This window comes from Podarcis cretensis, assembly GCF_951804945.1.
Source record: "Podarcis cretensis genome assembly, chromosome: 12".
NCBI classification, from domain to species: domain Eukaryota; kingdom Metazoa; phylum Chordata; class Lepidosauria; order Squamata; family Lacertidae; genus Podarcis; species Podarcis cretensis.
In genome coordinates, this window is record NC_137181.1 from 34,665,765 (window position 1) to 34,726,712 (window position 60,948).

The 60,948-nt window shown below is 42.6% G+C and overlaps 1 protein-coding gene across 1 annotated transcript; it reads right to left on the reverse strand.

Annotated features, from left to right (window-relative positions):
- Positions 1 to 32,448: 32,448 nt before the first annotated feature.
- MACC1 (MET transcriptional regulator MACC1) lies at positions 32,449 to 60,627 on the reverse strand. Its single transcript, XM_079947901.1, has 5 exons — positions 60,477 to 60,627; positions 49,531 to 49,638; positions 47,159 to 49,209; positions 40,625 to 40,813; positions 32,449 to 34,248 (listed from the first exon to the last, which is right to left on the reverse strand). Exons 2-5 carry the CDS (start codon positions 49,628 to 49,630, stop codon positions 34,036 to 34,038), a joined length of 2,553 nt encoding a protein of 850 aa, XP_079804027.1. The 5' UTR covers positions 49,631 to 49,638; positions 60,477 to 60,627; the 3' UTR covers positions 32,449 to 34,035.
- Between the last annotated feature and the right edge of the window lie 321 nt (positions 60,628 to 60,948).

The following is a 60,948-nucleotide window of genomic DNA, read 5'->3' on the forward strand; positions in this document are numbered from 1 at the left end:
TTCTATTTTATTCATATTTTTGCTATGTATTTTGTGGTTTTTGCTATGTATATTGTAATTTTAAGTTGTGAACCTGAGATGAAGGACAGTATACAATTTTTAAATGATGATGATGATGCGGGTGATGATGTGATCAGCCGACAACTTATTTTACTTCCATCTTGTACTCACAATAGTCATTCAAAGAAGAAAGCAGAACATAATTTGCTCAAGTAAATTTAGAATTATTAATCAAAATTTTGTAGTGGTGGGAATAAAATTCCAGGTGTGTTACAGGCTGCATACACAATATACCTTTAAATGATATTCTCTCCCTCAAATAATTCTGGACGCTGTAGTTTACCCTTCATTTAACAAACTACAGTGCCCAGAATTCTGTGAGGGAAAGAATGTGCTTCAAATGTGCTTTAAAGATATACTGTGTATGTTGCCATAGCATGGCCTGAGCCCCAGCATACTGATTCAGGCATGCTAATCTGTGGATGGCTAAAAGTTTGTGGTCAACTTCCTCAGTAAAATCTGGCAATTGATCATATGGCTTTGGCACACTGGATTTCACGTCCATAGGGCTGTGCTTAGATCAGCGGTTCTTAATCTATGGGTCCCCAGATGTTGTTGGACTACAACTCCCATCATCCCTGAGCTCTGGCCTTGCTAGCTAGGGGTGATGGGAGTTGTAGTTCAACAACATCTGGGGACCCACAGGTTGAGAAAGGCTGCCTTAGATGTTTTGTTCTCTGTATGGACATCAAAGCCAAGGGAGACTGGTGCACTCTGAACACTCACAATGTTATGGCCCTCATCAGGGAAGATGTATCATCTGATTCATCCCTCAGCATTTGGATGTTTTCTTCAGAAAATCCTCATAAACATGTACGTTTTAGATCAGAAGAAATCAACCCACAAGCGTTCAAAGTCCACATGCGCATCTGAGAATTGTGCTGGCACTCTGTGCACAAGTAAAGGTGGTTCCTTTGCTTTCCACCGACCCCTTTCCCCTCTAGTCTTTGCTGCAGAACTGCGAAAGGAGACAACGTGATCAGGAAGGAGGACAGCAATTCTATTTCTGCTCTCTCAAGTGACAGAAAAAGCAACGTTCCTATACAGTAAAGAGAGATCATTATATATTTTCTGGGGAAAGCTCAAGGCAAAATAGGGCACAGGTTTCGTTAAAATTAATATGGCATCCATTTTCAGCACATCAGTATGAGGGTGTTTCTGAAGCATGGCAAAAATTCCATCGGACCATTTTCTTTATAACAGCACGACCTGAAGTTTGGATGGAACCTTGAAATCGAAATGATATTCCACGACTGGGCAACTGTTTCCATTTTATTTTGTATTCCACACAACACACAAGGCTCTGCTGCTGCTGCTGCTCAGCCATTGTCTCAGTGAAGCTTCTCTCTCGCTCTCCATTTTTAAAAGTCTCATTTCTTTATCAATATATTTGAGATGCTGCATAGATCAGAGGAGAAGGAAGTAGGGGACGTGCACCTGATTACACCTTTCTTCTCCAATGCCATCGCATTTAAGAAGCACATTAAAAAAATAATATTTTTTAAAGCCTCTGATGAATCAGGTAGCAGAATGGGGAGTGCAATGGATGAGGAGAGAGTGTTTAACATCCCTCCAACCCATCATGGTCCTGATGGAAATCCCCTCAAGCACTGCTATTTGAATTGAAAGGAGAGCTCCCATTGGACAGAATCATCACCTGCCTTACAATGCAGTCTGCACACCAGATTTCAAGAATGTGAATCAAGGCAACCCCAATTGAAGCTGTCGAGATGGGAAGGATGCAGGTGTTGGCTTCACCAGTAAGTTCCCTGCAGGGAATGATTTGGGACAGTAGACCCCAGCTGCTGAGCATAGGATTCACAACCAGCTGCCATTCGCACATTTATTGTGAGTGTGGCTCAAAGGCAATTTAAATATCATATCTGGGGTGGGGAGAAACCCACTTAAGGCTTGCTGAAAGAATTAATTTTCTCAGGTTGATTTGTTCCCTTGTGCATCAGCATTTCTAATCCCTTTGCAAGATTCTCAGAGACAACCAACAAGTCTCCTAACCTCTGTGGGGAAGAGCAATGCTCTTGTTTTCCTCTTCCCTTCGAATGAATGCAAATAAACTCAATCTGCATGTCATTAGCCTCCCCAGACTGCCAGAATTCTCTCTGCCAGCCTTCTGCCATTAGCATGGCTCTTGACAGAACCCAGAACTACTTTATGGCAATGGCGACTGAATTAAACCTTGTTCCTTTCCAGCTGAAGCAACAGAATATATTGAACACCTGGCTGCTTCAAGTTGCTGCATTCATCCTGTTCTGTTCTCCCAAGTTACTTTGAGGGCTGAAGCTCCGAAATGGTCTATGTTTGCCCTGGAATTGATTGATTAGAGCCTATGGTTGGACAGGCAGGTTGAGATATGCAGTGACAAACACAGAGATTGCACACTCCAGCTTTCCCTGTCTGCAATGGACAGTCCCAGGTGCCTGGCAAGTCATAGCCCCCATTTTCCCTTTTGTATGTGCCATTTTCACATCTTGTTGGCACGAGTAGCTAGAATTGCTCCCCCAGCTTGATTTCAGCTCCCTTTGGGGGTATCTATCTATCAGCCATTGGTGGGGGAAATGTGGAGATGTCTTTGGCTGATGGTTAGGGATGATGGGAGTTGTAGTCCAACAACATCAGGAAGGCCACAGGTTTCCCCACCCTCTAAGAGATACATCTCTGTGCTGAGGATCACATGTATCCTTATTTTAGCACAGTTGCCTGAGAATGCATCAAAGGCCAGTGCATCGGATCCTTATCCTTCTTTACCTATCAGCCAAATAGCAAATGTTGCTGGATGGGTCACCTGGGGTCTATATCCCTAAAGAATGATGGTCGAGAAATATGCCACATAAATAGAAATGAAGAAAAAACAGTAGGGATGTGTTGGGGTTTATTAGTGTAGCTAAAGTGGCATAAGAGTGTTTAAAATGTATGGCTCCAATATGGCCATCGTCTTGCCGGGCCTGCAAAGGCAGGGCTTGAAAATGCAAAATCAATTTGAGTTGGGAGTTTTAGGACATTGGGGTGCTAGCAGGGGTGCCATCTCATCCTCTGGATTGTGGGTACCCACTGCCATAACATGGACATGCAATGTCACATGTACACACCTGAATGTAGTGTGTGTGATGTCAAGCACACTGTGTGCAGGCGTGTGTATGTGATGCCGCATGCACGTGTTGCGGCAGCTGAGAGCAGCTCCTCTTCCTCTCTGCAGCCAGCAAGGCATCATTTTCCACAGGGAAGGGGCTCAGACTCAGTATCCAAGCCACACACACCTCAGAAAAGAGTGACTTGCTAGCTGGCTGCAGCGGGCGGAGCTGAACTGCTTCTCTCTCGGAGGCAGTGTCACAGAGGCGGGCTGCCTGACTGCCTCTCTCCAGCTTTGCTCACTGACTTTGTGGGAACCTGGCCCCCACAATTATATTACTATAGGTGCCCAAGCACTCATGGCCCCCTGGAATTGGCGCCTATGGGTGCTGCTGCTGTTTAGAGTCAAGCCTGCTGTGTGGTTTCTTCCGCACCCTGCCACAGTTGTACTTATTTGTAAATAAAGTGTGTTGTACTATCTACTCAGATGCCTACTATTTACTATTAGATTCAGTGCTCTTTTTTTCTCGGGGGACGCAGGGGTGCACATATCCCTGAACATTTTGTGAATCTTTGTACTTCTGTCCATTTACTGTATTTATTTCCCCCAATTTGAACTATAAAATGGTGATTGTCTTGAGTCAAAATGAGAGCATCCCTAAACATTTTTTAAGAAAAAAAGCACTGATTAGATTCTAATGGATTATTGAATATTGCTTTATTTGATAATTGGTTGTTTATTTTAAAGTTATTGTGACTTTTTATATTGGATCAGATTGTTGCTATGAATGTTTGATGTTTTATTATGTTCTTATATGTGTTGGAAGCTGCCCAGAGTGTCTGGGGCAACTCAGCTAGATGGGTGGGGTATAAATAAAGAAATAAATAAAAATTATTTATTACACCTGTAAATAAGCAAACTCTATAACGGTGTAGTGGGTCAACAATGCTCTCTCTCACCCATAAAGACGTTGACCCTGAAAGCTTGCCCAACTCAGGGGAAAGCATAAAATGTTGTCTTGTGCAATGCCCCAGAACAATTATCATCAGGAGCAGGAATGGTGGTGGGAGGGGGGCCGTTCTTTGGCTTTACCCAAATGATCTTTTTATGGTCTTTCTTCCTGCTTCATTTCAGAATCTATTTTTGACCTGGTACGGTAGCAATGTTTATTTATAGCTGCAATTTACTTACTGTGCTTCTCTTTCTGACTTCCTGGGGCTTTGCGAGCCATCAAAAATGCATTGTCTGTCTGTTCTGTTCAATGATACCTCTCTTTAAACGAGGAGTTACACAGCACAAAGGGTACGGGAGACAGGCAGGGCACATATGCTGCATTATTGTTAGCATGTATTCTGAAAGTAGCCTCATGTAAAGCCAAGAGCCAGGTTAACCTTTGTTTATAAAAGCATCAGAAAATTGAAAGGGAAAGAAAAGAGAGAAATGTTATGTGTCAGGGTGCTGTCAGCGGCTCCCGGCTGGTTGCCCAGGAAATTATAAAGACGAGGAAAAGTTTCTTACACTCCTTTTTTCTTTCAAACTTTACAGAGAGAAGCTATTGAACCCAGCCTCTTGGATAATGGAGTTGTCCTGAGTGAATCTTCAACCCCCTTCTCTCCAACTTCCTCATTCATCACTTCTACGGGTGCTGCTACATGCCCTCTGTCTTTGAGCTCTTTGCTCTCCTACTTTTAAGGCTCGCCGGGTTCTGGGAGATGGAGAGTCTGGAATGCTTTCTAGTAACAATGTGTCAGCCAGCTGCTGCTCTGGCTCTGCCTGCTCTTCCTCTCCCATCATTCCCCAACTTTCCCCCTCATCTGCCTCTGAGCCGTGACCTCCCGCAAACCCCTGTCGTAAATCTATATTGTCTTCCTCTTCCTCCTCCCTGGATTGGTCAGGATGGGGAGATGGTCTCCACCCCTCCTCAGCCCCTGATATGATGAGGCAGTGGGAAGAATCAGATCATTCTGAATTCTAAAGAAGGTTTGACGGTTGCATTCCCTCCCTCCCCGCCCCAGTTCCTAGCTGTTGCATTTTTTATTTTATTAACATCCTCCATTCAGTCAATGTCAGGGTCATATTGTGCAAAGCAGAAATGGTAACTCCCAGAGGCAATGGAATTCAAAGGTTATTCTATGGGTGAGTTACTTCTACATTAATAATACAAAACCTTAGAAGGACTGATTTGCAAGTGTAGGCTACCCAGGAATTTATATATATATTCTCTCTTGTTCTCGCTCTCTCTGCCAGATGTAAATGTCTGGTTTTAACCAAACTATACCACAGATCTGAGAACTACAGTGATGAATTCTGGGTGGAAGACTGCTCCTACCTATAAAAGGGTTTTAAGAGTTAGGGAGAAATATGACCTATGACATGTACATACATGCCTAGGTTAGGTTAGGCTGGATACTGGATTGCCTCTTTATATAGGCTTCCTGATTTTGCCCTGAGGATCCCACTGCATTGGACACAATCACCTGTGTCAATCCTTACCTCTTAGTCCTGCTCCTAGTTCAATATGTTTGTCTGCCCTCTGAGGGCTGGCCAGGCAGGCCCAGATCCTCAGAACTTGTTAGAAACCTCTGTGTGATAGGTGTGCCCAGCGCCATCTTGGAAGATCATTCCCAAGGTAGCAGACATTTGGATGCAATTTGTCACCCTTAAATTAAGCAGGCTATCTTTAGCCTGCTTTGTGATTGGGACGGTCTTGGCTCACATACCCGTCCTTTTATTTTTTGTGAACTTCAAACATAGCCCTGACTCTGCAGATCTGTATTAAGTAATAACGTTTGGCTAGACCTGATGGCTGCAGTCCAGCATACAACTCCATGCACATAGGTTGCTTAAATCCATAGGCTGGAGAACTGTGTTCAAGTTTGCTCTTTGTGCCTTCAAAGCATGGATCATTTCGTTGCCAGGAGCTTGTCTTGACCTGTTCCTTCCCCACCTCTCAATCAGGTTACAATGGAAGAATTTCCTATATAAGTGCACAGCCAAATCTGCACTCATACATCCCAGGAGCCTCGCCCATGGGTCTTCTGTCTACTACCCAAAAATACACAAATTAGGCAGTCCTAGGCACCAGGAGTTGTTGGTGAGCAGGAGACGCACTGTGCATCTGGCCTCCCAGCAGCAGCAGCATTTTATTTGTATGCAGCAGGAACACTTCCAATTTCCTTGCCTGTATATAGGATAAGAACATAAGAAACACCTGCAGGATCCAGCCAAAGGCCCACTAAGTCCAGAATCCTGTTCTCACAGTGGCCAACCAGATGCCTGCAGGAAGCCCACGAGCAGAACATGAGTGCAACTGAGTGCAATCAATTCCACAAGCTCAAACTTTTGGATTGGGAGTGGGACGGAGCCCTGTGGAAAGAACAACCTTGAACCACACACTCTTCAGAAACTCTTGTTATTATTTAAGGCAACTAGAGTAGTGTGGGAAGTGTGGAACTAGATAACCATTGAGTGGGCCACAGCTATGCACTTCTGGAGGCGAAGCTGAAGCCTGGCATTGCCTCAGGCAATCTTCTATCTGAAAAAAAGGCAGGCAAATACGGCAAGGTGCCCTAGGAGATTCAGAAGACAAAATACTACTCTGAGCTGAAATCTTTTCTATTTTCCTCAAGAAAAGAAAATGCTTGATACTCTTCAGTGCTGTAACTCGCCTCCTTCCTGGGGTTTGGTTTGATTTACTGAGAAAATAACAGTGCACAAACAAAAATGCTATCAGATCTTCTCCCAGGCTTGGCTCATTATAACTCAAGCAGAGCATACTCAGACCACACTATTTTTCTCAAAAGATCCAATATCACTTTCTCTGTGGCTGTATAAAGGAACTGTATAAGGGACAACTCTTATTGTGTTCTGATCAGTGTTCTGGGGGGACGCAGGGGTACACATATCCCTAAACATTTTGTGAATCTAAGCTTGGCTTCATTGAGGGGCAGTATTTCAATATGAGTAGGAAAATGAGAGTACCCCTAAACATATTTTTTTAATAGAAAAAAAGCACTGGTTCTGATCCTTTACATTCTTTTCCTTTGCATGCCAGAGAACACTCTGCAAAATAGCCCCCCAACACCCCCATACTGCAGACCACATTCTTGTTGTTGTTAGTCGTGTCCGACTCCTTGTGACCCCATGGACCAGAGCACGCCAGGCACTCCTGTCTTCCACTGCCTCCCGCAGTTTGGTCAAACTCATGTTGGTAGCTTCAAGAACACTGTCCAACCATCTCGTCCTCTGTCGTCCCCTTCTCCTTGTGCCCTTCATCTTTCCCAACATCATGGTCTTTTCCAGGGAGTCTTCTCTTCTCATGAGGTGGCCAGAGTATTGGAGTCTCAGCTTCAGGATCTGTCCTTCCAGTGAGCACTCAGGGCTGATTTCCTTCAGAATGGATAGGTTTGATCTTCTTGCAGTCCGAGGGACTCTCAACAGTCTCCTCCAGCACCATAATTCAAAAGCATCAATACTTTGGCAATCAGCCTTCTTTATGGTCCAGCTCTCACTTCCATGCATCACTACTGGGAAAACCATGGCTTTAACTATACGGACCTTTGTTGGCAAGGTGATGTCTCTGCTTTTTAAGATGCTGTCTAGGTTTGTCATTGCTTTTCTCCCAAGAAGCAGGCGTCTTTTAATTTTGTGACTGCTGTCACCATCTGCAGTGATCATGGAGGTCAAGAAATTAAAATCTCTCGCTGCCTCCATTTCTTCCCCTTCTATTTGCCAGGAGGTAAATATTTTAATATGAAATTAGGGTGCATGCTTTGTTTTCCCCCCTAACCCAGTTTAGTATTAGACACGGGCTTCAGTTCCATAAAGCAATGAAATGAACAACCCTGCTTTTTGGATAAAGTTACTAGCCTGATAGATCAAAGGAATGCTCTGGATGAAGTATAACTTCATTTCTGCAAGGCTGATATGATATTCTCATTGATAAAAATGTTAGAAAATGTTACTGTTATCAGACAATGCCACTGTTGATAGATTTGTAGCTGATTGCAAAATTCAGAGAAGAGTGAATTTCGAAGAATGGTGGTGCTCCAGTTTCAGGAACTGTGAATGAACTAAGCTCTTCTTTACAGGTGAACTGAACCAGATTTCTCCCCCACCTCAAATTCCCTCTAGGGCTCTCAACCTCTTTCTTGCGGCTGATGCTGTGCCTTTAAATGCCTCGCATGCAGAAATCATGAAAGAAATTAAACTCTTCCTGACCTGGCAGTGCAGTAGTGGGAAAGAAGCTTTAACCTATTCTGTTTCTGTGCATTGGGGCCTGCAAAACTGTCAGCATCTAAAATTCCTCAGCAGAACGTTGCAGGGAGAGGGAAGTCTAAAGTCAATGTTGTTATCCTATAGGTGAATTGTGCTTGAAAATCTCGTCAACTGGCTTAAACCAAAGTGAGAAATGATTACTTGAGCTGTCGCTTTCCTCTGTTCTGTACCTGCAAAGATAAGCAATATGAATAACAAAATAAAAAACTAATGGCAGGTGGTGGGGGGGGGGGAGTTCAAATGTAAAGCTTTATGCTGAGTCAGCTCGGATGGCCACAGCAAATTTTATATTTAGATATGTTCAGCACTTTTTCTGCAACTCATTCTATTTTCCTGGCTCATCTAAATCATCACTGGGTCAGTCTTGTTGCTGCCAACTGCCAGCTAGCGATGAATGTCCCTTGAAAATAATTTGGTAGGCTTGGCATAGAAGGCCTGATAGATGCTTAATTTCTCTGCGTGCATCAGGCCTGTGTTTGTGAACAAATAGATTTCTTTATTACAACAACACACGTTTATGTCTTTCAGAAACCCTCCACCCTCAGCGGTGAACTGCAAAGAGCTTTCTAAAATGAGAAAGATAATCGGAATCAGCAAAAAACAAACAAAAAAACAAAAAAACGCCAGACTTAGCAGAACTTTAAATTGCGGTATAGTTTGCTGAGCCTTTCTGAATAAGGCATAATCTGTAATAAATGATGAGCAAGGATGTGTCTTGTTCTCTAGAAGGGGAGAACTGAGTAGCCAGGCTTGTTATATTTTTGCATTTTCATTAGATTAATGTAAATTGGGGCATAATCCTATGATTTCCAAAAGCACACTGGGCAGAGATAGGATGTGGTGGAAGTGTTACACTGTTAGTGGAGAAGGAGACCTTCTAGCAAGTTGGCACATTCACCATTGGAGCCCCACCCACCCCTTGCAACATCAAAGAGTAGCACAACTGTGGTAGAAATCTCCAGTGCTATTGCTGTCTGGCCAGTGGTGGACTGCCAGCAGGGTGGGCTAAAATAGTCTGTTCCAGAGATGTGTGTTGTGTGTGCGTGTTGAGAAGGAGTATTTTGTGGGAGGTGGGAATCTATGGGCTCCTAAGGCCCTTCCATTCCATGACATGTCCCCAAACACATTCCAAAATTATACCAGTCTCAGCACTGCAGTAACCTATTCTCTCCAACTGTGGTCCATTGGAAGCAGAAGCAGGATGGGGGAGAGAAGGAAAAGGCTAAAGGAAAATTTTTCCATCTGGCTGACTAGATGCTGTGCTTGTTCTGCCATGGAATGCCCCTCAACCCCACTTCCTACTGGATTGCTCTGCCCACTTTCAAAGCACATATCTAGCTAGCGGTCATTAATATCTGTCACTTTAATTTGGTACTTCTTCATTAGCATGTATAATCCTGTGATCAAATGAATAAAGGATCAACTTGATCATCCCATTTGCTTAGTACAAAATGTACGTGTAACCTTAAGTGCAATCAACAAGGAATTTGATGGCATGAAATTGTTGCTGCTATAGAAAATGCTGGTGGGGCATTTGGCTGTTGCATTTCTGATTCCTTTTTTGGATACCTCCTGGTGCCTTCCAGCCCCCCCCCCCCCCCGCCCAATGCTCAGTGCCTATCAGGACAGTACTTCAGAGTTGACATTCAGGACCTGTGGTGCAACCAAGAGCCCCCTCCCCAGCGGTGGAGCTAGCTGCTTGGGCACCCGGACCGGTGCACATGCCGTGCATCCAGGGGCGGGGCGATCTGCCCATGGGGGAGATCAACGTGGTGGCACAATCCACCTGGAGGGCCGATCACAGCTTGGCGGCAATCCGCCCAGAGGGGATTTTGTCACACACACACACCCTGGGATGACACCCGGAGTGGGCTGCCCCCACCGCACCTGCTTCCTACGCCCCTGCCCCTTCCTTCAAAAGAAAAATCCAGCAGGGCTGCCATACGCATTTCAAAGTAAGCGTGGTGATACACATTGCAATCTAAAAAGTCCACTGTATACTGTTAAGGCAGGAGTCTAAAATTATCCAACTGCCCTGTTACGATTTATGCTTGTATATAATATTATTCAGGTATCTGTAAATTCTATTTAGTTTCCCTTCTGTCTGCATAACGTTAGGAATAACATTTTTAAAGGAGAGCGCTATGTCTTGCCAGACTTTTGTTTATGTTTTTAATATAATTTTATTGGGGTTTGTGGACCTTTTGTGGATTGCTTTTAACAACGTAAGAAGAGCCCTGCTGGATCAGGCCAATGTGCCCATCTATCTGGTCCAGCCTCCTGTTCTTACAGTGGACGCGGGTGGTGCTGTGGTCTAAACCACTGAGCTTCTTGAAATCGAAATTAGAAACAGAATTGCTAGAACCTAAAACTAAGGTTTTGTCAAAGATGTATAACTTGCTGCTGAAATGGAACACTCAGGATGAAACGGTGAAGTCTGCTATGATTAAATGGGCACAGGATGTTGGACATAATGTTATGTTTGCTGACTGGGAACAGTTATGGACCACCGGTTTGAAATTTACGGCATGTAATGCCTTAAGAGAGAATATTATGAAAATGATTTACAGGTGGTACATGACCCCAGTCAAGCTTGCAAAAATTTATCATTTGCCCAATAATAAATGTTGGAAGTGTAAAGAGATTGAAGGTACATTCTTTCACCTTTGGTGGACGTGCCCAAGGATTAAGGCTTTCTGGGAAATGATTTATAATGAAATAAAAAAGGTATTTAAATATACCTTCTTGAAGAAACCAGAGGCCTTCCTCCTGGGCATGGTTGGCCATTTGGTGCCAAAGAAGGACAGAACTTTTTTTATGTATGCGACAACATCAGCAAGAATACTCATCGCAAAATATTGGAAGACACAAGATCTACCCACTCTGGAAGAATGGCAGATGAAGATGATGGACTATATGGGAATGGCAGAAATGACCGGCAGAATCCGAGACCAGGGAAAAGAGTCGGCGGAAGAAGATTGGAAGAAGTTTAAAGACTATTTGCAGAAATATTGTAAAATTAAAGAATGTTAGAATGATGTTGGACAGAAATTAAGTGGTTTCCAGCTGTAATGCCTTAAGAGATATGGAAAATAAGGTTTTTAAATAAGCAAAAACGAATGGTGAGGATTCGCTGAATTAATAATTTGAATTGGAATATAAGAAAGGGAGGTAAGAGGAGGTCTGGAAAATAAGTTAAAAGAAAATAAGTAAAGGGAAATTCTATGTGTTTTTAGTTTTTTATTTTTATTTTTTGTATTTTTGTATTTTTGTTGTTTCTTTTCTTTTTGTTTTACGATGTATTATTCTGGAAAATTTCAATAAATATTTTATAAAAAACAAAACAAAACACTGAGCTTCTTGGACTTGCCGATCAGAAGATTGGCGGTTCAAATCCCCACAATGGGGTGATATTGGTGCGACACGACTGTCCAAAGATAGCAGAAGTAATTTTTCAGGTCTCTGCTTAGTGCAGGCTGCCAGACGGAGGGAACTGCTGATATTAAACGGCAACATAGAGGGGGATCGCCCCGGGGAATATACCCATTTCTCCAAGGCTGGGGGAAGCGTTATAGACTATATTCTAATCTCAAGATTTGCTCACAGCTTTGTAAGGAAGTTCTTAGTGGGCCACAATACTCTGAGTGATCATCTACCTCTAATTTTAGAGCTTGCAGGTCGGCCTTTTGACTATTCGATTGCCGAGCCACAATATATACCTTCTGTAAATTTGGGTATACCTGCTCCCAAAAGACTCAAATGGTCCCCAATACTGAATGAAAACCTAACCCTTCTTCTTCAGTCAGTGGAGTTAAAGCTTATTCGCTCCGCTATTGTGTCAGGCAATGCAGTAGATGTGATTATGGAACGCTTTAAATTACTTTTGGAAAGACTGAAATCCCATTTAACAACAGTGATACATAGCGCCGCTACAAAAAGGGCAAAGGACGGAGCTAGCTGGTTCGACCTGGAGTCCAGGCAAACAAGGAGACAAATGAGAACTGCCTACCAGAGATATAGGAAATCAGGGACTGCCCCCCTACTTAATGCTTATATTGATCTGAGACGGTCTTACAAACAATTACTAAGGAGAAAGAAACTGGAAGCTGAAAGAGCCGCATGGCACAGTTTGGTTAAGGCATCACACGAGAAAGATACCACTTGCTTTTGGCGAACCATATCTGGTCTACTGGACCAGGAGCGTACTAATTCCATCTGTACAGTGGAACCAATGGAGTGGTTGCGCCATTTTCAATCTTTGTTCTATGACCAGGAAGCCCAACATTACAAACTATGTATTCAATTGGAAGACCTACCTCACTGGCCACCAGTAACTGTTAAGGAAGTTGAGAACTTAATCGCACAATTAAAGAACAACAAGGCCCCAGGGATTGATTACATCCCTGCCGAACTTCTGAAGTCCAACATTGGCTGGTGGGCCCCCCTGCTGGCGTCTCTATTTTCTTGGATCGACTCAACGGGTTTACTTCCAGATGGTTGGACTGAGGCAATAGTTATTCCAATCTATAAAAAAGGACCTACGCCAGACCCGGCGAGCTATAGACCAATCAGCCTTCTGCCTATACCCAGCAAGCTATATGCCAAACATCTTTATATTAAGCTAACTAGCTGGCTGGAAACTGAAGCTATTCTAGCGGAAGAGCAAGCGGGTTTCAGGCAAGGCAGATCCACCATAGACCACTGCTTCACCCTAGCCTATTTAATTGATAAATATGCCAAAAAATCCCGCGGGGTGCTATATGCAGCCTTTATCGATCTAAAGGCTGCCTTCGATTCAATTCCACGTGCAAGACTCTGGGATAAATTGAGTACATCAAGTATAGACAAAAGACTATTATTCCTGATCAGCTGTCTATATAAAGACACGGTGCTGCATGTAAGAACTTCGTTAAATGGCCATCTTATAGGACCAGTTCCTGTCAGCAAGGGGGTCAAGCAAGGTTGCATCCTGGCCCCAGTTCTATTTAACTTTTACATCAATGATATGGTTAACTGTTTGTCATCTCCGGACTTCCACGCCCCCAAACTGGCTGACAAATCAATATCAGTACTTTTGTATGCTGATGATGCGATACTCCTATCTCGAACAAGAATTGGCTTAAATAGGCTCATAGGTGAATTTTCAGCATACTGTAGGAGAGAGCAACTGGCAATAAACTATCAGAAAACCAAAATTATGGTTTTTGCAAGGAAACACAGACAGTACAGCTGGAGGATGGATAACCAGACAATTGAACAGGTTAAAGCCTTCAAATATCTGGGTATCGTGTTCCAGTCGACCGGGTCCTGGGATGTCCATCAAAAATGTGCCAAAGAAAAAGCAGCTCAAAGTATTAAGATGCTGTCCCGCTTCTTTTACACAAAGGGGGGCAGATACATCCCAGCAGCCCTTGAAGTTTTTCAAGCAAAACCTTTGGCGCAGTTACTGTATGGGGCACAAATCTGGACGGGGAACCACTGCTCCAGTCTTGAAACTGTTCAGTCTAAATTTCTAAGGCAGATATTCGGCGTCCCCCCCTGTGTTCCAAACGCAGCATTACGACTCGAGGCCTGCCTTCCATCTGTAGAAACTCAGACTTGGCAAAGAACATTCAACTACTGGCTTCGTCTTAATCTAAACCCACCTGGTCTACTGCCTCTAGTAATGCAAGACTCTCACAAAAGCAAGTGGTTCAAAACTGTGCATCAAAAACTCCTTACATGCGGTTTGCATTCACAGTCCCTACTAGCAATGGGCCTCATTAAAGCAAAGAGTCTAATTGGCCAGCGCCTGAAAGACATTGATCGGCAAAACAACCTGACCATCTTAAAGAAACTGTGCCCATGGTATACCTACTTTCCCCCTTCTCATTTTGACTCCCCAGCTTCATATTTGTCTAAATTAACCATCCCAAAATACAGACGTGCCTTTACATTGGCTAGATGGGATGCTCTTCCTTCTGCAGTACTCGAAGGTCGTTACCAAAAGACCCCATTTGAAAAACGACTCTGCCCATGTGGAGATGGTAACACGGAAACAGTGTCCCATGTCCTTCTATCCTGCCCTATTTACAAAGACCTAAGGAATGAGATTATTACTCCACTTATTCTCTCCAACCCCGGCCGTTCACCAGACATTACACTGTATTTTCTCTTATCTGATACGGATAGTCAGATAACAGAGAAGGTCGCGAGGTACATCGAGAGAGCTGTGAAATTGAGGGCCACCATCTGAGTGACAGACTTGTTCATCTGACGGACCCCCTTTTGCTTGTTCTTTTCTTCTTTTTATTCTTATTTTTATTCTTATTTTTAATTCTTGTCTAGCTGTGGCCTGTTGGCTTTGCTAATAAAGTTTTGATTGATTGAATGGGGTGAGCTCCCATTGCTCTGTCCCAGCTCCTGCCAACCTAGCAGTTTGAAAGCACGCCAGTGCAAGTAGATAAATAGGTACTGTTGTGGCGGGAAGGTAAATGGCGATTCCATGCGCTCTGGTTTCTGTCACAGTGTTCCGTTGCATGACTAAAGTGGTTTAGTCATGCTGGCTACATGACCCGGAAAGCTGTCTATGGACAAACACCGGTTCCTCGGCCTGAAAGCAAGATGAGTGCTGCAACCCCATAGTCGCCTTTGACTGGACTTAACCGTCCAGGGGTCCTTTACCTTTTTTTTTTTTAAAAAAAAAAAACCTCTTACCAGGTGGCCAGGGAAAGTTTTCAAGCAGGACCTGAAAGAACAACCCTCCCCATTTGTGATTCCCATCCTGAAACATACTACTTCTGACAATGGAGACAGTTTTATTCCCAGAAAGGGCACTTGTGCACTAACATAAAAATAACTTAAATAACTAACAAGTTGTTGCCCTTTCACGACTGCCAAAATCAGCTGCCTGTGGGGCAGCCACCTCACTCTACCTAATGATAGGGCCGGCACTGTCCTTATCAGTCTCTGGTGCAGGCCAGCTCTCAAAACTGTGTGATGGGTGTATGGAAATAAGTGCTGTATTCTTTGTTTATTCCACACACACACACACACACACACACACACACACATAGTTTTCCTCACACGTCTCCTCTGTGGGACAAAGCTGCTACTTTAATGACTTGGTAGAAATACATATAAAACCAAAAGGGGGAAATTTAACAAAGACCGTAATGAGTACAATTTAACAGCTTCATAATAAAAGCAGAAAATGTTAGCTTCAACAAAGAACTGTAGGAGCAAATTAGTTCATTAGTTGGGAAATGCTTCCAAGTACTGTGTGACTCATCGTCTCAATCTGTTTCAGATACGTGAGCGTGTGTGTGTGGTCACATACAAGCAGCTAATCTATGCAGTGTGATTCGTGCTATCTGACTGTATCAAAATGATGCCATGAAGAACACACAAGTGGCGGGGGCTCTTTCCTCGTTCCCTTGCTTCCAGAGAAAACACAGACTCTTTGAGCTGTGCATGACCTCCAAATTAGACTTGTTTTAATAGGCACTACATGGAGCTGCTGCAGGTAGACAGTTTGGAAATGACAACAGACTCAGGACAGCATGTTGACATGTTTTCGGGCCCATTTTTATAGTTCTCCGAAGTCCTAAGAAGTGTGGGGTTTGGATATCTCAAGGGCAAGAGGAAGTTACCTTCCCTTCTTTCTTGCGCATTCACAAAGGTAGCTACTGAGTTGCCAGTGAACAAAGGGCATGTCAGGGCAAGATCTGACCAAACTGGTTCCTTTACCCTTAACAATCACAAAAGAGGTCTTATATGCTCCTTAATTGTGGGTCTCTTTTAGACCGAAGCACCATAGTGGGGGAATTCTTGAAAGATCATGGAGACCCATAAAATTTCAGCTTGTTTGTTTATTTATTTATTTCACCCCCTCTTTTCATTCACAGGTTAGCTTAAGAGATAATAACTGGCCGAGGATCACACAGTAAGCTTCTTAGTTTCAGGAGGGTTTAAACACAGCTCTCCCCACACCTAGTCCAAAACTCTAACCATCCTGCCACACTTACTTTCTACAGTCCATGGAGTCAAGGGAGGTTACATGGTCCAATTCCTTTGGGCTCACTAGAGTTGAATCACATTTTCTGAATAATGTAGTGTAGTTGAGCAAGCAAAGCACACTTCCACTACCAGAGGAATCCTACCCATGCTTATTCAGAAATAAGGCCTACTGGGTAGGTGAGTATAGAACTGCAGCCTAAATTGCACAGGAGCCTAGGAAGCTGCCTTAGACCAAGTCAGACCATTGCTCCATCTAGCGCACTATTTTCTGTATTGACTGGAAGCAACTTCACAAGGTTTCTTGTCCTACCTGGAGATGTCAGGGATTGAACCTGAGACCCTCTGCATGCAAAGCGGACCCTCTACCACCGAGCTGCTGCTCTAGAGCCACTGGTCCTGAGCTCCGCCCAACACTGGGGGAGCTTGTTGTGCACGTGTGACATCACACATGCAGTACACACGTGTGATGTCACACGTATCAGGAGGAGGCTGTGTGGCCCAGTGAGGCCTGCCACCACTGCAGGGAGGCTTGACAAGGCCCAGTGTCTCAAGATTAGGGGCTCAGCCCCATCCCCACATACTTTTGGGGGAGGACTGAGGTGTCCTCAGTCCCATCGAGTTAGCCCCTATGCCTAGAGCAGTGTCTCCATACAGCACACAACAAAAATAGGCATATTTTATAATCTAATACATAGCACAAATAAAGAATACTGACCCAAGAGCCTAAAGATGTAGCCTCAGTACTAAATAAGTGACTGTCTGCTCATAGTCTGTGCCAAGCAGCTTTAGGATGGTAGTAAACTTAATTATACACAATATAGTGATAAAAATTGACTCACACAGCCAACGTAAATATTCTAGTGAGTAAATATTTATCAGCCATGCTACATGTGCAACTGCTAAACCTATTAAAAAGTGCCATTTATTTTACAAACTAAACTCTTGACGACCCTAACTCCATCTGGTAGCATTTTTTGAATATTATAAAGGAGGGGAATGTTTGGAGCCTATCTGCTTTCCCATTTGCCCAGGTCCCTAGGTGCTTAATTCCAGGGGCTGAGGGCCACAGAGTCGGGGGGCAAGATCTGGAAGATTACAAGCAGAGTACTGTTGTTCACACCGCAGGCATGAGGAACCTCAAGTTCAGGGGCCAAATCTGGCCCTGCGAACCTCTCCATATAGCTTCCAGGACCCTCTCCATTCCACGCCTCCTCACAGGGCCACACCCTCTCTCACAAGCTCTGCTTCACATGTTCCTTAAGTATTTGAGCCTGGCTGGAATGTGTTTCTCAATTCTGACAATGCCTTTTGCTTCCCTGAATGGAGGATAGAGAAGGGTATGCAAGTGTGTGAAGAACTGCAGAAATGGAAACATAAAATTTGCATGTATTGTCCTACTCACCTTTGCCTCTGGCTCTGCCCATCACTGTCATGTGGCCCCCAGAAGGGAATGTGGCCTTTAGACTAAAAACTTATCAAAAAGTAGATACAGCTGCCGCTTTTCTCTTACTCTTTCTGACACCCACTTAGTGGGCTGCTGGGAAAGAGACAGTTCTCTCTTCCCAAAGGTCTGCACTTATCATGTGTAGAAGGCTTTTGAAATGAGGCTCAAGGACATGTGAAAGTAGGCTAGGAACCTCAAGCTGCCAACTCCTGGAAAAGATGGGTATTGGGCTGGTCCTCAAACACTTCTTACACTCAGATACTACAAAGGATAGGGAACAAATGAAAACTAACTAAATGGACTATGATACTTTGCAGTGTTAGATTACCAAATAGGCAGAGGAGGTACCAGCCTATGGGCCCCACGCCTTTTCTTCTTCTTCTTTGGTGATCACTCATAGCCGAGAAAGATTATCTTCCACGAACACAGTCTTAACAGTGAGTCCATGACTGTGGAGGCCAATTCTGCATCCATACGTCCTTTCACAGTGGGGAAAGGGGTTTCTGGGTGGGAGTTGATCACAGTGAGGGTTTGCCAAATGTGCCTTCTTCTTAGCTCATTTCTCCTTTTCGCCCTGAGTTCATGCTTCTTCAAAGTCCATTACACCTTTGGTAAAGGCTATTCTCCAATTGGAGAGCTCGCAGGCCGGTGTTTGCCAGTTACCAGTAGTTATGTTATGCCTTTTAGGGGCCCTGTGACAACGGATCAAAATAATGTTGATTTGGTCTTGAAAGAAAAGTACAATCAAGCTTTCTTAGTTCAATGTTATCCCACACGAGCACACACACAAGCCCCCCCCCCCCGAGAGTTCAACTGTCTACGAGCCTCCACAGGGTTTAATCTGGCCCTGATACTTTGTCAGGATGAGAAGGCAAGTAGTATATTCCCAAACCAGGGCTGGATTTAAGTTTGATGAGGCCTTAAGCTACTGAAGGTAATGGGGCCCTTTATATGTCCAGCTGTCCTTTGTCAACAACAAATTGTCATGGTTTTGAATATATGCTATATGGTAATTTATGGACCTAATAGGTATCTAAAGCCATTTCTACATGTTGCCATGCAACCTGTCCATGCAGAATGTAGGCACCCTATATATAGAAATGAGAAAACCAGTGATATTTTAGGGAGCAGGCTAGCAGGCAACGCCCATTCCTAACATCATAGGAGCCTACACAACACAAAACACTGTTGCTGTATGTAGGTTTTATTTTATTTGCTTTTTATCTTATATTTTGGAAATGTACATCCAGGTTTTCTTTCCTTTAAATTGGGGGGGGGGGGCAAGAGAGTGGGGCCCTAAGCTATAGCTTGGTTAGCTTATATGTAAATCCGGCACTGTCTGAAACAGACACCTGTTGTGGAAAAAATCCTATTCCGTATAGCAAGCACTATGGATTTTGCACAGATGTGCAACAAAGCCTCCAGTATACAACACTTTATTATCAGTTTGGATCCTGAATCTGCTCTAGGGTTTAGTATATTCATAACCCCTTATTGCTGGGATTTCATGGGAGTCTCACTATCAAATCACTGCCTTTTCAGTTCCCCCTGTTTGTTCATTTTATACTCGCTGCCATAACCTATGCTTTGATCTTCCAGTGAAATTATACTGCTGGGTATTATTAGATACCTTGATGAAGCTAAGCATTGCACTGATGAGAAAGATGCCTACTCGCTATTCAGGAAAAGGAATCAAGCGGGAATCAGAAGGGGCCACCTGGGACTAGAGAATAATTAAATTGCTAATTGATGTGATGAGCAGTAATAATGTTTGCTCAAACGGCACCCAGACACTTTTTTAAAAAAACAGTACAATGCATTACAAAACATGCCTCAGTTCTCTCTCTCCCAAACACAAAAGATATTCTTTTTTAAAGGAAGCAGACAAAATGAAATTAACATGCAGTGTATCAAGTATTTTTATATTAGAAACTTAATTTGATGCAATATTTAATTCCTGTACAGCTCTATGTTCAGATTAATTTGTGTCTCGTTCGCATATCAGTGACAGGCTGAATGAATAACTTATTCTCCTTTAAAGATATCTGCTTCCACCTTACCTTTCAGAGTTAGCAGCGTCACCACAGGAATTGGGATGGCATTTCCCACAACTGCTTGCTCTACAGGTGTGAATCTGAGACAAGACAGGGAACTATCCAGCAACCATCTAGCAAGTCTATGGTTGATGTGACATGATTTCAGCCATAACCCCCGAGTTCAAATCCAGAATTCAACCACCTTTTTGGTGGGGAGAGGTTCCAAGTGTACAGGGTTTACACTGGTTTTGTTCCCTTTCAGGGGGGGGGGGCACTGGAGGCTTCCTGGAGTTTCACAGTATTTCTATTTAGTTTCAAATATACAGGGTTTTTTTATTACTTTTATGGGCTTTTGCAATCAAAATTATTCAACCCCCATTGCAAATCAGGTTTACTATCAAAATTCACAGACTTTCAGCTGTTTGCAATGAGCAAATCAAACAAAAGCAATTGAAATACCTCAACACAACGAATGCTTCAAGCGGTTTCCTCACATTCAGCTGAAATTGGTTCTGCGTGTGCTCTCCAAATACTTGAAACAACCCACCAACTCTTACAGAGCACTGCTGGTGACTTACCACTCTACCATTTTAGTTTATTCTCTTCTCCTTGCTGTCTTTTCCCTTTGGCATTTCTTCTTTCAGTCGATTTCGAAGTTGGCTTTGTGCCTTCTGTTCTCTCCTCAGGACTCACTCAACACCTCATAAAGTACGTTTACAAAGTGATGGAGACACCATCTGGTGAGCTGCCAACTTAGCAGAGATGAGAAACAAAATGGATGAAGCATTGGAGTAGCACTCGGAGCAGTTTCCCACACGACTGTTTAAAACTAGTAGAAGAAGTGAAAGAAGTGTACTTAAATATTTAAAAAAATATGCTTGAGGGTTTTGTATCTGCAGTATCTTTCAGTATTGCATTATGATGGGAGGTGTTGCGATAACCTGTTGAGGGAAGCAGGCTGTGGAAGGCTAATATATAGTATAGTTTTAATTGCATTTTGCTTTTAGAGGCGATTGTATCTCTAACTTGAATAGTGAAACGTTTTAGGAATTTCATATCTAAGTTAAGCAGTCGTATGCATGTCTCCTCAGAAGTAAATTCCATTAAGTTCAATGGGATTCACTCCCAAATAAGGTGGATGTAGGATTGTGGTAACAATTGTCACAAAAACAGAAAAATGGCAACAAGCCCAGGAAATGGCCTCGGGCAAAATTTGTTTCTGCCAGTAGTTGTTTTTAGACTTCACCAACAGAGACTGCTTTGGCACTCTAAATCCTAATACTAGACCAAGAAAGGAAAAGAAATAAAAATGAACTTTTTTGGAAGAATGGGTCTCTGGCATCTCAACATGTCTTGGTCTGTTTCAGGGGGAAATGTCCCAGTCCCTCCCATTTACAAACCAGGTTTATGAGCATAACAGTCCCACAGGACTGGGGAAGTTAGTATTTTTGTATTAGGGTCAAGTTATAAAAAGTATCGCAGAAGGCTTCCCTTTTAAAGTTGAAGCAGATTTAGGCATTGCAATCTAGATGCCGATTTCACAGGTGAAATAACCAGTTACAGCAGGAGTCAGCAACCTTTTGGGGCCATTGGGCACTTAGCATGAACAAGAAAATGTTTGGTTTCCCAGAGCAAAAGACTGCAGTCACTACACTCCAGTTCTGTTGCTCCTGAGCTACCCAGGGCTAAGCCATGGTTTAGCTTAGAGCCATTTCAAAACCCAGGTTCATGGCTTGTCTCACTCTATACAAACCCTAAGCTGTAACCAAGGCATGTGCTTGGTTTACCATTCATAGTTTGCCTGATGCAAGACAAACCATGATGCCAGGATTCGGGCATAATGCTAAGCCATATCACGGCCTAACGTCTGGTAGGGTGGTGACAGAAGAACCTGTGGAGGTGTACAGCAGCCATAATATGTTTTATGGGAACCCACCACAGTTGCTCATTTAAATTCACCCATAGCTTGGCTTAGCATTACAAGCAAACTGGGCTACTATGAGATATACTGCTTGCTTTGTGCAAAGACTACATGCCGTCATTCAACATGGCCAGCTGGGTTTCAACATGCAGAAGCTTGCCATGTGTCGCGAACCCAGTTATTTTCTCCATGCTGATGACACCAGTTTGCACACACACCATATCGCAAAGACAGGTGTCAGAAAAGATACAAGTAGTCAGTGTATACTAAATTTCTGGTAGCTAAGGCCTATTATTTAGGATCCCTTCCTCCTATATAAACCTGTCTGAAAACTTATTTCATGACAGAGATCTTCCTCCATGTCCCTTGCCATATCCGATGTGGTGGATGGGCCTTCTCAGTGATGCTCAGACTATGAAACAGCTACCTAGGGAGGTGCATCAGGCCCCTTCACTACCTCCTTTTATTCCAGCATGCTTTTATTCATCTAGCTGCGCATATATATATATATATATATATATATATATATATATATATATATCCTCTCTGCTTATTGTTGCATTTGCTTACAAAATAGTTGAAGATAGCTTCCAGTTGGTTGGTTGTATGGGGCTCCTTCTGCATAGGGGAGTAAAGCCATAAATTTGCTGAAGAAGGTATGGAAGTAGACATCCCATAGTTGGATTGAAGTCAAATTATTAGTAGCCCCGAAGTTGAAATTCAGAAAATTTGTCGGTGAATCAGGTGGTCAAGATGTCAAAGTGCACCACATTCCTTTGGGCAAGGACAGCCTAGATTGATCAGACTACCCAGGCTACTCCAGAAAACATCACTCTGCTCCACAGATAGTATCCAGAACCATATAGCTCAAAATGTAATGGTGCCGAGATACATTTCAGGTTGAAGTGTGCACTCACTGGAATTGGCCGCAACCCTGACATTGTATGCTGAGATCTTTCCACTGCGGTGTGGAACGGTTTGAAAGGACAAGGCTTTCCATTATCAACTTTGGTCGATATTGGAAGCGACAGAAAGGGCATGTGCTTGCCCAAGGAAATGGCACAGATGACTCCCATCCTGCGTGCTCATCACAAAACAGCAAGAGTTGAGATATATGATCTTTGCTGTGTCAGATGTGCCTGTTGAGCAGTCAATAACTTAACAGTAATTTCCACCACATGCCATCAATGAGTCAGTAAGACAGATGACAAATCAGGAAACGGGAGCATCCATGGAACAGAAATGCATATGCCAAGTGCCATCTTCATAGTCCTTTGATTTATAATGTTCTCTGTGTCACCAAGTAACATAATACAAATAAAGGGAAAGCCGAAGAACACTAGAAAAACCACAATGAGATAATCGTAGCTTCAAGATTGCTGTTACAGTCATACCTCGGGTTAAATATGCTTCGAGTTGAGCGCGTTCGAGTTGCGCTCCTCGGCAACCCGGAAGTAACAGAGCGCATTACTTCTGGGTTTCGCCACTTGCGCATGCACAGACACTCAAAATGACGTCACGCGCATGCACAGAAGCGGCGAAAAGCGACACGCGCGTGCGCTGACACATCGTCACTACTTACGTTTACCTTTAGATGCGAATGGGGCTCCGAAACGGATCCCATTCATATCTAGAGGTACCACTGTATTATGTCATAACAACAATAGCAACGGGCAATATAATATCCACAGATTGCTTATCATTAAAACTCCTCACTGATGTCACTGAATGTTCAGATATCTCCAGATCCATGAGCCAAATGTCTGGGAGACACTGCGGGGCTAGAGCTCCCAACTGGGGGGAAATCAGCAGAGCCCCATCCATCAGCCAGAGAAAGAATAGCTATGGGGAACCTGCTTTGCTGCTGCTCCTCCCTTCATCCCACACCAGAAAATTTTGTAGAATTTTGCCAGTTGTCCTAGAGCTGTAGAACTGAAGGAAAGCACACTTGACATATCTGTCAGCAAGCGGCCTAAGGAACCCTGTGTTCTGTGTGTGTATGGGTGCGTGCAACTTAGGGGTGGGTGAATCTATCGTTTTTGGTTTCTCTCTGAATATAAGATTGGAAAAATGAGAAACAAACAAGCAGGAGAAAAATCATGAACATAAAACTCCTTACTCTCCCCAGATACAATTAAGTTCAGTGCCACCTAGTGACTAAACTATAAAATGACACTATCCACATAATGATGCCGCTACTGCCAGCTTTACCTGGTTCCTTGCTTCAGTGGTTAAGGTGGGCTTCTAACTGCTTCACATGTATTGAACAGTGTCTCAAAGTCTGAGCATATGATTTAGTTCACTAACACTGAGAAACAACTGAAAAACCTTCTCTCTCTCTCTCTCTCTCTCTCTCCAGATATGTCCATTGTTTTAACAGAAGATTGTTCAGGGAATATTCCTTAGGGCCCTTTATTCTGGCTGCCTGGTGCTATGAAGCACAACCTATTCTCAGTTTTATGATTGAGGCAAGTCTAGTGAGAAGCTTCTGGCACTTTGTGGAAAATGTCAGCAATCATTCTGAAAAGCTGCCATGTGCAGTAATCGTGACAGTATATTATTTACATAATGCTTCACTGTCATCAATATTAAATCAATTACTTGAAAGCTGAGAAACAACACTCTATCATACTGGTAATCTCACTTTCCTCCTTTGTGTAGATATTAAGCACACTTGGATTCCAGAAGTACTGAACATTCAGGAAAGGTGGTAAATCAAAATACTCACAAATTTATATCCAGTCACTGTGAAAAGTTCCTAATGCCATTAAAACATTGTTTTGAGAACTGTTCTGACCTTCCCTCACATGTACTAGCTTTAATATCTGCAGGGAGGGGCGATTCAAGCCATCATTCACTTGCATTCTGAAATGGACTGTAACACTTTCCCTCAAAATGTGTAGACTGAATATTAGCTGTGAATCAGAGAGATGGAAGGATCAGTCTTTTTCTGCTCTATGTCACGTTTTCAGTTGTAAGCTGCATTATCTGTGGATTTGGTCTGGGGGGGGTTTACATTAAAAAACCTTATCGTTATATTGTATGCATATTGTCCCTAATATATGTGTTTTGGGGAACTTTCTCCTAAAATATGCATTTTGCAATGCTTCCTCTCTAAATTATGCATGCCTGTGTGCCCTTCTAGACATTCCCTCCTAAATTATACATTTTTATGTGTGTTTTCCTTATAAAATATTGTTTTTTGCATGCATTTGAACCAAAATAGCACCACTAAATGTGGCAAAGTGAGCAATCAGATTGATAACTGCATTCTTACACATGCATAAGTCTGGGAAGCACATATTAAGCCGTCTCGCTAGAAAATGCAGTTAAACCGTCTCGTTGTAGATCTGGCTTCTGAACCCTCCTGTATATTTTGGCAGCTATATGTGTTGTTGCTTCTTATTAGCAAGAGCTAATGGAGTGGAATGGAGCTCCAGCAATAGCCTCCTGGCCGCAGAGGTGCTGGTACTTACCAGAGGGGAGTACTGGATGCTGACGCTGCCTCCATACAGTTGCACTGTGTTGGCTCTGCCATTGTGTCAGCACAGCCCCATCTTTCTTACTGCCTTGCCATGGCCACCTCCTGGCCAACAGCAATGACTCTGCCAGCAAGAGACTGTTCTTGCAACTCCACACCACCAGGCACAGGCACCAAGTTGCACCCAACATTGGGGGGCCCATCAAGCATGTGTGATATCACACACACACACACAGGTAGTACCCGTGCACTCAGCTCCTCAAAGGGTCGTGCAGGAGTGCTGGACCTTCGGCAATTCTGGCATGACCCTGCTGACAAGCCCAGCACACCTTCCTTAATTGTATCTGCAGGGAACACTGAATCATGTGACAACCCCACATGAGTCAATTCCATAAGTGCAGGGTCCTTTCATGATGGTTTCAGCCACAGCCGCAGTCCCTCTAAGGTCATGCAACCTTCTAAGATTATTGTACAATCTTATGATACAACAATGATAAGATCAATGCAGATCTCAGTGTTGCCTTTCAGCTAGATCTCCTATTTTCCATGCATTTGGGGAAGTGATTTGGCATGCTCTAATATATTCTTTGGGGGTGACTTAAGTTGTGTTTTCCGCAAAGTTCCATTGCACGTAAGAGAACTTGCACATCATTCTCATGAAACTGAAGCTCCTTATGTTCTCAGTGTTCCTAAATGCTTAGATTTGGAGTACACATTGGCTAAAATGCTTCCCTTTCATGCTGATTTCCCTTTCATGGGCGATTCTAGGATGCTAGAGACAAGGACCCTCCTGCAGAAATAGTAATGGGTCTTTGACCCCCACCACCTACAACTGTGGACCATTCTACCAAGGCACTCCCACACCCCACATTCTGAATTAGCCTGCCACTGCTAACTAGACCTGGAAGAAAACCTGCAAATTACCACCACGAAGTCCCTTCCACTTTAGGATCTCTCATTTTCTCCTTAGTGTTAAAACTTACTCATCATCTTCCTTGAATATTAAATAACATGCAGGGAAGAGATACAGAGTGTACCGATGGAAATTGGAGTACTGAATGAGTCCCACTGTGAACACCACTCCCTCAGCAGTGAGCGAGACACTGGTTAATGGCTCTTCTCGTTATTGAAAACAGTCTTATAATAATAACGCTGGCACCTTGAGAGGAAGAGTGCCTGGCACAGAGAGAAATGGGGAATGATTTGCAAAGGCAAATCATCTTGGCGATGCGTGAAAGCTGAACAGCAATGCCTCAGAGAATAGCATCTGAACACAAGGTTGGTGAAGTTTTTTCTGCTCTTTGCGCCCACTGGTGTATTGTGCCAAATTGCAGAGTTGGCACTCGGCTGCTGACTTGAAACGATATATATTTTGCAGCCTAGCCTGTGTCAAAGCTGTCTGCGTTCCAAAGCTGTCTAACCACGCAAAAATTGAGTTAGCAAAACCAACAAGCCATATATAATGGGGCAATGAATACCTGCTGGCTTCTGTAATCAAGTCCCCTGTCCCAGGCTGCAAGGCGTCAGATTGGGCTGATATTTATGAAAGACAGAATAATTATGCTTCTTTCAATGGAAGCATGAAAACAAAAAAGATGTGATATTTTAAATTACATAGAAACACCTCTCTGGTAAAGCATATGCCCTAACTCCTTTTTTAACTGTAACCCAGGCACTCTCATTTCCAGATGTTGAGACACTTAAGGCCATTAACAACTGCTCCAGATTTCACCTGATATAGCATAGTGATAAAAAAAATTCCAGCTTAGTTCTGGCCTCTCACTTATTTGGCAAGTGCAGAGTTCTCATAGGCAAAATAGCTTCCCAGCATAGCACTGAATGAGGAATTCCTGTACAAGTCACCATCAGGGAATTATGGTTCTCCGTTTCTGGAAATGCTGACACGGTGATGGTCCCACGTTTGTGATCTGTGCTCTCCTTATGGAAGATACAGGCAGCGGTTTCACAATAAAAACCTGACATTGCAACATCATGCTCACTTTTCTCCCCCAACTCAATTCAGTCCACTCTTTATTACGGTCAAAGAACAGACGACAGGAATAATGATAATAAGACGTGTAACTACTTCAGCACCAAAGGCGTAGAAGCAATGCAGAAGATCTTTCTCACTGGATTCTGGAGATCATGATGGAATAGAGGTCAATAACTATATGGGCAAGTTGTGGGAATGTTGAGGAAAGTAGGAGAGGATATATTGATTAAATATTATCTCTCCTCGCTCACGCTAGTGAGCTTGTAGCAGAGCACATTCCCTTGTACATTGCTGGAAGCAAGTTGATGGATTCGTTAGAATCATTTAAGTTGAGCAATCCAGCCTGGCTCATCTAGATTGGGTAGTTCCTGTAAATTTCCCTTTACAGTCATACCTTGGGCAAAAAAAGCACTGAATCGCAACCTGCACGTGGGCAGACGCGCCACTGCTGGTTGCGGATGTGCATCCCGCATGGATCACGTTCACAACCCGAGTGTCCACTGTATTTCCCTCTTAAAAATAATAATAACATGACAGTCTTCTTTAAAAGTAATGGTAAAGTTTACTTACATTTAGTTCACAGTAGTATCCTGATGGCAAGCTTTATCTTATGGTTACATTTACATTTGTAGAGAAAAGATGTCTGAGCTAGGCCTCAGACTTTCTACCTTGTGGCCTCCATCCTCAGTAAGGATGAGCCATCTGCTGCTGGCTAAGAGCCAGAAGAGAGGAAAAGAGGCAAAGAGAGTCAAAGAGAAAAATGGCTGCATGACTATGACTAGCCCTTTTATAGGGTCTGCTAGGGTCACGCCCATCTACCTGGTCATATACAGGGGGAGGATGCTCTAGAGCAGGTATGACAGGAAGTCCTCCCTGTCTGGAGCAACATTCCCTTGTCTGTCCACTCTAGGAAACAGGAAATGTTGTATTTGACTGCTTCGGTGGGGATACATCCCACACAAGTTGTATTGTCAATGATTTAAATAAGACAAAAACAACAGGGGTAGGAAGCCAACGTGGCCCTCCAAAGCTCTGTCTGGTCCTCATGACTCTCCCTAGGCCACACCCCAGTGTACTAAAGCTAACATTGTTGTTCATTTCTCCACCCACATTTGCCTCTGACCGCACCCATGACTAGCATGTGGCCCCTAGAGTGTCCGAAAGGCAATGTGCCCTTCAGGTTGAATTTTGTCCCCCACTCCTGAGATACAAAGTGCCATTTCAGAGTCACGGGCCTTTTACATCTGCAATGTAAAGGCAAGTGGCAAGATCTAAGACCAGGGGTCAGCAAACTTTTTCAGCAGGGGGCCGGTCCACTGTCCCTCAGACCTTGTGGGGGGCCGGACTATATTGGGAGGGGGGGTGAACGAATTCCTAGGCCCCACAAATAACCCAGAGACGCATTTTAAATAAAAGCACACATTGTACTCATGTAAAAACACGCTGATTCCTAGACCGTCTGTGGGCCGGATTGAGAAGGCGATTGGGCGGCGTCCGGCCCCGGGCCTTAGGTTGCCTACCCCTGATCTAAGACTAAACCCATAGTAGAATGGCTTTGGTCGGTCTCGGTTGCAATTCTGCCGAAATCTAATTTTTTAGAAGACAACTAGAATTACTCTAACAAATGAAAATAAATATGGCAAACCCAGAAAGAAATCTCCTGTGCCTTTCGTAGATGGACTAAGGTTAGAACGGCAGAAATGCAGTAAACTCACTTTGCAACTGTTTCTTTTTTAAATTAGCAAAAGTAAATCAAGCCACACTGATACTTAAAAATTGTGCTTTAGTCAGCCCAGAGCATTTATATTGATTGCTTCATGCTGCCCCTACAGTCACATATTATTTGGAGGTTCATGTGGACTGGCAAAAATGTTTAAAATGAGGACCAAGGTTCTGTAGTGTGGCAAAGCATGAATTCTCCGTATATGGAGCTCTGAACAAACCTTCCCTCCTGTGTCAAGAAGAGATTAGCAAATTCAGGGGGAGATAATCCTTTGGTGGTGAGAGCAGCCTGGTTCTGTGACACTGGAGTTTTCCAGAGGGAGAGAAATTCACCAAACTGTCAGTCAACTGGAGCAGCACGAGGCTTTGTTCCAGAAACCACAATTCCACAGACTCAGGGATCAGGTAGCTGTTTCACGGTGCAGACGCCAACTGACAGGTCTCGTAGACATGACCAAATATTCGTGGGTTATTCTGAAGACAACGGCTGGCCTGCATTTCTTTTTTTCTTTTTGCATTCCACTGAAAAGTAAGCCCATGTTAGCCATGGAACAGCATCTCAGTACAAAAAGAGTGAATTTCTTAACAAGAGAGGGAGGGGAAAACATATCAAGAAGCCAGCTAAAGTGAGCCCCCATATTAGCTGGTCCAGTACAGAAATGCTGTCTATGTCATCACACACAAGATGCATATTTCTGCTTGCTTGGAGAGTTATTACAAGCTCAGGGTGGGGGGAGGCAGAGAAAGAACCGGCATGCCACTTATCTCAGCACTTGTTCACATTAAAAACACATCCTTTTAAAGGAGAAGCTAAACTACAAGTTATTTCAAGAGTTATTTGCTTGTTACACACCCAGGAGCTTCAAGGAAACCTTAATTAGATCTTGAGATTAAACACATCGATTTCAGTGGTACTTGCTTCCATTTGATGTTCAGGATGAAAAATGGCGTATTTATAGCTTCGCTGCCTCATTTAGATTCACATAAGTGAGCCAAAGCACAGGCTGTCAGGGAACGCACACACTGAAAATTCTGAAATATCTAAAGCCTTGTTGCATATTTGTAGTCAGTGGTATTCAAAACCTCCCAATGCCATCAACCACAGCTATTTCTTAAAATGTCCTGACCTATATTCCTCACTTGCTAGCTTTAAGATCTTGCAGCGTTCTGATCCCCCACCTGCATTCTCAAATAGATAGCAGTTACCTCTAATTAGACCTAGAGGGAAATCTGATTTACCAGTCACAGGCACCTTTTCCCTTCAATTTTGGCACCATCCTAATTTAAGTTGTCACGAGACACTGGGAGGTTGAGAAGGAAACTCAACACAATTTCTAGATCCATGGGGAGCTCATTTCACTACCCAGGACTCTGCAGATACAATCCCGCTTCCCTTCCGCAAGGAAGCATGGAATTGGAAGGGACCGCAAAGACCCAACCCACTAGTATAGAACTGGTTAAGTGGCCAGCCAACCACTATTTAAAATACACATACACAACTTTGAAATCTAAATCCTTTCTGCTTAGAATAATGCTATTTATCTAACACAGGTTAAATGTTTTCCCTCTTGCTATTACATTTTCTTGCTATTGGTTTTTATTTTGTTTTGTATTTTTTATTCTCCTTTTGTATTTTTCTGTCATGAACCACCCTGGTTCGGCTTCAGATAAAGGGCGGTATACAAATTTAATAAATAAAAACAATAATACAATGGCAGGTCCAGTGGTGGTGATTTTGCACTTGTGACAGATGTGGCATTAAAAGAGTCAGGCTAATCAAAATACACAAAACTTATTTTTTTTAATAAAGTATTAAACCAATATATCAGAAAATAACATTACAACATCAGTTCCAAAAACTGCACTTTGAAAATAAACACAATATGAGCTGCCTTCGTAGAGGATTGCTCAGCCCCTCGTTTCCTTGCTTAAGGTGCCCTTGTAGTCAAAAACTTGAAGCTATATCTGGAATCCCTTCCATAAAAAGCAAAATGTTGGCAATTTTCCTCATCTGTTATACAAAGACTATTAGAATTCTTCACATCAGGCCTTTATATTTTTGGTCAAGCAAAATAAAATTTAGCAATGCTCATATAAAAAACCAGGAAGACCGGACTTCCGGAGGAAGACCAAATGAAACCCAGTCCCTCAACCCCTATCCAAAGGAAGGCAACAGTCTTGTGCATTCCTGCCTCTGGGAACAGCAGGACTCACTTCTGAGTAGACATACATGGAAATGCATAGTATATGCAGACAGGAGGTGAGAATACCCTTCATCCTATTTTGCTTCATTAGGTACCAAACTCCTCCTTCTGCTCTTCAACATGCTTGCTGAAGTAGGTTCTGCAACAGTAACCTCTGTTAAGATTTTGTCAAGACATAGTCTTTTCTTCGGGCATTGACAGGACCATTTCCAATATCATATAAGAAATATCATATAAGAAAGTATCACTTGTAGCCACTTCACAGAGGACCATGTTCCTATGTTGGCTGCTTATGCCTGCATCCTAAATGGAGGTGGAGCCCTCCACAAAGGAATCTGTTAATGTGTAAGGGAGTCCAATCACAATGCCCCAATACAAAGCTACATCTGTTTTACTGTCAAGGAATCCAGCTCCCTAGATTCAGGGAACTTCATAAACACAAGACACTGGGTTTCAGTAACTGAGCATATAATCATATCTTATAACCTTACCCTAGAGTAACAGTCTTAGTGGCTGAATTGTTCACTTCTATGGTCAAGCTTCAACTAGCAACCTTGGTCCCACAAACCATGGCTCACCAGTCTGAGAATGAGCCATTAACCTGTACACTCCCTCCCTATCCTTCCTTTCATGCTTGGCTAATCTAAACCATAGTTTCCAGATACATCTGCACCAGGAAACTGTGATTTAATAACCATGACAAGCAGAGATTCAACCATCAATTCCGAGATCAGATGTAATAGGAAACTGTGGTTCAAAGAAGCCGTGATCTTAAGCTACAAAGCCAGGAACATGAGGGGAGCGGAGATCCAAAGAGCAACCACGCAAGAACAGGCTTTTCATTGGCTGATAAACCACAGTGTAATGGTCTGAGATTGCTATGTCAGAACAGGGCCTATGCAGAGTGCCCCCCACTAAATAAAATGAACTCTTAAATTTTCTCTCTTTGCAGTTTTGGGTGTGACATATTAGAACTATTAGGTGTGATTAACTGCCGCATTTCTTGCAACATTAATTCACACTACTAAGATTTTTGCTGAGATCATGGTAAGATTGTCAAGGCACAAATGGCACTGAGGTTTCGAGCCTATTTATTTTTCTCAAGTCTCTTTTTATAGACATCCACAGGCAGTGAGAAACTAATGACTGCCTGTGGCCTTCTTATCCACACATGATCTCAATGCATATCCCCCCCCCAAAAAAAAATACTCTTACTAAAGTGAAACAAAAAGTGGAACAGGTTTTTTTTATCAAAGAACACACAAACCAATAACAATGGCAAATACATTTGGTCCCTAATGCCCTGCCGTGTACCTCTTGAATTAAAAAAACAAAAAACAGAAGAGGTAGTGGCTAACAGGGCAGTCAGTGATTCAACAGCTGCCATTGACCCTTGTAAGCTAGGACTGCCCAACTTAAGAGCCCACACAAATAAAACACAGCAGGTAAAAAAAAATGTGAATAAATTGCATCTATACATTAAACCTTTGACACATGCAATGGTGCAAAAATAATATCTATCCCTGGACGTACCTGGGTGGATGCAGACAACTTTTTTTTTTAATCATTAAAAACAGTTTCATTTGTCATCATGATGTAAAGGGTATCAAGCAGAGCCTGATAGTCAGAAGTTGATGTTGGAACCACCATGTTGTAGATTCAAGTTCGGAAACTATGACAGCAGCAGAGCAGATTGCTTTGTGGTTGCTATGCCAGTGGGCAGTTTTCATAACAATCATGCGCCGACATGCATTTCATTTGCCCTGAGGAGTGGAGAACTGAGCAGAGAACTGACCCTAAGAATATGTCACCACTGTCACAGAATGGCAATTCTGGATCTGCTTTAGAGCCAAATAAGAAGGCAAGGTCACAGCAAGATGGAGGTGGGGCTCCCATTACCTGGGGATGAGATGAGGCTGGTACGCTGGGGGAAATGAATACCACAAGACATCCAGAAAGGGGACAGACCACTTTTTCATGAAAAAACATGGGTCAATAATACAGATACCTGGCAGAGAGACCTTCAGACAGTCCTTTTCCACTGGAATGAATACAGTGGCATCTCTGGTTGCGGACGGAGTCCGTTCCAGAGCTCTGGTAGGATCCCGAGGTTTCCGTAACCAGAGGGACTGCTTCTGCGCATGTGCGTGAGTGGCAGCAGACCGTTTCTGCGCATGCATGCGGTAGAGCACTTCTGCGCATGCGCGTGTGGCAAAACACTTCCGGGTTTGCCACTTTCACAACCCGAAGTTTGCGTTACTCAAGAGTAACATAAGCCGAGGTGCTACTGTAGTAAAGTAATTGAGGATATATTTACCTTCTACATGTGAGGAAACAGCTTTCCCAATTACCTCAGAGCAACCATGTATTCACAGGAGTGCACAAAGTTTCCCTAACTGGTTCTCTCAGGAATGACAACAGCAGGCATATGGAGCAATTTCTAGGTAAAACGCTCTGAATAAGTAATGTAACTATGCTGCCCAGCTCAAATTCCTCCCGTGCTAAACTTCCCCCAAAAATGTGCAGCCCACTGCAAGCCTGTTCAGATTCCGACTGCTGTACACAAACACCTTTCGAGACATGTTGTTGTAGGGACACGGGTATGAAGGAAAGCAAGGGGAAACTGGTCCTGCTTGAAAAATAAATGACTTGATCTTTTCATTTAAAAAAGCTTAAGCCCATAAAAGCCAGAAGCAATAGGCATAATTTTCACAGGCAGAGGAGCTAAACGGTTCTTGATGCAAATGCTCTCATTTAACTGCTTTGTGTTTCAGGAAGATAATTTCCACTGCGCCTTTCTAAATTAGATGACTTCTAGTCTTCATCCATCTTAGAGAAAGCACTTGCCTGGAGAACCTCCATGCAGTTGACTAGAATCAGAGCTCCGGTTAATTCTCGCCACTGTTTGGTCACAGGATTCTTCATTTTGTCCAGTGCAGACTGCAGGTCTTGCAACATATCTCTGTAACTGTCTCCATAGTGAGCTCCCCAGGTATACAGGAAATCATACGCCGGTTTCCACATCATCTGAAGTTGAAAACATACCGGGGATCTATTATTATCATTTACATCTTGTTGCCTGGCACTTAAAAATATATCATGGAGGCGCCCAACAAACCTTCCTGGGGAGAACATTCCACAAAAAGCAAAGTGGCTTACTATATTTTTAAATACAGATTCATGGTAAAATACATAACCCTTTAAAATCCATAGGCAGGAACAATAACATTAAAGTCACAAGCTTAAAACAGTAATAACTTAGACATACCCCAGTTAACTATTCTCATTCGTACCCCATACTTATTATCATATTACTATAACTCTAAACATACAGTCAGCTCTAAACAAACATGTCCTCATATCATTAAGTAGGTAACTTTTTTTAAAAAAAGTACCCCCCCCAGCATGTTGAAAGGAATTAATGGATTCATTTTTACCAGTCATTAAATCCCTAGTGAAATCATCAGCCCCAAGACAATTCTTTCTTCCTCTTTTTATAAGGACCGTTTGGGTCTGAGGGGCATTTGGAAAGCAGCGGAATATCTGGAGATAACATTTATGGTTGGTTGGATTTTTGTTCTAAGTTGAGATCCCCTCCAAAAGATTCTGCTGATGAACCTAGTCCCCATTCTCCACTCTCTCGTTATCATTTTGCATTTACACATCACAAAATTAGTTTCTTCTTCTCTCTGGTAGCCTTTTGCCTCAGATTAGGAGCCTTATGGTTAGGAGGCCATTTTATCCTTGCTTCTGTCTTGAAAAACTTTTTGTGTGAACTTCATATATTATGAAGTTATTAAATTTGTGGTCTGTTTGTTTGTTTTTTAGGCTCCTCTTTTATAATTTAGGCTGCTTGCCATTATATTTTAAGTCGATTAATGTAAAGGCAGTGTTATAAATTCAGATATATAAACTAGGCACCAAACGGCTCCTTAAACCAAGGTTACAATCACCAAAACAGAATTCCTAGTTGCCATTTGGAGGCTGGACAGCTCGCAAGTTGTATTTTGCAGTACAACTTTCTGGGTCCTGAAATTTGTTCAGATCATGCAGATGAAATATCATGGATGGAATTCTACAGGCTGTGCTGTTAGTGTGTGAAAACAGTCAAGATCCAAGGATCCCCAGGCATGCACCTCCAAGTGGTGGAGAAATCAGGCGCCTAGGCATCTTCACTTGGTCGCAAGTTGCTGATAGCCAGGTGCAGAATACGTCTGGCACCAGACAAATTTTGAATGCTGTGTAAAGCATTTACCGTATTTTTCGCTCTATAAGACACACCAGACCACAAGACGCACCTAGTTTTTGGAGGAGGAAAACAAGAAAAAAATATTCTGAATCTCAGAAGCCAGAACAGCAAGAGGGATCACTGTGCAGTGAAAGCAGCAATCCCTCTTGCTGTTCTGGATTCTGGGATAGCTGCGCAGCCTGCATTAGCTCCATAAGACGCACACACATTTCCCCTTACTTTTTAGGAGGGGAAAAGTGAGTCTTATAGAGCAAAAAAATACGGTATATTTGATCTGGTGTGGTTTTTTTGCGGGTCTCGTTAACTGTTCTGCTTTTTTTAAAAAAATTGTAAGCTGTCTTGAACATTTTAATGGAAAAAGAGGGATAAAAATGCTTTAAATTAAATTGTACTCAATAATGAAATTAATGAAATGGAATCGATCATGAAATCCCCCTGAGTTGGACCTGGATCGCTGAGCAGCTAATTTTCTAAACTCCAAATATGGTCATTGATCAATGAATGTTAACATTTTACTCGAGCAGCTCAAATTCTAGTGCAGTTTCCCAAAGTAGGTCATCACTCCTTGTGGAAAATTTAAAAGAAGCTGAACTAGAAAGGAGAGCGATAATAAGGTCCCAAGTTCAACCAGAAGTATCTCTAGATAAGATCTCATCAAGGAAGAACTTGGGAGGCAGAGTGACATTACTGGGCTAAAAAGATCAACATTCTGACTCATGCAAAGGAGTACTTTAAATTTCTCAACATGTATCTCACATAAAGTACAGGAACCAGCTGAGGGGGCCTGCAACTACTTTTTAGCAACACTAAAAACATATGGACATCACAAGCTCTGGCAACCCAGAAATTATCTTTGATAATAGGGAAGAACAATTTTAGGAATTAGCAGTTATTCATAATGAGCACTGGGTCACTGCGGCCTTGCATAGACAAAACTTTTAGGAATTCCTAGTGGAAATTAATTTTATTCCCATTTTGTAGATGTCTACTGGAAGGTGCAACAGCAAAGTTTTTTAAAAAAAAACAGCACAGAAGATAACAAAAAGGCAAACAGAAAGCTGTATTATTCTTGGAGGGGGTCATTTATGTTTAAAAATTTCAAACATAGACACTGGGAAATCAGAACAGCAGAAAATAATGGATAATTATGGAAGTCATTTTTTAAAATTATGCTCCATCAGAAACTTCTGTTTTAAAAACATACTACCTTTAAAGTAAATCTGAAAACCACAGATGGAGAGCAAGTTTAGCACCAACAGTAAAGAAGCCAGAACGCCAGTCTCGCTGTCAAGCTCTCAAAATGCAGACAGATACTGTAAAAATAACCTTGAACCTGCAGCTTTGGGATCAAATGTTCTCAATTAAGCTTTATTTGCAAATTAAAGAGAGACAAAGGGGGCTTCCTAGATCTGCAAACTCAGCCTGGTCTGTGAAAGTTAAGAATTTGAGACAGGGTAGAGTGCAATTCATTCTTACCACTGTTTTACTTAACAGCAATTAGGAGATGCAGAATGGCAAGAAGTCGTGTAATAGGAGTGTCCGCTCATATAGATTGACTGAATAAGCAAGTGCTATTTTTAAAGTCTCAGAATGCTTGTGAGCTAGTGATCACAGCTAGCGGTGTTTGGAAAACCTGAATGAAGAACCTGAATTTGTATTTTCTGCTTACTACATGAACGATGCTCAAGACCAGATTTGCTTGCAGGAGAGACCTGTCCAAAAGAAACTCCTGCTGTCCCAGTGCTGTCTGCTAAGCTTATGGGGCTTACCAGGGCAAGGGGGCAATTTGCCCAGCTATGCCTCAAACCTCACCAGTGTTATGTACTGCTATGCAGTACAGTAGTAGCCAGCACTGTGCCCACAGGTGGACTACAGGTCCCATCAGCACTAACCATGATACCTGCTAGCTGGGGATGATGGGAGATGGAGTCCAACAGCAACAGGAGGGAACCAGGTTGGCTACTCCAGGTGTAACCGGCAAGTGTGAACTGTAAAGACATTGGGGTGTTGGAAGACATAGTTGTGGTAAACTCCCTCAGTAAAGATAGGGAACGTGACAGAGTTTGGGGTGCTTTAAAACAACCTGCTGAGGTCTGAGATTCTCTGTATGTGGTAGCAACTGCTAATATCCAGGAGCAAGGACTTTTAATAATGTGAAAGGAAAACCTGTGACCACTTCTCCCTCACCCAGAGGATCAAAGGAAGGATGAGCCATGTTGGAAACAAAACTGGAATTTAATTTAAACACACATGATGAGGGTTTAAGCTTGATGGTTAAGCTGATAAGCCAAAAACCTTTTACAGAAGTAATTATTTAAAATTGGACTTTAAACCAGTTTCTAATTAAGCTGATTCCTCCCAGAATGGCTTTTTGTTCTCCTACCTAAACCAAGAAAACACTTTCAGGCCCATTTTAGAATTTTATCCTTCCCCTCGGGGAAATAATCGGGGCTGCCATGCCTAGCAAACCGCCCCAATGCCCAGCTAATCTCAAGCCCATGACCAAGCCAAGCCCAAGTGGACCATTTAACTGTGCACTCCCTCCTGATTGGTGGACACTCCACCCAGCCCTGATTGGCTGCAGAAGAAGCCCCAGCTGGGTGGAATCATCATCTGCTGTGAAGCAGATTTATGTTGTGAACTGCCCTGAGAGCTACAGATGAAGGGGGGTGAGTATACAAATTTAATTCATTCATTAATAGTAATATAAAAATGAATTATCTAGTAATATAAAACAGCACTCTGTTCACTTGTGATTCCCTGAAACTGGTAGTCAGGGCTATATGGCCTCCATCAGTGGAGCTAGAAGATAGTATTCATGGAGGATGAGACTCTTTTAAAGCGCTGTGTGCTGGATTATCATACTATGCATGTTTTGAAATCAATGCACATTAAACTATTATTGTAATAATGTGCATTTTATTTAATTTTTTTGCAGCACTGCGAGCCGCTTTGGGTACATTTATGTGGGAAAGCAGCCTACAGGTGAAACTAATACAAAAATTAAAAAACGTCAGAGTGAGTATCTCGTCTGCAAAGTGGGATCTGCCACAGAAGGCTGCTGTAAGAATTGAGTAAGGAAAGAAGTGCTATTACAGAACCTGACCCTCCTTTGGGAAAGACCAAGCTATAAATAAACACAGGAAAAATGAAAACACTGTGCACAGAGTTATCAAATTCCTGCACGCTGCATGCTGACAGACAAAGAGGCAGCTATTTGGTTGTTGTGAATATTTCATTTAACTTCTAACTTGACAGCTTAATATCACTGTGGCAGCTGATATGAGATTTCTAAGGCTGCTCATGATGAATGATTCCAAATAAAAACATAACCATAAGAAAAAGAGTGAGGAGGATAGGACCACTGCAAAATCAAGTACCTTTCCCCCCTTTTTGACAAACAGTACTATGCAAGATTTCACCAAGATTATCTTTGCCTATAGGATTTATTATTTTGTCTTATTTAAGTGCAAGTGCAAGTCACATATCAGTGAACTACATGAAAAATATGGTAACTCAAAGAATAAGCCAAGGTGGCTGACAATCAAAATTAAATACAAGCCAAAAGAAATAGATTCAAAAAACGAGGTGAATAATATTCTGACCTCTTCTCTATTATGGGAACTGGTGGGTTGTAGCGGGTATGCTGAGCAACATACAGACAAAAATTTGAAAGCCAAAGTATACTGAAATGCTCAAAGTTTTGCATTGCTTCCTGTTTGGATTATTCACTGCATTATACAGTGGTGCCTCGGGTTAAGAACTTTATTCGTTCTGGAGGTTCATTCTTAACCTGAAACTGTTCTTAACCTGAGGTACCACTTTACCTAATGGGGCCTCCCACTGCTGCCGCGCCACCGCCACGTGATTTCTGTTCTCATCCTGAAGCAAAGTTCTTAACCTGAGGTACTATTTCTGGGTTAGCGGAGTCTGTAACCTGAAGCACCTGTAACCCGAAGTACCACTGTACGTTCATGTGACTTGCTAGTTTAGCTGTCATTGTCCTCCAACAATATCTACACATTTTCATCCCAATATTTGATTGGGATGCCAAGCCAAAATCATCTGCTGATAAAGGCCAATGTTAATGGAAATTTTTATATAGCTTCATTGACAGATGTGGAACAATCCAAAACACGCTTACTCAGAACTCAGCAGAGCTCAGCGTACCTTATCCTAAATAAAATATGCACAGGACTGCAGGCTTAGGTGCTTTGCATTGAAGAATGAATCTTTACACTTACACCCTCAGGATGTCTCCATTTAAATTCTCTAGAGAAGCCATTTAAATGTTTAATTCAATATTTGGTCTCCATCAACTTGATGAGCCTTGTCTCTTTGGGTGGGCTTTGAGAAATGACTTTGAGCAATTTTGTGTCATGCTATTATAACACAGACAAGAATTATTAGAGTTGAAAGTTTGGACACATAACAGTAAGACAGACAGAGAGAGAGAGAGAGAATGATGTTTAGGACTGAAGAGAGACAGTTTCAAGAGTGTATAGACCAATTCTGTTTTCACCATGTTTGACAAGTATTATATCATTTAAGAAATAATAATAGTAATAATAATTTTTTATTTATACCCTGCTCATCCAGATGGGTTTCCCCAACATAATATTATAATATTATTATAAAGTATTATAATATTAATATTAAAAGATGATAAAACATCAAACATTAGAAACTTCCCTGAGCAGGGCTGCCTTTAGATGTCTTCTAAAGGTTGTATGGTTACTTATCTCCTTGACATCTGATGGGAGGGCGTTCCACAGGGCGGGCGCCACTACTAAGAAGGCCTTCTGCCTGGTTCCCTATAACTTCACTTCTTGCAGTGAGGGAACCACTAGAAGGCCCTCGGAGCTGGACCTCAGTATCCGAGCTGAATGATGGGGGTGGAGACGCTCCTTCAGGTATACAGGACCGAGGCCATTTAGGGCTTTAAAGGTCAGCACCAACACTTTGAATTGTGCTCAGAAAACCTATGCAACCTGTTTGACTATAAAGCAATGGTGGGACAAAAGGAATGTGTACACATACATCCCATGGCAAGCAATGCCATTTTATTTCAGTTATAAAAACAATGGTCTGTATTCAGCCTAAAAAGCTCTGGTGGCAAAAGAGCACAGTGAAAGAAAGTGAGAGAAGTTTCACCTCTGGAGGGACATCTCCATTTGTGCCCCGGTGGGGAGTTTCATAAGCTTCAATTTGTTGCTTTGTGAGTCGTGCTAATTTTTCTGCCAGCTCTCTCCAGCCTTTCCCAAGCTTCACAGCAGACGTAAAAATGACTGTGTCTTGCGTGATGCGTGCAACTAATCCTTGGCAATCCAGCTTCAGCAGGGCCTGCAACCACAAGTTTGATGATTATGTTCTCAAGCAACCATGAATAACAATTAATTATAGCCAGCTTGTGCAACTATTTGAAGCAATACGGAAACGAGAACTTAAACTTATGCTAAGTATTCCACTAGTGTTCCAGAAGTGGCTTTTTTACATGTGGAGAAAGATCACATAAAATGTGGAAACGATTAGGTAAGGAATCATCATGAAAACTGAATGAAATGCTATTTGAATGCAGTCTTAAGTCCATTGATTTCAACAGGTCCTCCTTTACAGTATGTTTTTACTTAGTCACATACATATATTTATTTAAATATTTATAAGCCACACTCCTGTAGAATTTATAAGAAGCCAAGGTGTAAGATTAAAAACACAATACACCAAAATAGCCAAAGCGAAAAGAACATATCATTAAAAATTAGTTGGTTAAAAAAAAAAAAGATTCTGAAGACCTGATTGAACAGTTTTAAAAAGACGTTTGAAAGAAAGCAGGGGTGACTCTTGTCAAACAAAGATCATGGGGCAAGGAGTTCCACAGAGCAGGGTCTGCAGAAGTCTTGGTCCCTGGTAAAGGCCTGTTAAATCTAAGGGGCGGGGGCACAAAATGTGCCCCATCTGAAGGCTTCAGTGATCAAAGCAGAGTATAAAAAATCTGGTGGTCTTCAAGGTACTTTTGGCTCCAAGTTGAATAGGGCTTTATGAATCTTGCGTCTGGCAGCAAAACAATAGATACACTGGAATAATTGTTACCAATTTTACTAACCCCTGGTGAATCTGTATCAATTCTCTTTCCCTAGAACAATTAGCCTAGGAGCCAGATTTAAAAGGAAATCTGAACTAATTACGGTAGTTTTTCCAGATTTATCCCTATACTGCCAAAAATGGCATACTGTTCCCAGAAAGAAGAGTATGGTTTTATATAAATGTCAGTCTTAGGAGCACATAATCAATAATAGAGTTTACTCATTATTCCTAATTACAGATATTTAGGACAGTCCTGCCTATAGTCATTAGCCAGGGGAAAGAGCGGCTGAAATTACTGAAAGTTCTATCCTGAGCAATTACTTTAGAACTAGGCTGCAGCAGGATAAAATCTGCTTAGGAAAAGAAATGTATATGGGTATTGTGGCCCATTTGTATAATCATTTTTTACAGAAGAAAAGCCAGGAACTGATGACTTCTTGCTCTCAGCTCTTTTTACTTGATCATCCTTTTAAAATGCTCAGGTTTATGTAAATGCAATCGCTTTGCTCTGCTGGCCCAAAACTGAACAAAACAAATGGCATTCCGTCTGAGACAAGAAAATATCTCTTCCGTTTTGCCCTTAAAATGTTGTTTTATTTACAATATTTATATAGAGTTTTACCTTGGAAGTCAAATGGAATCCGTTCCGGTAGTCTGTTTGACTTCCAAAATGTTTGAAAACCAAAGTGAGGTGTCTGATTGGCTGCAGGAAGCTCCTGCAGCCAATCGAAAGCCCCATCGGACGTTCGGCTTCCAACAATAGTTCACAAACCGGAACATTCACTTCCAGGTTTGCAGCGTTCAGGAGCCAAAATATTCAAAAACTAAGTTGTTCGAAAACCAAGGTATGACTGTACTACCATTAAAAAGAAAATCACAGCAGCTTACAACTAACCAATTATGCAAGGTTTAAGTAGGAATCTCCAGCTCTCCAGAGGTTGTTGAAACTCCCATTTCCTCAGTTGGTTAGAGCATTGTGCTGATAACGCCAAGGTTGCAGGTTTGATCCCAGAATGGGACAGCTGCATATCCCACACCAAGATGGAAACTTGATCCTCTAATGTGGTTATTTCAGGAAGAAACACAGAAACACTGGATTCATAGAGGCTGCTCCATTTTAACATTGCTTTCCTCACAAGGAGGCCACCCAAAAAGTGTTTCTGCAGAGGTTGAATGTGGACACTGCAAATACCGAACATAACAGGTAATATGCTGGCCTGATCCTACGCAGCATCCCCACACCATCTCCATCCTATGTACAGTGATACCTCAGGTTAAGTACTTAATTCGTTCCGGAGGTCCGTTCTTAACCTGAAACTGTTCTTAACCTGAAGCACCACTTTAGCTAATGGGGCCTCCTGCTGCCGCCGCACCGCCAGAGCACGATTTCTGTTCTCATCCTGAAGCAAAGTTCTTAACCTGAGGTACTATTTCTGGGTTAGCGGAGTCTGTAACCTGAAGCGTCTGTAACCTGAAGTGTATGTAACCCGAGGTACCACTGTACAATCATATGCATCAATTATATTCTCAGGCCTTTAAGATGCTGCAGCTCTTTGGCAGAAAGCTGCCATTGTAAAAAAAGGTACTTAAGTTTTACCGAGAACTACACCTGTATAAAGAGCCTGAAAATGTAGCCTCGGGGAAGAAGCTGGAAGCAAGAGACATAACTTTTACCTGCAAGTCCATGTTTAAAATTGCAGCTGCAGAGAACTAGTGAGAAGTCCTTAAGCGGTAGTATATATATCTTGACAATGACAAAACCCATGACTTCCAGTGCTTGCTATTTTTAAGCTAAAGGGCTTCTGTTATTTTGGGCAACTTGCTAATGAGCAACATGTCATCACAGAAATAGGACTAAGATTTGAAAGGCTTATGTCCAAAACCAGCATTTCCCAACCTGGTGCCTTCTAGATGCTTTGGACCACAATGCCTATTATTATTATTATTATTATTACATCTCCTTTTTCCTTGACAGGGACTCTAGGTGGCTTACAGGTAAAATAAGAACAGCCAAAAACAAGGGGGTGGGACACACAATAATGAAATACTGTAATCACTGACCATGCTGGAGCTATGCTTCTTTTCTGAACCATGTAACAATGGTTCAGCATTAACTGATAGTACAGTACTGGGCCCCATTCAAGGTCATGTTGATAACTTACAGTGCTCTGAATGACTTGGGTCCCTGTAGGGGCACCTGTCCCATTATCCACCAGCATGTACCTTAAGATCTACCGGGAAGGCCCTCCTTGGGATCCCACCACAGGATATATTGCAGTGATCTAAGGAAAGGGCCTTCTCAGTTGTGGCACCTCATCTGTGGAACTCCCTCCTGCTAAAGTTAGGTTTGGATCCCTGTTTGTTGAATTGCAGTGTGAAGACTGCAGACCTGTGTATCAGAGTGTTTCTGTCTGACTTGCTGTGGTTTTTTGTTTTCAAGGTTTTTTTTAAGGGTGCGTGTTGACAGTGTTTTGTTTTGTTATGACTTTGATAGCAAGCCACTGTGAAAGGACCTTAGTGTGTTGAGCTCAAGCTGGGGAGAGCATATATTTAAATGAGAGCATGTCTCACTCATCCTGTCTCTGCTGAGGCCCAGCCCAACATATCTTTAGCCAGCCTAGGGCCTAAGGAAGGGGCATTCTGGGGGCGGGACCAGAGCTGGATCCTAAGCCTATTCGCTTGGTCACATGATGTGGTAACCCAGTGTAGGTTGCGCTGTGGTCTAAACCACTGAGCCTCTTGGGTTTGCCAATTGGAAGGTCGCGGTTCGAATCCCCACAACGGAGTGAGCTCCCATTGCTCTGTCCCAGCTCCTGCCAACGTAGCAATTCGAAAGCACGCCAGTGCAAGTAGATAAATAGGTACCACTGCAGCGGGAAGGTAAACAGTGTTTCCGTGCGCTCTGGTTCCTGTCACGGTGTTCCGTTGCGCCAGAAGTGGTTTAGTCATGCTGGCCACATGAACCAGAAAGCTGTCTGTGTACAAACACCGGCTCCCTCGGCCTGAAAGCGAGATGAGCACCACACCCCCATAGTCACCTTTGACTGGACTTAACCATCCAGGGGTCCTTTACCTTTACCCTTAAGCCAGCAAAAAGGATGGGAAATCCTTTTCTAAAGGTTTCCTTTCCCTCTGTCAGGCTCAGCCAGCAGTAACCCTACTCTTGAACAGTTTTCAATCTAGCTTGCTTTATGCCAGCTTCTTGCATATTATGTATACCAATTTAATAAGCAAACAAATAAACAAAATAGGATTGCTCCCTTAGTCAACAGAGAAAGAATAGTCTCTCTAGCTATTACACTAGCTATTTCAAGTACAAGAAAGTACCGTAAAGCCATTGCAACGCTGCCAGGCAAACCTTTTAAGTACACTTCCTTGCAAACCAAAGTGCTACAGTAACGATTCTTGTTTCTCTACCAATAAATACATTAACTGAATGCAACTATCAGGCTGATACTGAAAATTTAAGGAGAAATCTTCATTATGGAGGAAGATTGCTTGCAGCTACAATTGCGCAATGAGTCAGGGGAAACCCAGATGCAGTGGTACCTCGGGTTAAGTACTTAATTTGTTCCAGAGGTCCGTTCTTAACCTGAAACTGTTCTTAACCTGAGACACCACTTTAGCTAATGGGGCCTCCCACTGCCACTGCGCCGCCAGAGCACGATTTCTGTTCTCATCCTGAAGCAAAGTTCTTAACCCGGGGTACTATTTCTGGGTTAGTGGAGTCTGTAACCTGAAGCGTATTTAACCTGAAGCATCTGTAACCCGAGGTACCTGTAAGGGGAGACACCTTCAAAACAACTTTCAGGGGGAACAGCACTCTGCATTCAGGCTTCCTGGTGCAGCTGGACTACCAGCTATGCTGGTTGGGGTGAAGAAGAGCTTGAGCCCAACAATGTCTGGAGAGCACCAGGTTGGGAAATGCTGCTCTACATTGAGCAAAGTGCTGAGGTGCAGGAAGAACTTCAGTTCCAGCTAGAAAGCATTCGCAGTGCCAGTGCTGCTGAGAGGTGAGATCACAGGATGAAGGGCTCTGGCTCATTACAAAGCGGCAAGGTGTCTCACCCATCAGCTGATCATCAGGTCGCACAGCTATCTTTAAAGTCCCCCAAATAATTCCACCTAGGATTCTGAAGGGTTATGGCAGGAATTCTACCATAGGGATAAAGGAAGAGTTGTCTGCAATTTTTGTTTTCCAGAGATGGGAGGTGGACTGCACCAGAGGTAGCCAACATCATGTTTTCCATTATTGCATTTATATCAAGGAGTTCAAGGTAGCATACATGGCTCCATGTTATTCTCACAACAACCCTGTGAGACAGGCTGAAAGTTGGTGATTGGTCCAAGAAGAAGAAGAAGAAGAGTTTGGATTTGATATCCCGCTTTATCACTACCCGAAGGAGTCTCAAAGCGGCTAACATTCTCCTTTCCCTTCCTCCCCCACAACAAACACTCTGTGAGGTGAGTGGGGCTGAGAGACTTCAAAGAAGTGTGACTGGCCCAAGGTCACCCAGCAGCTGCGTGTGGAGGAGCGGAGACGCGAACCCGGTTCCCCAGATTACGAATCTACCGCTCTTAACCACTACACCACACTGGCTCCAAGGTCACCCAGTGAGCTTAATGGCTGAGTGGAGATTTGAACCCCTGTTCCCTAGATCCTATTCCAACACCCTAACTCAAGCATAGGCAAACTCGGCCCTCCAGTTGTTCTGGGACTACAACTCCCATCATCCCTAGCTAACAGGACCAGTGGTCAGGGATGATGGGAACTGTAGTCTCAAAACATCTGGAGGGCCGAGTTTGCCTATGCCTGCCCTAACTTCTACACCATGCTGGGTTCCCCAGTGTACTGGACTCAAACTCTCATCAGCCCCAGCCAGACAATATGGCCAATGGTCAGGAATGATGGGAGTTACAGTCTAACAACAACTGAAGTACACTCTGTTGGCTCCCACACTTCCAGGGTTTCATAAGGAACTAGGCAGGCTCTTATAAGTTGATAAAAAACTAGAGAGCCCAGTGATCAACAGTGTTTTTGCCCCACAGCTTCTACATAATTTCAACATTAAGTGAACATTTTCACAACCAGCTTTTTTCAGACATCTTGGTCAGGATCCAAAAAGCCTATAAAGGAGCATGTGAGAGAATTACGTACAGAGCCAAGAACTTTAACCGTTTCCACTGCAGCTGCAGCTCGCACAGCTAACAAAGCCATTTTTCCGACTAAAATAGCTTTGCTGAATCACCGTCTTGTCACCTGCCTACAGGCCTTGAGGTGGAGAAGGATAACCATAATCCCAACAAATTAGCTAAGACAATTATTGCTCATTTGGGCCTCACATAAACAAAGGCCACATCCCCACCATGCATTTAAAGCACTTTAAAGAGTCATGGCTTCCCCCAAAGAGTTATGGGAACTATCGTTTGTTAAGGGTGGTGAGAGTTGCTAGGAGACCCCCATTTTCCTCACAGAACTACAATTTCCAGAGTGATTTAACTGTCAATCCTCCCTCCCAGGGAACTCTGGGAAATGTACAGTAGCTCTGTGAGAATAGGGGGTCAGATGTTTGGTGTGAATGTGGCCTAACAAGCAGTACTTACAACAGACAGCTCGTACAGGAAACGCCTTGTATTTCTGTTATCGTGGCAGACTTCCTTGAGCTTCTTCACAACGTAGGCTACTTTTTCTGATTCTTTGTCAGCTTGTACATCACTGAAAGCATCCAAAGACATGTTCGAAAATCCAAGGGCATCAGCTAAAGCTTTCCAGTTGTTCATTTTCTCCGATACCGTGGATAAGATTGCCGCATAGATATAAGTCAGCTTTCTAAAAGGTAAAGCGATTTGCTCAAGAAGGCTTTTGGTTGTGATTGTGCTATCATCAATATCCATAACTTGGTCTTTGGCTATCACTTTGACATTTTTGCAGTGTACGAGGCCAACTTTTCTTCTAAGAACGCCCACGTACCATTCTTTTATTTTAGCCTGTCCGATGGCTTTCACCTTATCTTCGCCAAGAAGCGCTATTGTGTCGCCTTTAAAATATTCCAGCAAATAGTCAATTTTATTTTGACGCAACACTGTCTTCAGAGCTACACCATAGCTGGCAACGTGTAAAGCTTTGTCCTGAAAAACTGGATATTTAATTGTTGGTGTCGACAGCAGTGGGGCAGAGTTGACCGCCTTGCGTCTTTCTAATCGGTTTGGCTTGTTGAACACCCCAGTTAATGGCTTTGGAGCTGGCTCAGGGGTTGTGATGTAAAACTGGCACACCACGTTGTTGCTTGGGACTTTCACCTGGACGCGGAAGACAAATAGATGTATTTTCCTTCTGTTGATTATAGAAAATGGGAAGTGTTGGTGAATCACTTCTCCACCCCCTTTCAGTATCCCTTCTTTAATTTCTTTCCTCTGATCCTCTTCCTTCACTTCAAAATCAGGGTCACAAGAGGCCACAAAAACATTGAGATCTTGTGGCTTCTCAAGTGCAAATGTATGCTTTCCCCAGAGCTGGAAAACCACCGGGGGCATGCTCTTTCCACCCTTTTTAATGTCACATACTGTAAGTTTCTCTGGAACATAGTTGTGGCCAAACAGGGCAAATGCAACTGTGAAAGAAGGGTGGATATGTTTGGGTCCATAAATCCCAACCGAGAGCTTTCTGTGTATATACTCCCAAGCGCTTGCAGGTGAATTAACTGTATTAGTTTGGGCTACAGCCACAATGTACATCAAGTGACTTAGGTCCGTCAGCTTGACTTGGACAGTATCTTTATAGATGTAACAGTTGTTTATTCTTTCAAACGGACCCTCTTTGGTGAAACCACATAGACATACAATTTCAGTCATAACCTGACTGAAAGGGTCCTTCTTCACCTCGGCTGCAATTTTCATTTCGAGCAAAATGGCTTCTGTGGTATTGAGGTTACTTAATGTCAGTTCAATCAGTGGGCTCACAGTGGTGGAAAACTCATGGTTGAGCGATGGTGGGGAGTCAAGGATTGCCTGCAAGCCAACCTCTTGGAATTCTCCAAAGGCTACGTGGCCTTCAGGGAAATGAACCGCAATCTCCGAGTCAGGAAGCTGCACTGAGCCGCCTTCATGACTCACTTTGCAAGCTATATGGGTTTCTACAGATTGGGTTTGGGCCCATCCCGGACTCTGGTTTATTGCATTCAAATCCAGGCAAGATCGGGCCAGCTGCCTTTGATTCAACCACGCTGTCTTATAGGCTTCACGATCATTCTGAAGAGGTTCACTGCTTGGAGGCAGGATATGGTTGGACGGTGCTGTGCTAGGGAGTTCAAATGTCTTAGTCCCTACAATATCCAAAAGATCTGAAACACTCCGAGATTTTGCCGATCTCCTGGAAGATTTGCGAAGAAAAAGATAATCAAGATTCAATTCGTCTCCAGATGAAGCAGTAGAGTCTCTGTTATTTAGATCTCTAAAAAATAAATAGGGGTCTTCTTTTAAGATAGATATGCGCTTGTCACTTTTTTCTCTGTTGTTTGACTGAGCTACGTCGTCTAAAAAAGGATTGGATGCTGACAGTACATTCCAAAAAGGATTGGTCTTAAACGCTCCAGGGACACGTTGCTTAAATTCTTCAGACCAATGGGACTTCAGCTCCAGTTCATTTTCTCTGTCATCTGTTAAAAAGAAGAAAATGAAGTTAAGTATGGCGACTTTATATTTATTGTCTTCTACCTAATATTCTGCATTTGTCAAGATACTTCAGTTTCCCTTACATTAACTAAAAATACCAGGTGCAATATGTTGTTTTTATTTTGATTATATATTTTGTGGTTTTATATTTTGATTTTGTTCTCTGAACCACCCTAAGACCTCCGGGTATAGGACACTATATAAATTCAATAAATAAAATAAAATAAAATAAGCCACACATTTATCAAGCAAACATAGGTTCCGATCAGAACTCTACTTAAGAAGGTAGGATGCTAGCAACATACCTGTCCAATCATTTCTTGCAGGGCTGCCATCATCCAAGTCAACCAGACATCCCTCTGATTTACTCCATGAAATCTCCTTTATATGACAGGATGCAGACATCTTCCTTCCTAACAGATTTAAGACAATAAATGTTTTAGAACCACAAGGCATAAATCGTAATCAAAGTCCAGAAAGAAATGGCTTAGGAATTCCTCACATTAACGTCACAATGGGGAGGCATGGATAGTTGCCTTTTGAGTTTAGGCTCACTTACCTGGGAGGAAGCCCCATTGAATTCAACAGGACTTACACCTGAGCAGACATTGGTTAAGACGGCAAGTCATGTTGTGTGGGCTGTTTATCCCTGCGCAGTCTTACAAAGTAATTTCTTCTCCATGCACAGAGGGAGGAATTACAATAACAGAAGCAGATTTCGCTCTCCTTCCCTGTGCCAGATTGCCCACTTGCTGAATGTCTGCACAGGGTCTGTGCTTATAAAGTCCCATAGGACTTTAAAGACGGCAGGACCGTCTTTAGCAAATGTACCACCAGGGTGCAAAGATCCACCCAGCGCCCCCAAATTTAGTTAATTTCATGTGCACGGTGCCGTTGAGAATGACAAGCGCCATTGCTGGTGCGGCACATCTTTGGTAAATGAGCGCACAAAGTCGAAAGTCCTTTAGTGAAACAGTAGGTATACATTTCAGTAATACCTAGGTATATATGTATTTTGTTTTTCTAGATTGCTCAAAATTATTTATTATTTCATAACAGGTTGATAGTTAAGAGCTTAGGTGGCTTCAGCAGCAGGCGCCTTGTGCCCCCCCCCTGAACTCAGCGCCCGGGTGTCCCACACCACTTGCACTCCCGAGTAAAGACAACCCTGGGTACATGTTCTTGTTGCCACATAGAAAGAAGGGACCTGATTTGCCAATTCAGTTTTAGCATCCAAATAAATATTGCATGTAGAGCATGGGTAGGCAAACTATAGCCTGGGGGCCGGATCTGGCCCAACTGCTTTCTAAATCCGGCCCACAGGCGGTCCAGGAATCAGCGTGTTTTTACATGACTAGAATGTGTCCTTTTATTTAAAATGCATCTCTGGGTTATTTGTGGGGCATAGGAATTCATTCATGTGGTGTGTTTTTTTCAAAATATAGTCTGCCCCCCCCCCAAGGTCTGAGGGACAGTGGACCAGGCCCCTGCTGAAAAAGTTTGCTGACCCCTGAGAGAGAGTATAATGGCAGCCCAGTTATAATGATTCTCTCAGATACTGCCTGCTTGCAAAATTTACGGAAACACAGAATGCTATTGATTTTTGATTTTCCAATACATCTTTTTCTGGAAATGTAAACACTAGATTAGGCAAATAATTCCAGCCTCTTAAGAGTGATACTCTTATAAAGGGGCACTCAAAGATTCCAAAACACTGAGACAGCCTTATCATTTAAGTTCTCCAGAACTTAACACAGAACTTCATATCCATGCCAGAAAAGGTGTGTATTTTATAACACAGCCAAGAAGAGTGGCACAATGGCGTTTTGTTTAATCCGAATGCAGGTCAGTAAGCAGGGGGAGAATTGTGTTTAAAACATACAATCATAGATGAAACAGAAACTAGTTCCACATACTGGCATTTCAGCATGTTTTTTTTTATTTCAGGGATTTATATATACTAACTGCCCTGCATAATATGCACCAACTATGTTATTTACCTCAGGATTTGATTTAGTACTTTGGAAAACAGATCAATTCACCTCAGATCCATTTGAAGGTTGCCTGATTCAGCTCAGGTTCGAAACCCAGTTTGGCAGAACAAGACATTTATCATCCCCACTAAAACACAGCAAAACAATTAGAAATGCACTAAAAGTGCCCAAAAAACACTACCAGTATTTTAGATATATGTTAAAAAGTGGTTTAAAAGCCAGGAAGCGTTTTTAAAAAGGTATTACAGATTAAACAATATAGGCAGCAGGAATACGCTTTTTGGGTTGCTACAGTTGAGAAAGGACAATGCCTACCTGTATGCAGTAACTGTGACAGATACTTTGCCAACTACAACATCCCAATATATTGAAACGTGTCTTATGACTTGGAAACACCAGCTTCCATTTGAACTGGGAGTTATTTACCTCAGGATTTGATTTAGTGCTTTGGAAAACAGATCGATTCACCTCAGATTCATTTGAAGGTTGCCTGATTCAGCTCAGGTTCGAAACCCATTTTGGCAGAACAAGACATTTATGACACACACACACACACACACCCCATTTACTATTATGGAGAAATAAAAAATGGCTACATTTCCCCGCTTTTTGATAGAATTTTATGAAAATGGCTGAAATTGTTTGTTTGCTTGCTTGCTTGCTTGTTTGTTATATTGCATAACACCTAAGAAATTCCAGAAGAACAGTGCAATGGCTTGTTGCTGTTGTTGCTGGGCCCCTTAAAATGCAATTGTTGTCTTTTAGATGACTGTAATCAATAACTCTCTTCTTTTTTGGCTGAATTGGACAAAACTTTCATAAATGGCAGCCCCCTCTGAGGGAAGGAACAAAGCCAAATTTCTGAAGGACACTAGCAGTAGTTTCTTCTGCAAGAACAGCCTTTGCCAGTTTGGGATTTGTTTATTTATTTTAACCCCCTCTATTGTTTTGTGAAGCAATTTAGATGAAAATTGCATATATTAGAGAGACACCACTAGGTATCATGTATTACAGGTAGATTACCCTCAGGGTCCCTTCCAACTCCACAATTCTATGATTCTATGTAAGAAACCTGCAAAATTTCCGAAGTATATAGATGCAGGGATTTTTTTGTGCTAGACATTTTAAAAGTTGACCGGGGTTGAGAATTAAAAATGGATTGGCTTCCTTCCCTGTGGTTTTGTAGGTGATGGCTTTAGTATGAAAATGGCATACGTCATAGAAGTGCCTCTAAGAAAATAACCTGCAGAATTTCTGTAAAATAGAAAAAGAAGCAGGCAGTCATTGTGAATGTGGGAGGGGAGAAAAAGAGCTTCAGATCAGAGCTCTGCTCAATTAGCACCCCCGACTCACAGCAACTCAGGCAGTGTACATATTACTGGCTTAAAACACAATCCGGCTTATAACACAACATGGTTTTTCCCAAAAAAAATTCTGGGCCTTGGTTTTCCCTACTCAGCTGTTTACTTCTATAAAAAGGCATTTGAAGGAAGTAGTGTTGGGGGCAGGGGGAAATAAAGTCAAGAGCTTGAGGGGGGGTGCCCCCATATTTCTCTGTGGCACAACTGTTTTCTTCTTGTTTCTTTTAGTGTGAGAAAGCAGCCAGTTATTAGCAAATCTCTTTACAGGAGACTGAGCTACATGCTCTATAAAAGTAATAAATGCCAATTTAAACTGCTTGTGAAGAGAGCTTTTTACACTATTTAAGCACTTGAGAGCATCCTTAGGGCATTTCTTGGGAAACTAGCTAGCATGACATTTAAAGAGTTTACCTCAGGCACACTGCTCAGCTTGTTTTCTGGTTCCTTGGTGAACTTTTAAAATACACAGCAATTTTAAATGCTCTATTTCAGTATCTGGGTTTTTAATATATATATCTTTGAATCACCTTTATGTTTTACTCATGTGTTTCTAATATTATACTGCTTGACATCCAGTAAACATATTGACCTAATAAACAAAACTCCTGAAAGGATTGACAGGGAAAAAATGGGCATCAATAGTTTCAGGGACGCATTACCCAAAGAGAGGATTTAAGCATTGAACTTTTCGGTTTGACGGGTACTACTGCGCTGACAAGCCTGCTAAAAAACACAAGGGAAAGAAAAACGTCTCTTAGTGAAATATATTTCCCCTCTAACGAGTGAAGCCAGACTTTGCCACCACAGCAGCAAAATCCTCCAGTGCATTACAAAACATCATATTTTTTTGCTCTATAAGACTCACTTTTTCCCTCCTAAAAATTAAGGGGAAATGTGTGTGCATCTTATGGAGCGAATGCAGGCTGCACAGCTACCACAGAAGCCAGAACAGCAAGAGGGATTGCTGCTTTCACTGCGCAGCGATCCCTCTTGCTGTTCTGGCTTCTGAAATTCAGAATATTTTTTTTCTTGTTTTCCTCCTCCAAAAACTAGGTGTGTCTTGTGGTCTGGTGCGTTTTATAGAAAAATACGGTAATCTTTGTTTTCCCCAGCAACAGAAGACAATGTAGCCTGAGGTATTGCTACAGATAGTTCTGACTAAGGTGTCCAGACCATGGGAGGCAGATACATGCATCTGTTTTTCAACACTAAATTTATCTGGTGATTGACTTTTCCATTCTTAGCTGTTCTGCTTTAGGAGCCTAGATAGCCGTTAGGCTTGTTCTAATTTCTCCAGGTAGCAAATTCCCTTCGAGTTCCTGTATCAGGATTTCTGATTTTGCCCAAAGCAGAAATGGATGGAGGTTGATTGGACAAGAGCAAGCAAGTATCGACCACAAAGTGCATAAAACTACAGGATACCAAGAAACAAAACACAGTCCACCCCAATAATTCCTGATGACATGGCAAGAGAAGCCAACATCACTTTTAAAAACCATAAGATCTACTAGAAATGTACAAGATTGAGTAGAACACTGCAAATGTTGCACTTGGTAGCTAATGATATTATTTTGCGTCTCTGCCAATATGTTCCTAATAAAGACATTGCTTAAGTAAGCATTTACAACTGACAAGTTAGCATTTACGCTGACGGATTCAAAGCTGGCACACTAAATGCAGCCTTAAAATATAGGAGCCTTGCAGCAAGGAGACAGCCCAGCCCTGACTTCCAAAGAGACTCCTGGTCTAAACATAAGGCCTGCTCAGGAGTCAAGTTGCATGCAGGTGGAGGTGTGCCATGTTAAAACCCTAAAATACTGCAAATAAAATAAAATGAAGAAAAGTTCTACTCCTGTTGCACTCTCTACAATGCTAGCACTGGATTTGCATGAATTTCTTTGTATGTGCTTTTCCCATCCTTGGGTCCCCCATACGTTGTTGGACTACATCTGGGGACTGGAGGTTGGGAAAGGTTGATAATGCAATTCCACACCTCCATCTGTTCTATCATCTCAGGATTTTTCTTCCTCATTCTGCTGCATGTGTTGAGGCCAGGTGATCTCCTCCCTCCTCTCTATTTATTAACAGTTTAGAATAGCTCAGATGAAGGGAGGCGGGTGGAAGTAAGAGCTGGAGAAGAAGAGGATTTGGTCCTTACTCCTCATCTTTGCCTCATCTTCCTTCTTGTGTCCCCAAGTCAGAGATGTGAACCCTGGGCCCTAACAGATGTTGCTGGGACTCCAACACCCATCATCCCTAACTGTTGGCCATGCTTGCGAAGGCTAATCAGAGTTGAGAGTCCAGCAACAACTGGAGGGTCACAGGTTCCCCATCCCTGGCCTAAGCAGATCCATAAATGTAGGCCACTTTGTTCCATTTGTGGAACTGGGGATGACTGGAGAGAGGGGGCATATGGCGAGTTCCTCCTCCACCATCTTCTAGGGATGTCAACTATATCAGCTGGGAGGACTCCTTTCAATAAAAAATACGAACATTATGGTCTTTCCTGGGATGGAGATACAATGAAGAGTTATACCTGTTTAATTTTCACCTGCCACAAACAAACATACCACAAAAAGATATATGGCAACCCCACTTTCTGAATAGTCCCGCCTCACTCTCCACCCATCTTCTTGACTCTCTTCCTCCCCAGTGACGTGGACCTTCTTGAAAATTTTCTGACTAGAAAATTTCCTAGGCCAAGTGGGCTAATTTGCATTGGAATATTTTTTTATGCCGTAGGGAGGGATCTAACTTGGCATGCTTATTTTACTTGCCTTTAATGAACAAAGCTAACAACTCTGAAACTGCCAAGCTTGCCTAACATTGTATTTGCAATCGGCACCCATTTGTTGTTAATGACGAACTTATGAAATCAAAAAGTACCCGTGGAAAAATACAGCACTGGCAAAATTTTCGTGGAAAATTCTGTCCCATATCACTGTTCTTCCCCCAGCCACTTCAGGAAGTTCAGGCAACACAAACCACCGGTTCTTTCATTGCTTTTAAACCTTTATTGCTTTTCATTAGAACTGAAAATCATTGCCTCTTAAATATAAATTGAACAGGAGTGCTACAGCTCAGTAGCTTTAAAGCCAGTCGCTGACAATCCCACAGCCGCCTGCACTCTATCAAGGCTTTTTGTAGAGTAAATTTATCTTCACACAAAAATGGACAGTTGAGCGTGATTTGGATCTGCTTTTACAGTCTATTTCCCGTTAATGCTTCATATTTCAGAAATATATAGAATCTTTTGAAAAAGTCTGAGGATGCTGGTTGGTCACCCTGGGTGTTCTGAACTCACAGGAACCTAACAAGCCTTCCACTTTGAGCAAAGGACACCAGCTCATATTTTGTCACAACGGTGAAAACTAAGAGAAACATTCCCTGGCTGAGAACCAAGCTTCCTTGCCGATAGCAATGTATATCATAAGTGCAAGTTCAGTACATGCCTGCACAATCAGTCATACAGAAAGAGTAAAACACAGTCTGCCATTGAATATGCTGTACCGTGCTGAAATTTGGAGGAATATGGTTTTGTAACGAAACTAAGACAGTGCCAATCAAGTCTGAGATGAGGAAAGACCTGACTGTACATATTAAACAATTTGAAATATGCATGCAGTGGGTGGGTTGCCTTAAGGCAGCCATGTGGACCTTGTGGCTCTTCAAATGTTGAACTCCAGCTCCCATCAGCCCTGATGATTGGCCATGATGGCAGGGGCTGATGGGAGTTGGAGTCTGGCATCTGAGGGGATGAGGCACAGGATCCCCATCTCTGTCTCAATGTCTTAATGAAAGATAATATACACTATTATTTTGAAAGGCCACTCAGTTACCTACTCCAGGTTCCTTTCAGTAGGCAATATTTTTCTCAAGAAAAGGTACAATAAATACTATTGGTAAATCTCACTTGTTGCCACACAGGGTATGTTCATGACAAACATTCACAATTTCATCACATGCATTAATTTCATCACATAAAAATTAAGGTATGAATTGACAGTTATTTTCTTAGGGGTAAGGTCATGACATGACCTTGGAACTGAAGAGAAACTATCAACAACTTTCTCAGGAGTGAAGAATAACTTCATTAGGTAATTAGAATATCAAGAGGCTTCCCACTAACCCCCAAAACTATGAAGAACTGCCACAGAGATTCAAAAAATCCACCTCAGGGTTGTATTATTATTATTGTTGTTGTTGTTGCTTTTTACCCTGCCTTTTTCCTGACAGGAGCACAAGGCAGCTTACAGATAAAAGTAAGAACAGCTAGAAAAATAGGGGGAAACAATAATTTAAAAACAATCAAACATTGGTAGAATTAAGACACACTATACACACACACACATCTGTTAAAACCATACAAATACCTATGTGAAAGAGATGAATCACACATCTACTTTACCAAACAAATATTCTTAGAAAATACTCAAACTGCACTGATAGAGGCTGTGCAGGTGTCCACAGCATATATATACAACCTTCAACACCAATCATTTTTTTAAACATAACACCATGACTAGAAATCATCAGTCTATCCATGCAGAGCTACACACACACACACACACACACACACACACACACACACAGGTGCAGATTAAGTTTTCTCTGGAGCAAGCACTGTGTCAAGAGGGTTGTACGACTTAACCCGAAGAAGGTATGTGTCAAAACCAAGACTGAAAAAACACCATTAATAAATCTAAGTTTGATAGGATTATGAGAAAAGTCTAAAAAGCCTGAAATGTAACACAGAAGCCAATTAAAATTGCTATAACTAAAATGCAGAATAAAGCACTTAGGGAAGAAATAACTCAAATGCAAGGCAGACACTGAACAGCTGGGAATTAACCAAAGCTTCTCTGAAAACTCAAGCACCGTAATGGGCAATTTAATGAGGGTGTCTATTGAGTGCAAAGCTCAGGCAGAGAAGCGATTAAAGGAGCGGATGGCTTTTAAATATGAAAGTTTTGCGTCTATTAAGGTTTATAAATTGATAATATAATCCCATTTTGACCCGTTAATGTATTTATTACAAGATAATATTTTACAAGTAACTGGCAGAAGGAAAGGGATTACAGGAAGCGTAGAAAGCAGTAAGGTTTCTAAATTGCTAAGCAGAAAAACCTGCAACTATGAGTGAGGATAGGGCCATTTATTTTGGAAGACAAAAACCTGACAAGAAAGAACTATGCTAGCTTAACTGTATTTTTTCCCCATCTCTTCCCTCACCAGCTTTTCTTACAGTGAATTAATAGCCTCTCCGTCATTATAAAGAAGAGAAAGCCATGTTCAATAAGACGACTAACACAGCATCTAATTAGTATTTTGAGCAAACTGCTACAGGATACTGTCGAGTTAGTTTAGCAAATGCAGCGGTGTCCATCCAATTTTAAATAGCTATGAGGTAAACTTCAAGGCCAGTCATCACATAGCTTCAGGGTAAACTGTGGTTCGACATAATTTTGTGCACAAGCTCTAATGCAGTTTGTATATCACAGTGAGAAAGGCTGTGTACCGTTGTTTATCGTAACCAACTTGCTGCATCTGGTCCAGAGGCTTCCAAATTTAGCTAGATAATCCCATTCTGATGCATCTGACAGCTGCTGAAGAAGATTGGGAGCCCAGACCCACCAGCAGTTCAAGCCACCAACATTTCGGTGATTGAAACCGTTGCAGTGGTGGATAACACACAAGACCATACGTATCCTACCACTGGCAGGATCTCAGCCAGTGGTTAACCCAAAGAAAGCTCCCAAAGGCAGTTTGCAGGACTGAGCCAGCCCAGAATTCTCTGAATGTACTGCCCTCCACCCCTGACAGAGTGAACAGTAAAACAGCATAAGCAATGTTGAATTCCATTATATTCCAGTGGGTTGGTTCCAAAATGGCCCAATCACAAGTGGAAGGCACTTCAGCTTGGGCAGGAAACAGAAGAGGCTGCCTTATGCCAACTGGTTCATCCAGCTCAGACTATACTAGCTGGCAGCAGCTCTGCGGGGTTTTAAACAAGGGACGTTCCCAGCCCTACCAGATGCCATGAATGTTCTGCATGCAAAGCAGATAGTCTACCATTGATCTATGGCCATCACCAAGGGGAAGCTCTCAGTTTCTGCTACCTCCTCCAGTGACATCCTTCTATACCCCACACTGCTCTCATAGGTTTCCCAACACATAAATGTGGTTTTTCACAGGACACAAATGTTGGTTCAAAAAAAAAAAAATAGAACCATCCCACAAATGGAACTCAACTCACATTGAATTGGATGTAAATAATTGTAAATAATTGGGGACGCGGGTGGGGCTGTGGGTAAAACCTCAGCGCCTAGGACTTGCCGATCGCATGGTTGGCGGTTCGAATCCCCACGGCGGGGTGAGCTCCCGTCGTTCGGTCCCAGCTCCTGCCCACCCAGCAGTTCAAAAGCACAATTAAGTGCAAGTAGATAAATAGGTACCGCTTTCTAGCGGGAAGGTAAACGGTGTTCCGTGTGCTGCTCTGGTGCCAGTTCGCCAGAGCAGCTTTGTCACGCTGGCCACGTGACCCGGAAGTGTCTGCGGACAGCGCTGGCTCCCGGCCTCTAGAGTGAGATGAGCGCACAACCGTAGAGTCTGTCAAGACTGGCCCGTATGGGCAGGGGTACCTTTACCTTTACCTTTAATTGTATCTCCAGTTTCAAGTGATTCATCATTTTAAAGCTTTGAGCCAAAAAGTACAAGTGCAACAACCTACCGTATCTTCATACTTCAGATTCTGGCCCATCACTCAACCAGTTCAAATTCTCTCATTAGTCAAAAGTCTTACATTACATCAGTAAAACCTTTTAGCAAAGAATGCAACACACAGTTTCTGTTCTTTACGCTATAATAGGCCATATATAATGCACTACCATGCCATTTGGATTGAGTCACATCCTGAAAAAGATATGGCTAGGATTAGGAATAAGATGTATAATTGAATGTTTCCTTTTGTGATGTGAGGCAAAGAATAGCAGACCTCAGAACTGTCATTTTACCCAGAACTGAGTAGTGTTGACTCCTCATAAAAGGAGTTATCGGGGCATTGTTTCGATCAGCTTTTAAGCTAACCCTTCCACAGAATCGATGTTTAACATGCCAGGGGGCTCTTAACCACAATCGTAGGTTATCACCCAATGTCTTAGGCTGGAAGCCAGCAGGGACTACTTCATCTCTGAAACGGCTCCACAGTTTACATGGGCCAAGAGCCCTGTAATGAGAAAAGATTCAAGCTGAGAAGCTAATGAACTAAAAAGCAAAAGTGCCCTGGGAGTGTATGAAACCTTGTAAATTGCTCTGGGTTTTAAAATTTGTTCTCCTATTGATACAAACATCAGTAATGGTTTTATAAAATGGGGAGTGATGCCCACAGCCAGGGGAGCCAACTTGAATAAAATATTGGGGTATTCCCCACCCCGCATTATTGATCACATGATCGAGCACAGCCTTGGGTAATCGATCACATGATGTAGTGCATGCACACTACAGTATTTGAATGGCAGTGCCCATCAGCTTTGGGTAGAGCGGTCCCCTCATATATTTTATGAGTGGGTGGGTGGGACGAAGGGACCTCGGCACCTAGGAGTCGGCTCCAATGCCCACAGGTGCTTTCTACATGGAAACAGCAGGATAAACTTGCCCCAAACTTAGGGGCGCGATGGCAGCGAAAGCTCCTTCTTAGTTTAAGGTGAAATGCGACTCGGATGCTGAGGCTGCCGATTTGGAAAAGAAAAGAAAAGAGATGGTAGCAAAGCGCGATCAGGAAGCGGATCCACTCCGCATGCTAATTTGTCCATATCCATGTTGTCTCCCCAACCCCATTCCGCCCATCTCCCTCTCACCTGAACTTTGAAACTTTAAGGTGAAACAAAACCCACGTACCTTTGGTCCTTTCTCTCTTCAAATCCGCAGCAGCTGCTTATCCTAAGGGCATTGCTTTGGAGACAAGCGTGTTCTAAAGCGCTCTTGGGGATCCCATGCTGGCTTGAAATTTTTAAAAAAGAAAAAGTGAACAGGTTAGGAATTCTAATTAGAAGACACACCTTCTGTTTGTGGGTTGGAGGCCGCAAGGCTTTCTGGGACTCTGAGTTCCGATGCCGCCTCGTAACTCCTAAAGAAAGAAAAAATGAACTACATTACCCATAAGTCCATTCGACTCACCTGGGCCTCCACCTGAAACTGGGAAAGCTGGTCCGGCCACTGAAGTTTCACCTGAGGGCGGGAGAGAGAGTAAGAAAGAGGGGGAGTGCAGTCGGGCTCTGGATTTTGTTTTCTTCGGAGTTTGCTCGGCTTGGCCCTGCTGTGGCCGAATGGGAATTAAAGAGTAGAGAGGAAATAACAGAGCTGAGGAATG

Coding starts and splice junctions, on each gene's coding strand:
- MACC1 (XM_079947901.1), bottom strand. CDS start 49,630: ATGTCTGCATCCTGTCATATAAAGGAGATTTCATGGAGTAAATCAGAG. Junction 49,210..49,530: donor TGCAAGAAATGATTGGACAG/GTATGTTGCTAG, acceptor TCTTTTTAACAG/ATGACAGAGAAAATGAACTG. Junction 34,249..40,624: donor ATGGAGATGTCCCTCCAGAG/GTGAAACTTCTC, acceptor TTTCAACTTCAG/ATGATGTGGAAACCGGCGTA.